The 64,858-nt window shown below is 41.3% G+C and overlaps 5 protein-coding genes across 5 annotated transcripts in view; 2 read left to right on the top strand and 3 right to left on the bottom strand.

Annotated features, from left to right (window-relative positions):
* Nucleotides 1-4,371: 4,371 nt before the first annotated feature.
* pla2g4f.1 (phospholipase A2, group IVF, tandem duplicate 1) lies at nt 4,372-21,379 on the bottom strand. The gene is made up of 20 exons (XM_063191208.1): nt 21,277-21,379; nt 20,820-20,904; nt 18,947-19,083; nt 16,753-16,884; nt 16,507-16,547; nt 15,902-15,944; nt 13,012-13,060; nt 12,751-12,875; nt 12,525-12,602; nt 11,252-11,286; nt 10,116-10,254; nt 9,855-9,991; nt 8,329-8,551; nt 8,103-8,214; nt 7,734-7,871; nt 7,506-7,604; nt 6,641-6,820; nt 5,839-6,014; nt 5,367-5,553; nt 4,372-4,697 (listed from the first exon to the last, which is right to left on the bottom strand). The coding sequence occupies exons 1-20, from the start codon at nt 21,313-21,315 to the stop codon at nt 4,510-4,512; spliced, it is 2,343 nt and encodes a 780-aa protein (XP_063047278.1). The 5' UTR covers nt 21,316-21,379; the 3' UTR covers nt 4,372-4,509.
* A 6,951-nt stretch (nt 21,380-28,330) lies between these two features.
* Nucleotides 28,331-35,846, top strand: LOC134440910 (complement C1q-like protein 4). The gene is made up of 4 exons (XM_063191064.1): nt 28,331-28,607; nt 28,720-28,767; nt 28,949-29,092; nt 35,461-35,846. Exons 1-4 carry the CDS (start codon nt 28,406-28,408, stop codon nt 35,754-35,756), a joined length of 690 nt encoding a protein of 229 aa, XP_063047134.1. The 5' UTR covers nt 28,331-28,405; the 3' UTR covers nt 35,757-35,846.
* Nucleotides 35,847-37,733: 1,887 nt separating this feature from the next.
* Nucleotides 37,734-39,400, bottom strand: LOC134441736 (ovarian cancer G-protein coupled receptor 1-like). Its single transcript, XM_063192128.1, has 2 exons — nt 39,356-39,400; nt 37,734-38,937 (listed from the first exon to the last, which is right to left on the bottom strand). Exons 1-2 carry the CDS (start codon nt 39,371-39,373, stop codon nt 38,002-38,004), a joined length of 954 nt encoding a protein of 317 aa, XP_063048198.1. The 5' UTR covers nt 39,374-39,400; the 3' UTR covers nt 37,734-38,001.
* A 10,381-nt stretch (nt 39,401-49,781) lies between these two features.
* Nucleotides 49,782-53,895, top strand: LOC134441735 (complement C1q-like protein 4). The gene is given in 3 exon segments (XM_063192127.1): nt 49,782-49,851; nt 50,222-50,365; nt 53,510-53,895. Coding segments are annotated over 3 exon segments (510 nt in total). The 3' UTR covers nt 53,806-53,895.
* Nucleotides 53,896-60,008: 6,113 nt separating this feature from the next.
* The window catches only part of LOC134441734 (G-protein coupled receptor 4-like), a 5,794-nt gene continuing 944 nt past the window's right edge, over nt 60,009-64,858 (bottom strand). Inside the window, exons 2-3 of the mRNA XM_063192126.1 lie at nt 60,189-60,428; nt 60,009-60,028 (exon numbers count right to left, since the gene is read on the bottom strand). Of these exons, the coding sequence (XP_063048196.1) occupies nt 60,009-60,028; nt 60,189-60,428 (260 nt within the window). The remainder of the gene's footprint in view (nt 60,029-60,188; nt 60,429-64,858) is intronic.

The following is a 64,858-nucleotide window of genomic DNA, read 5'->3' as shown; positions in this document are numbered from 1 at the left end:
ACTCTTGATAGCCAGAAGAGGGCAATAGTCCATCGTCAGCATGTCCTGTAAATGCATTGTTCCATTCAAAACTTCTCTGCATAGTGTATTGACAAACAGAAAGAGAAACTGACAGGTAAACAGTAAGATCACAGACTAATTTTGAGTTCAACAGCACTTAATACAGTGCACTGGTACGTTTCTCAGCTTTTGAGCACACATGGGCATGGTCCTGACGTTCTCGCCTAGCAGGTTCTGCGAGTTCGTAAGTCAATGTTTCCCTACATGCAGAAGGCTTGTGTGGATTCTGACCAAGTGGAAATCATGTATGTATATACTGTAGAAATGTTTGCAAACCATCAGGGATTTATTTTGACTCCACGGGCCACTGGGCAAGACAAGAATGATGCCCCCCTCCATGGCATTGCAATGGTGTTAGAGAGCCATTGTTGTAGGGGGTTTTGGGTTTCTCCCCTGAAAATACAGTAGTTTAAAGTGCAGTCTAAACACAATATGAAACCCCAATAGACCAATAATTAAGTGTTTTTATATGTTTTATGTTTTTGAAGTGCGGAGGCTTGGGCTTTAGGGCCCCCTTGGCTCTTGGGCCCCTGGGTCTGGGCCTGGTAGGCCCATGCAGTAATCTGTCCTTGCATAGCCTTTTAATGACATGTCTCCATTCAATGACATGTCTGGTCTGCTGCAGTTCCTAGAATGCACAAGGCTACTTCACAGACTGTATTCTTACATGATCTGTGGCTCCTCCCCACACCAACACTGTCTGCAGGTATGGCAACTAGGCTATCCCCGGGGCAACCAGCACATAAAGTCATCAAGCTTTCCAGGTGTTATATAAGACATCTCAAATATGCCAGCCTGCAATGTAAACATATTCCTGCATCTAAAGGTCATCTATGTAGTTCAAAACAAACATTATGACCAGATCTTGCTTATAGTTTCTTATAAAACATATAGTTAAAGTTAAAATGAAAAAAAGAAAAAATATATGGCAGTTACTGCCTTTTCGCTCAGCATGACTCCTCATTGCTGGCCCATGATACAAAGGCAGAATACCTTAACTGCCAAATAACGGTAAAACATCTAATTTGATTTAAATATTTTTTGCTATACATACTTATCTCCATTATAGCAACCAACTGTCAAATTTTAGGAGCTCTTATCTGGACAGAGGATAACAAATCAGACACTTTGAAGTCACTTTTCTCAGTTTCACACTCTGGTGAGTTAAGGTTCTCTGCCTTTGTAGGGCACAGTGGTGGCAGTGGCCTAATGGGTAGTTGGTCTGTCAGAGGGTTGCAGGTTCGAATCCCACCCTTACCTCTCCCCACCCATTGCTGAAAGGTGCCTGAAGCATCCCCATACATGCACATACACACACAGATTTCTCTCTCTCTCTCTCTCTCTCTCTCTCTCTCTCTCTCTCTCTCTCTCTCTCTCGTGTGTATGCATACGCCGCAAGCATACTAGTCTAATAGCATTTTCTCTGCAGAAATGCAGTCTAGTTACTTTTGTAACCAGCTACTCCCAACACTGCACACAACAGACTTGAACCAGTTTTTAGTTATTTATGAGGCCTAATTATTGTTCCAATACTAGTAATATTAAAAGAATTGGGACTCTACGCATCATCCCTCACACAGCTTGCAGGTGCATCACAGTGGGACAGCCATCACTGGAAAGGAGAGGCTGGAGCACACAGCTTAGTTTTCAAGACTTTATTTTGTGCACACAACCGACTAATGTTTCGGTGTTGCTACACCTTCTTCAGAGTCTGAAGAATAGAAGGTGTAGCAACACGGAAACGTTAGTTTCTGAGTTTGAAGAAGGTGTAGCAACACCAAAGCGTTAGTCGGGTGTGTGCACTAAATAGTCTTGAAAACTAAGCTGCAGTGTGCTCCAGCATCTCCTTTCCACTAGTAATATTAAGACATGAATGTATGTGTCTTGTGACTTTTATTACCTCAAATGAGAAGAGCTATATCAACTGACCCATTTTTTCTTGGCTTTTCTTGCGCTTTGCAGTCTACTTGGAAGCAGCGGGGAACATAGAACCCTTTTTTGAAAAAAGGGTCCTAAGTTCCCCGGTTGCGGCAATACATATTGCATACTATGTTCCCATTGGAAAAAGACAGTAACTGTATGAAAACATACATGGACACAAATCTAAATATAAGAAATGGAGGGGGGTGGCTTTCAGATGACTTTGTCCTGGGCCTGTCAAAAGCTATCAGCAGCCCTTGCTGCAGACTAACCTGGGCGAAAGCCGACTGCAGAGCCAAAAGTCTTTGGGTGGAGTACATAGGATGGCGTCGCCCGGCTAGCTGCAGACTGCTTCTCCACTGTCCCACTGAACCTGATGCATCAGCCAGGTGCTGGAGTGAAATGAAATTGACACTAGGAGACACTTGATGGTGCCATTCACATTTACTGTAAGCAGGTCACATCAACACATCAATAATGGAGAGGCTTTCATGATGATTTGATAAATTATAAAAACTCTTGACAAAACAGCACACGATAAATGTATGTAATGAAAATGTATGTAAGTCCACATGAAGATTATTAATTCCCTCTTTTATTGCCAGTCCCAAAATTTAGAAAATATGCTGTAATGAATAAATGACTATCACGTTGAAAATATAGAAACATTAATCCCACTAGAAACATTAATTAGTAGATATGTTGCATGTCAGCATAAAATACAAATACTGATGCAAACACTGTATGTATTTTATCTAATGCATGGCTATATTTTTGAGGATTTGAAATAAATTGACCAGTTTTCGACAGCGTTCAAAAAAAAAAAAAATGTTCACATGGACATGTCCATGGAAAAGTGTTGGTCGTATCCGACGGGGGGGGAGAGTACGTTGCATCCCCCCACTTTCACTGGAAGGCACTTCTGTCCAACTAAACATCACTAAAATAACAATTTTAAATAAAGTATTACACGTTCGCCTGTCAAAGTAGGGAGATTGAAAATGTTTTCTTTCGTTGCATCACTCTGTATCACTGTAAATTCCAGCGCAACAGTTATACATATACACTCACCTCCAAAAGAGTTGTCGCCTACCCATCTGTTTGGAATAACAGCTAATAACCTGACTTTCAATTAATCACTTGGCTTCAGAAGTCACTCATATGAAAGCTACAACCCTCTCGACTGAAAATGTATGTACAAAAATAAATTTCATGCACCAAAGAAAGATTGACCCTTTAATGAACACAGACAGGGCAGATTTTGACAAGACAAAAGTTTTGTCGCCTATCGAACATAATGTGAAAATGAGCAGATAAGTCACTTCAAAACACTTCAGATCGGGTGTCATACTTAACCACTGATTCACTCTCACCTCTCCAGAAAATCAACTTTGGCCTTAGATGTATGTTTAGGGTCATTGTAATCATGGAAAGCAACACAATGAAAATCAATGGAGTTCAATGAGAGATGGTGACATATTTGCTATTCGTAGAGCAATACATTTTTAACTTCATGATGTAATCAATGATAAAAGCCCTCACACACCAGCAGCATGCATGCAGCTCCACATAAGAGCTGTATCCCTCCCATGTTTGACTTTAGGCACCATGTATTTTTTCCAAATTCTTCACCTTTAACACCAAAGAAGTCTCTCCCACTGTCCTGTCTCAAAAAAGCCAGCCAAGAGTATGTCAGGCCTAATTCTGACAAAAATGAAGGCTAATGGGACTCATACTGTACTCTGAAGTCAAGATCCCAAGATCAACCATTTTAGAACTGACAGCATCAAAACTATATGGTGTTGGAGATGAAGAATATGAAAAAAGACAAATGGTGCCTAAAGTGAAACATGGTACAGATACAGATCTTATGAGGAGCTGCATGCATGCTGCAGGTGTTTGAGGGCTTTTATCATTGATTAAATCATGAAGTTAAACATGTATTGCTATACGAATAGCGAATATGTCACCATCTCTCATTGAACTCCATTGATTTTCATTGTGTTGCTTTCCATGATTACAATGACCCTAAACATACACCTAAGGCCAAAGTCCATTTTCTGGAGAGGTGAGAGTGATTCAGTGATTAAGTATGACAACCAATCTGCGTATTTGAAGTGTTTTGAAGTGACTTATCTGCTAATTTTAACATTATGTTCGATAGGCGACAAAACTTTTGTCTTGTGAAAATCTGCCCTGTCTGTGTTCAATAAAGGGTCAATCTTTCTTTGGTGCATGAAATTTATTTTTGTACATACATATTCATTCGGGAGGGTTGTAGCTTTCATATGAGTGACTTCTGAAGCCAAGTGATTCATTGAAAGTCAGGTTATGAGCTGTTATTCCAAACAGATGGATAGGCGACAACTCTTTTGGAGGCGAGTGTACAACTATACATATATAACTATACAGTAGCTGTTTGAGCAGCCTGCAGAGCGTACTGGCGGCGGTGCTGCCCAGGACTAATCCAGTTAAGAACCACAGGTATAGTCTACTAGGTGCTCTGAGTCCACTGGACCGGGCCTCTACCTATCTCTGCATTCGATGCATTGCCCTTCCCAGAGCCGAAAGCAGCGTGTCCCGGTTGTTAAGGACGTTGTATTCTGAGAGGTCCATCAGCTTCTGGAAGTCTTTGGGCTCATAGGTCAGGTTTGTGGTGAAGTACTTGTCAAAGTCCACGTCACCTAGGGTCATTTCATCCTCTCCTCTTTTGACACCTTCAAATAATGAGGAGAATGAGGAGTCAACAAAGACAAATATTTAGCATTACATGACTGCCAAAAGAGAGCACTAAACTTTGATAAGAAATCAAAGACACATCAAAGACATCTGTCCCACAAACGTACGGCATGAATGATGCCCTCTGGACATTTCTGTGTTGATGTTTTGAACCAAATCATCTTCCATTCTACCTCAACATGCAATAGCTCTGTCCTACTAAGTAAGGTTTTTGAACCACTAAAAACGTACACTTCATTCTCAAAAGACACCTCGTTATGAAAGTTGACCGTAAACAAAGCTTAGTGTAAAGTGAAGAGAAATGGGACTGGGAATAGGTCTGGATTGTGCAGGAAAACCGTTGTTACACTCAGTTCACTTCTGAAAGTGAAAGCCCATTGAACCCCAACTCCCATTGTCATTGTGACACAGCACTGCACATAACAAAATTGCATTTATGCCTCACCCGTGCAAGGGGGCAGCCCTCAATGGCACCCCTAGGGAGCAGTGCGGTGGGACGGTACCATGCTCACGGTACCACAGTCATGGAGGAGGATGGGGGAGAGCACTGGGTCGGGAGTCGAACCGGCAACTTGTGGGCTACAAGTCTGACGCTCTAACCGCTTACCCATGCCATGACTGCCCCTTACATCATTACATCCACATACCTGGGGCTTTGAACTCCCTGAAGGTGTCATTGACCATGGGGAAGTGGACCACGATGGGAGCTTTGGGGTTCTTCTCATCCTCAAACACGTACACCTCCTTCAAAGGCTCCTTTTCCAAAGCGCGGAAGTCAATTTCGGGGAACGGCAGTCTGTGGTCTTTGCAGTACTGTTGGGCTTTCCTCAACTCCTGAGACACGCACGCACACACACACACACACACAAACATTTGAGAACCATTTGCACTAGCAAGTGCAACACGTATACTGTATTTTCGCTGTGATTTTTAACTACTTCGTATAAAGCACATCTTTGTCCACACCTCTACCACTAGCCTCCAGTGGTACATACGACATATGAGGTACTGCAACTTCAGGAAAAAAAAAGGGCTTTGGTTTATACACCAAAAGAACTACAATCATTTTTGTCTTGGGTTAATTTTATCTGATGTAGAGTGCTTCTGCTCTATGTTTACCCCAAACTCCTGAGGATTACTGGTCCAGGTGTAATCGAGGGACAAGATGAGGTCCATGCATCGGTGGTCTTGGAGCACGGGGGGCATGCCGATGTTGCAGTAGAAACCAGCGTCCACCAGGTTCAGGGTCGGGTCTGCAGGCGTCATCTGGTTTGGAAAGGCATCAGGATGCCCCTCTGTACAAAACCCCAAAGGGTTAATTCAGCCATTGAACAGTTAGATAGAGGGAAGGGTGATATGTAACTATTTATAGTTGATAGTTGAAACAATAGAATGCTGTGATTTTACATGAAACTATGGTATATTGATAGAAGTACTCCATTAATATTCCAGTAAACATCCAAGAGGAACATCGTCATTTGTTCTGTATACAGTAGCTTGTTTCCTTCTGGATAAATGAGGAGCCTCCATTGCTGTACATCCAGAATGAACGAAAATACCTTCTGTATATCCACATTAGAATCCATGCTTATTTTGGTAGCGGCTAATAATACTAAATCATTCAGGAGGGCTAGCCAATGCTCAACCTAACAAGCAGGCCCATAAGAGCAATATAAATATTTATTGGGGTCTTTCTCGACTTTGTTAGTGTGAGAGGTGAACAGGAAGCAAATTGGCAGAGAGACGGAGGGGTCGGCAAAGGACCTGGGCCGGGAATCGAACCCGGGTCAGCCGCATGGCAGGTGAGTGTCCTACTGGTCGATCACGGCAGGGCCAGCAATACAGGTGTTGAAATGGGCAGATTTATAAGGTGGGTGGCTGGCACATGCTTATCTCCAATGTAGAATATGACAGAAATTACCTTGTCCAATGGTGAAGCCATTGTTGGTGTTGTAATTCCAGTGGAGAGCGAGGCCGCGCATGAAGTTATACATCTGGGTGATTATTGGCCGAGCGGTGAAGAAACTGGTGATGCTCTCTACCATGTCAGTGGCCGGCTTGATCATCAGGGTGTCCAGAGTGGATGGGTGGTTGTCTGTCTCTGTGCAGACAAGACACACCTGTTACTGTAAATCTCACAGTCAGGCCTAAACATGACCATGGCACACAGTAGCACTGCCCAAGGATATTACAATAAAGGCTGCAGACAGAAAGTCTACCAACACTGTTGTACTGAAGGTGTGCCACAGCCACAGAGTTATGATGCGCCTGATGTAGCTTAGTCATTATGCTACCTACACAAACCCATTTTGTCTTGTTATATCTGGGTAATATGATCCACAATATGAAAATGTACTAAGGATCAGGTCAGGCATTTAATTTAAGGTCACATTCTTTACTGAGATAAAGAGATCTATCAATCTTTCAGACTAAATTTACACATAGCCATTTTTTTTGATAAGCTGATATTTTCTTCCCTTTTTACCCATTATAACGTCATTGCCGCCCCTTGGTGAATCTACATACAGTAAATATGCTACGGAGAACTGCCGTAAATATGCTAAGCCTGTGGGCAGTCACTGCACATTGATGGAAAATTGTGATTAGTTCTATTGGCATTTTTCACATGAAATCGCGCAAATTCGATTAAATGCATTCGAAGCAGGAAGAGTATACACCCAGTGGAATAGGCATAAACACTCAACTGTTTTCACGGCGTGCTTCGCTTCAAAATCGGAACCTATCTGTCATCATAGTGAAAAAGGCTTATTGCGAGTTACAGGTACCTGTCCTGACGGTGTCGCCACCTATCCAAGATGGAAGAGAACCTGTAAGGGTGCTCCACACATCCGTGAGGTTGATGGAGAAAACACTGCTCCATATTCCTACGCAAAACAAAATACAACACAACACAACAAAACACACAAATAACTAAGTATGTGTAATTGTAGATACCCGAACACAATTCTCACACAGTCAAGTCTTCTGTAGATATGCTGTACCGCACAACTCACCTATCAGGAAAGCCAGGCGCATCTCGGGAAGGCTTTTCATCAGATAACCAAGGAAGTACTCACTGCCAAAGGCCTCAGTTGGCACAAACGCACCGTACTTGGGGAAACCGACTTCAAACGGAGTAAATTCACACCACTCTACACCAGAAGACAACAAGGACACCCCATCACACAAACACGAAGACCCACCGACAACAGGCCGAAATCCCACACAGAGACTAGAAGAGCAACCGATATCTCAAAAGACATACATTGTTAATGTACAGTATTGTTAATGTACAGTATTGTTAATGTACAGTATGTCCAAAAATAACAGCACTGTGTCAAAATATTAAGGTCTAAATAAACTAAATAAACTCTGAACTGCACCAGCTTCTGTGATGTCATCCCTGGTCTTCATGTTAACTGCCGTGTATATGGGCAGAGGATTCTGTCCCTCTGACAATGCCATCTTCTGGTCCGAGAGGGTAGCGTCACATTTCTGCCATTATAAAGTACACACTGTATATTATAAAAGTTGGGAAAAAAAGATATCAAATATATTTATTTCATATTGTGTTGACGATATGCTCTAGTTTGGAGTGCAGCATAGTACCTGTCCCCAGATGAGGTGTTCGATGGCCAGGCCCCACATGTCGATATAGGACACCAGGAAGCCCCTCTCCTCTTTCTCGCCCATTTCCTTCATATAATAGCTGAGCAGCTCAGAGGACAGAATGTCCTGATACCTCCCAGGCATCTCTCGCTTCATTGGCTCGCTGACCAAACCGATATCCTTGTGGGACCAATCAGAATCCTGGTACAGAGTTGCCATGGCCCTGTAAAATGCAGTCATGTCATCAAATAGTTGTATAATAAATGTTAAATAAGTGTTATAAATAATTTTTTAAATCTCAGACATTAAGGTTTGGTGATTCTCCAATCTCCTACTGACATGTGACTCCATGAAAAAGACATCAACCCGTTGAAGGATGTCAGACAACATCAAATCAACTATCTTTCATGTCTGAGATAACGGAAACTTAAGCTGTGAAAGTAGCCAAATCATGTTTTGTCCCTGAATACTAAAGGTAAATAATGAGGGTTATATTATTATTATTATTATTATTATTATTATTGTTGTTGTTGTTGTTATTATTATTATTATTATTATTATTATTATTATTATTATTATTATTATTATTATTATTATTGTTATTATTATTATTATTATTATTATTATTATTTATTTTTATTTATATATATTGTTATTATTATTATTATACGTATATACACGTTATACTTCAGGACATTATATGTAGGTACTTTCATTACCATAATTTATACTGTGGTTGCTTTATTAGGCACAATGCACCAATTCTGCTTCTGCTGGTGGGTGTTTGCATGATCCATTGAGACGTGGAGTTTCTTAATATCAACTACTAATCTGGCAGATCTCTCCGAGTGCCGTCACTATCCATGAGAGCTTCAGCGGCAAAGCACCCACAGACCTGACATCTATGCAGGGTAATACCACCTGGAGCAATGTGAAGTTAGCTCAAGGGCACTGCAGCCATGTATTCAAATCTGTGACTCTAGACATCAAAGATGAGCTCCCTAAGCCTTAAAGGTAGAATATACCTGCAGAGCAACCTCATGTATGTGTACAGTCATGCACAAAGCGAGCCCTCATACTTGTTACAGAGCAGAGCACTACACGCGATACTGGAGGTATCATACAGGACAGAAAGTCAGTGAGGCTCTGTGGAAAATGACTTTTTTCCTCTACGTCATCCACCTACGGTACGTTCATACATTTGGCTGCTGTCCCAACATTGCAGGTTGCAGCCTTGCGTTCAAGGGGGCAACCACACATGTAAATAAAATATGCATGGCAACTTGCATGCACGCATACTCTGCAGCAAGCGTATTCCAAACTGCGCTAAGCACCTCACATTTGGGCTTTCCTTGCCCAAGGGGACCCCGGTTCGAGTCCGGCCAGGGCCATTTCCCGACCCGGCCCCATCTCTCTCTCCCAGTCATTTCCTGTCTACTCTCATACTGTGCTGTAATAATGAAGGCCAAAAAGCCCAGACTTCAGGCCACAGCTGCCGCGTTGTGCAGCATAATGCTCCCCCTCACCATGTGGATCCTGACACTCCAGTGATGTAGCTGACAGCATCCAGGATCCCCAGGGTCTGCAGACCCTTCAGACTCCCATAGGTGCCCGTCATCGCCCTGGTCCCGCCTCCTGAGCAAACCACACCCACCAGTGGAACCTAAACGATGGTCAAGGTATTTGTTTAACACTTGTTTGTTTGTTCAGTTCTTATTTGATTTTTTTAAAAACCCACAGGATGTGTATAAATTACGATGTGATTTAGGAAGACCAGACCACAGTACCTTCTCTCTGTCTGGAGGGGTGCTGAGGCCCAGGAGTTTCTGTAAGGCTTTCCCCACCACCTCCTTCCTCTTCTCCAGGAAGCTCTTCTCCTCTGAGGGAATGGCAAAGTCCAAACGCAAAAGCAGCTCCCCCTTTGACCTTCAGAAGCAGAAGTTCAGAAGAAAGAGTCACACATACTGTCCATTCGACAAGCAAACAATTTCAAACATTTCAGTCATCCGACCGGCCCTCTTCAGCTTAGTTTTCCTATCTTCCTGTGGTGTCAGTCACAAACAGACAGTCGTTACAGCTGACTTACTTAATTAGTTTTCCCTTCTGCCTAACAATGGCAGACAACTAACAAATATGCAATGCCCAAATCCCTCCGAAGGTCAAAGTGTTTAATGTAATGAAACCATTTAACCCAGGGGTGTCAAACACAAATGTCAGAGGGCCAAAATCAAAATCGGGAACGAAGTCGCAGGCCGAATTCAACAACTATTTTTAAAAATTGACAAAAATTGTGCATGCATACACCTCATACTCATAGTTAAATTTCACACACACTCTTTCCCATCACATTTGTCAGTTCAAATGTGTCTGCACATCTTGTGACACAGCAAATTTCATGTTCAAGTTGTGTACTGTATGTGGGCCAACTGTAATACACATTTGAAATGATCTCGCGGGCCAAATAAAATGGATCTGTGGCCTGAGTTTGACATCCCTGATTTAACCCATAAAAAGATTCTGGTATTTACAGTAAGTGATAACGATTCAGTGGTCCTGTGGAACACTGTGCTAATGCACCATAGGCCTAGCCTGATTATCATCGACTTTCAAATCTCTTTGAGACTTGGTCTGACCAAGAGCATAACCCGATTAATTAGCATTTCCCGAGCGGCATGGTTGACAAGCCTTCCTTGGTTTGGTAATGGTTCTTTGCCTCCCGACAAAGTGGGAGGAGTTCCCGATTTTTCGGGAGCTCAGAAAGTACTTCCATTGCTCTTGACTTGACTAGTAGCAACGCTGAAGGTGTTGCGTCACTAGGAAGGCACGGCCTGGCTACCATAGGCCCACCCTGTACAGGTAAATGTAGAAATAGGAATAATGCGAGAGCATATGCTGTATACGTATATATCTGGAAAGAGTTTACCCTTCCTCACTCTTCAGTTCCAGGTCAACAACGTCCTGTGGGGGGAGAAAAAAACTTGGTGTTATTTTATTTCAATCTTGAGGTTGCAGGTTCGAGTCCCACCTGACTTCTCTCTACACCTCTATCCATGGTTGAAGTGCTCTTGAGAAAGGCACCTAACCCCACATTGTTCCAGGGACTGTAACCAATACCCTGAAAAATAATAAAAGTAACTCGCTTTGGATAAGCGTCAGCTAAGTGTAATGTAATGTCATATTGTAGCAGGTTTTTAGGTGTTATTTTAGTTGTACTTTTGGAGTAGCAGTCTTTTAAGCAATGTTGGACACACCCTTGATGCCACCAGAGTGCATGTACACTGAGGAGTTATGAAGGGCAGGGCAGGGCAGTCATAGGGGCAGGCCAATTGGGCAATCTAACACTGTGCGGTCCGTTTCTCGATTCTGATTGGCTGATAGCTGTGGTCAATCGAGCGTAAACCTACACCTTCCACCTGAAGATTCTATGAGCGTCTAAGTTAGACCCAGCGCATCTACGTCGGGGTAGGGAGTCTGCAAGAAGAACACATCTTTGCACCATCTGTGGTTGGGGTATCAGTGTGATTGCAAAGACGTTTAATTCCTGCTGTGTTTATCGGCCCTTGCTGAGTTTTTGTAGCGAAGCGTGTCTGGCAGCGCAACGCACGCACGCACGCACGCACGCCGAGTACCGTTGCCAGGGTAACCACAATCACTTCCTCAACCGCGACGGATCAAATTAATTGTTATCAAAGCGTTTTTAAAGAAATTTGGTCAGCGATTAAGTGTACCAGTGTTAGATAAGCAATAGGCCACTTGAGTCAGTGGATTTTGCTCAATTGATAACAGGCAAGGGGACGTTTACGGCACTCCGCTTCGCGTCGTGCCCCACTCCCCTTGCCCGTTATCAATTGAGCATAACCCACGGCCTCTCATGGCTTATTGCTTAAATTGCCCGGCGTGGCACCCATAGGGGGCGGCAACATTGTGACATCTCGAAAATCACCAATTAGCACTATTAAATGTGTTATTTCCGTGCTATTACCACACTAATGACAACATGGCATTTACTGTTATTCTCAGCAGATACAAGCATTTCTGGGTGGTGTGGGTGGGGGAGTGACACAGCCACGTTGGGGGTGGGGGGGTTGCCCATGTGCCAGTCACTGCACACAGCTACTGTTCATGCGATCATACACTAGTTTAAAAAATGACCCTAGTTCTATGTAGTAATCATAAAAGTTGAATAGCACTGTTACCTGTCCTACAGACATTTTCACGTCATGTTTGGCACTGTCCAGATATGAAAGGTTGAGTTGTTGAACTTCCTCCACGCCCTATAACAAAATAAGAGTCCGTCAATTGGCTATTTTATCATAGTTTTAGATGATGCCAACTAAAAGATATTTTATATTATTCATTTATGTTTCTCAATCAAAGATAGTAACATTTTGCTGCGTAGCTGTAAGCTGGGTGTGTGTTTACCTGCAATTTGAGTTCGGTCTCCAGGTCTTTGTTAATGAAGTAGCGTAAAGGATTTTTGAGGTCAGAAGTGAGTACATGTTCCTCTCTATACGCTCCCCTCAGCATTAGTATTAGAGTTTGGATTGCTGAAACACGAAATGTAAAAAGATAGAAACATTGAAGAATCCTCTACACACACAAACACATATGCACACACAAACACATATGCGCGTGTGCACCCATGCACACACCCAAACACACTGAAGCTACGTATTTCCTCACCTCTTCCCATGCTGTTTGTTGTCACATCCAAAATAGATAGTGGTGCAGCCTGAAGACGAGGGGGATAAAAGTGTCAACTTACAGTGTTACAAGGTAAAGAACACTCTTTGATGAAATTCCATATACTGTATTCTAGTGGTGTGCATTAACACTGCCCTCAAGATTCGATTCGATTCAATTTGGGAGGTTTCGATTCGATTCGATTCAATTCTACGATGCATTCAATTTCTACTGAATGCAAAGAAAATGTTTCATCAGTCATGATGAGGCAATACAAGTAGTCAGATACTGAGCAACATTTTATTGGCTGTTTTCTGTATCAGTCTTGCAGTTTTCAATGCTTTGAAGTGTTTTTATTTGCTCCTGAAATATCCACGCAAGTAATTGAACCTTAAAAAAATTGCTGCATCGATTCTGGAACTTGCCGCATCGATTCTGGAACTTGCCGCATCGATTCTGGAATTGTCCATGTCCCGCATTGCATTGCATTGCCGAATCGATTATTGTTGACACCATTACTTTATGCACTACTGATGTGTTTTGCCTGTTTGGTGTAGCTGTGGTGTATCTTTTGTAATTTATTTTAATCTAATTTTTTTTTAAAGAAAGGTTAAATCCAATCGATGTAAAAACACTGTAATTCATATGATAGGATTAGTATTTACAGTATATCACGAAAGTGAATACACCCCTCACAGTTTTTGCAGATTGTGAGTATATCTTTTCATAGGAAACCATTACAGAAATGTCACTTTGAGACAATGGTTAGTGACCTTTTAAACAACATATTTAACTGCTTAAATTTCTTGTTCACTCAGAAAAATACTAAATACAGCCTTTAATGTTTGAACATGTACTCACAAAAGTGAGTACACCCCAGATTAAAATCCGGTAGAGAAGGGGCTGTGTTGTCTCGAATCGTCTCAAAATGAAACAGGATTAAAAGGGAGGTCACCAGTGTGCATTCCAACCTTTCTTTGCATTGAACTTTTACATTTTGAGTGTGCACCTGACTTAAATAGATTGGTGTGAGATTTGAATGCAATCCTATGGAGAATATCATGATCTGCTTCAGTAGTCACAGTGCATGTTGACATGCATGTTTCTTTTAGGTGTATTTCAGATTGCCAATGTTGACAGCATCCATGCATCCCCAAACCATGTCAGTCCCACTACCATGCTTGGCTATTGAGAGGATACACTTGTTTTGTAAAACTCACTTGTTTGCCACCACACATGCTTGACACCATCTAAAGCAAATTTGTTTATCTTGGTCTCTTCAGATCACACAACATGGTTCCAGTGACCCATATCCTTGGTCTGTTCATCTCTCTTGAGACCAAGATAAACAAATTTGCTTTAGATGGTGTCAAGCATGTATGGTGGTAAACAAGTGAGTTTTACAAAAAAGGTGTATCCTCTCAATAGCCAAGCATGGTAGTGGGACAGACATGGTTTGGGGATGCATGAATGCTGTCAACATTGGCAATCTGAAATACACCTAAAAGAAACATGCATGTCAACATGCACTGTGAGTACTGAAGCAGATAATGATATTCTCCATAGGATTGCATTCAAATCTCACACCAATCTATTTAAGCCAGATGCAGACTCAAAATGTAAAAGTTCAATGCAAAGAAAGGAAGAAACGCACAATGATGACCTCCCTTGTCATCCCTTTTCATTTCGATTCATTTTGAGACGATTTGAGCCAACATAGCCCCTTCTCTACCGGATTTTAATCTGGGGTGTACTCACTTTTGTGAGTACATGTTCAAACATTAATGGCTGTATTTTGCTTTTTTCTGATTGAACAAGAAATTTAAGCGGTTAAATATGTTGTTAAAAGCTCACTAATCATTGTGTCAAAGTTACATTTCTGTAATGCTTTCCTATGAAAAGATATACTCAAAAATCTGCAAAACTGTGAGGGGTGTATTCACTTTCGTGATATACTGTATAGGTAAAGAAAAACATTTGTTTAATTCCATATTTGTAATATTTCATGCGGTGTAGTTTTTATTTACTTCATTTCAAATATGTCAATTCATTAATTTCTTCACATCACACATCGTATATCATACTAGGTCTATAGGTGATATGCAACCTACGTACTGCCAACTAATGTTCCACATTGTTTACATTTGAACTAACATGACGATATTCCATGAATGCACTCCAAGACAACAAATCCCTTACACAGCTATGCACAGCTATGCACAGCTATGCAAGCTATGCAACATTCTAACATAACTACCGTAATTCCACTCACCTTGTGACCTTTAGTTTTTAGCCTCTTTCCTTAGTTTTTAATTTCTTTCCTTAAGACACTGCTTTTAACATCTCTTATGTACCTAACATCTTTTATGTACCTAATTTGCTTTTAACATCTTTTTAAATTCTTTACTTATTTTGCTTCATCCTTGTGTTGGACATTGTTGCCAGTTGCAGTGTTGCAACTCTACACTGTGCCTGACCCTGTTCTTGTTTAAATGTTCTCCTTGTAAGTTGCGTTGGCCAAAGGCATCTGCTAAATGCTAATGTAATATAATATCTTCTTAGTCACCCTCAGAGAACACTTCAATAACCTCCTCTCTTATCTCACACTCAAGGTGGAACAGGTGCAAGACAGCACAAGCAGACCTTTCCATCAACACAGCATTGCCACCCAAGATACAAACTATCTTTTGTGTATTTGTGTATTTATGTATGCTGCTGGACACTTGTTTTCCTTTGAGATTAATAAGTGTTACTCTACTCTACTCTAATGAGTTTAGTGTGTTATGGTGTGTTTGTCACAATGGCACAATGGCGTTTCCACAATGCACAATATCAGAAGAGACGGTAAACAGATTGAAACCTAGAAAAATCTTTCTAAAATCTTTGTTACCATTAGGACTCCATTGGACAGGTACCGTCCTGGTTCCTCTGCACTGCAAACCAGAAAGGTGAGTCTCATCAGTCATCTGTGTGAAAATGTTACCCCTCCCCTCTGAACATAACACCTGCAGCAGAGCTATGGAATGCTTCACTAAAAACAGAGGTCATCAGTGTATTTCACCAGGTAGTACCTCATTTAATAACTCGATTCCTGAGAGCACATGTATACTTGGATTTCTTGAAAACTCTCTGAGCTCTGAGCTCAGCTCGACTATTATTGCCAGTAGTTTGACTAAGCTGTCCATGTATAGTACGTACTGGCTCTAGGTTACTCTTATCTCTAGTCGTCTAGGTGATGATGCCCATTCTTACTATTCCTTATGAATGAATAATGAGGTATAGTACACTAAGATTATTCTTAAAGGGGTATGCCACTATTTTGGGGCTTAATACAGTTAAAATCGTTGGCCAGGGTTTATAAAGGGGTAAAGTGTCTTATTTTTCATGTAAGCCGTTGTGACTGTATTAAGCCCCAAAATAGTGGCATACCCCTTTAATGTATTAATGTACTATTAATGTATTATTCTTATTGATGATTGATTGGTCTTTACTTACCTGGCCACCATTTCAAATTCAACCCACAACTTGTCTTTTGTCTGGGAGGAGCAAAACAATCACAACAACATGTCACTTACACACTGAGATTAATGTTAAGTCTCAATTACAGCCTCATCTTACTGCTCACTGCTAAATTAAGAAAAAGGCATTTTCACTTCATATGTTAGGCCCTACTTGTGTTTTAATCTTAATATATCTTCTACATCCCTGAATAAAATCAACCAATAGTCATAAAGCTTTTACCGTGTGATTCAAGACAAACATTTGGGTCTGCTTCTCGGCCAACTTGAGATTGCTGACATCGAACAGGATGACGGAGCAGAGGTCATCTGGATTGAAAGGATCTTCATCATACACTTGCAGCTCCAGAACATTCTGGAAGAGGAAGGTAGATTGTCAGAAATATTCTGTGATTTGCTTTCTTATGACCTTCATTGTGTACATTGGCGAGTTACTCCTCTATTCATTGAGTTGCACTGGCAACCGATCGCCGCCCGGATCAAGCACAAGGCCTTGACCCCTGCCTATAAAAACCATCGCAGGAACGGCCCAAATAGTTTATCTGAAGGACTTACTTAAGTCTTATGTTGCTGGAAGAGAACTGCGCTCCTCCAGCACAAGCCGTCTGGCTCTGCCATCTGCTCGCTCTAGGTACTCCCAGTCAAGACTGTTCTCTGTTGTTGTTCCCAAGTGATGGAATGGTCTCCCAGAGGCAGCGAGAGTAAGCACATCTCTTGCAGCCTTCAAGAAGCAAGTTAAGACTCTCCTCTTTCGTGACTACTAAACTAATGCTTGAGCTGCCCTAGCCCCAGACCAGACTCTTGATGTGATGTGTGTGTGTGTGTGTGTGTGTGTGTGTGTGTGTGTGTGTGTGTGTGTGTGTGTGTGTGTGTGTGTGTGTGTGTGTGTGTGTGTGTGTGTGTGTGTGTGTGTACTCTACTTTACAAATAACTAACCCTTCTTTGCATCTGCACTTGTTGTTCTGTATATTTCCTGTGCACTTTGTATCTGCTAGTGATGTTGGCTATGATTGTGTCCTTGTTTGTACGGTTATAAAGCATCTGCCAAATGCAATGTAATGTAATGTAATGGTGAGATGGGTCTTACACAGTAAAAAAATGGGGTGTCAATATTTCAGGATTAATTTATATAAATCCATATAGAGAATTTGTGATTTCATATGGCCTCCATGTTCGGAGGTGAGTTTGATCAGTTGTGTTCTGTGATTCTTGGGATTCTTGTGTCTGCAGCCTCAGCCTTGAGCAATCAGAAAATAACAGTGAATATTGTTTTAAACTCACTATTTGTAGTTCTGTAGAACTGCTTTAATAATGTTCTTCCATGTAGTGGGTATTCCATGATATTGGGATTTAAAAAAAATATTAGTCAACTAATAATAAAATTACACTTGAATCTTTCAAGCAACTGTGCATTTGTGTAACAGACCCCTTGATGCTTACCTGGATTTATTTCATTCATGAAAATGTAATTGATTGTCAACAAAATTAGCACTTTTATAACTGGGGCATGTTTTTTTCCAAACCTTCAAGAATCAATGTTCTACAGCATAATTCTTTGTTGAATTGCTTGGAGTGATTGATGGAACATTTGGATTAGATTAAACTTGGCAGTGTTTCCCAGACGCCTTTAAAGAGAGTCTTTGTTCTGAGCGATACATCTGGGAAACACTCGTCACTTTGTCTTAACTAAACTCTTCCTAACAGCCTTCGTAGCATTTGAGTGTGGATGCGATTCCCAATGATCCAACTCACTTTGCTACGGCTTGCTAAAAAACATTTAACTACATTAACATTGCTATGACATTACCAAGAATTGTAAGTATCAGATAAAGACTTGGTCATTACCATTTGATAACAACAGCTTACAATGGAAGCTCTGCATAAAAGACTTATCTCCTTTAAAACAATCTGCAAACTGTAATAGGGAAATGTGGCCAGTATCTTTGCACATGTATACATACAGCTGCAGGTGGAAAAGCCAACCACTGAGAACCGAACCAAAGGGTCAACTCCCTGTCCTCGAAATGAATGGCAGAATGCCACAGTGTGTCTGAAATGTTTCTATGTAATGAAAGAGCAAGCGTTCTAAATATAATGAACACAGGCACATTTCAGATATGGTGTGTGTCTATGCAAAAAGCTCTGCAGGCGTCATGTCTAATCTTTGTGAATAAACAGTGCAAATGCAGTGGTCACAAATGACCTAATGGTTAGGCAGTTGATCTTGAGATTGCAAGGTGTCATGTTCGAAACAGTGACCAATTCTGTGCAAATGACTGCTAAGTCACTATGGGAAACAGAGTGTAGAAGTGCTCTATCAAGTCGGTAAATGCAATAAGTGAACTATACCGTCAGTATGTGCACTATGAAGTAAGCAAGAGGGCATTTCAGATGGCAATCCTGTCTTGTAGTCTGACCTTGATGTGGCTCTGGATGCGGAAGTGGAAGGTCTCGCTCCATTCAGGTCTGCTGCTGTTGGACACGGTCTTAGTGCGGTGTGAGCGCGCAGAAGACGTGGGAAGCTTCAGGATCACATAGCAGTCGGATGCAGACACTGGAGAAAGATGCACAGAAAACGAATAGTTAATAACCATCACTGAATAATAAGCAGATAAAGCTCAATAACAACAGCAACAACAACAACAACAAAAATAACATTTACCATGCATGTGTGCACCTTCCATGTGCCTCATGAGCCCCACAGTGTGCATACGTAGTTGGGTGTGTATATCTTTGAAAGCTAGTATGGACTACTTTTGAACTTGCACTGCTTCCCTTGCTCATGTTTGTGAAGGATAAAAATGCAGAAGTGGAATTTCAATGTGGGCACGGACGGTGACCAATGAGGAAGCCTTTCAGTTTATTTGGTAACACTTTACTTGACGCCGGTGTCATAACCATGTCATAACAGTGTCATAATTGTGTCGTGACACAGTCATAGATAAGTCATAAACATTATGACCATGTCGTAAACATTTTATGACTGTTGGCCTTAAGCGACATTCGGTTATGGTAAAGACAAAAGCCAACAGTCATAAAATGTTTATGACACGAACATAATGTTTATAACTTATCTATGACTGTGTCATGACACTACTATGACACTGTAATGACATGCTTATGACACCAGCGTCAAGTAAAGTGTTACCGTTTATTTAAATGCATCTGCAGATTAGTGGAATCCAACAGTGTGGCAAAAGGCTTGGCATGACTTGGTAAACCCACAAATGGCTTGGCGTGTCATTTTAAAACAACCCACGCCAAGGTTTCATAGCCATGCATGCCTTCTTGGTTAGTCACCCACAGAGAGCACTTCAGTGGTGGCAGAGGTGCAAGACCACACAAGCAGACTTTTCCACCAACACAGCAGCATTGTCAAGCAACACACAAATTATGTGTATAGCAGCTTTGATGCTACTGCTCATCAACTTCACAAAATGCTGTACTTGTAAACTATTCAAATTATTGAACTTAGTAGAGAGAGAGAGAGAGAGAGAGGGAGAGAGAGAGAGAGATGCCGGTGTCGTGCCAAAAGTCCCTGCCAGAACACGACTGCCCACATTGAAACCAATGGAAACCAATGACATTTTTTTGAGAGAAAATTATACTAATTTTTGCAGAATGCATTAATGAACTAAACATATGCTTATGAAACATTACTCGTCCTCCACTTAAATATGAGCTATTTGAAAGAAACCGTAGCATTTGTTATGACAATTCTTCGATTCTTTTATGGAAATAATACTGAAATTGTAACCAGATCTTTGTAGTACTTCCAGAAGGAATGTAGATGCTTTATTGATAGGCTTTCCATCTTAAATTGTGCCGGATTTGTCTGCAAAAATGGATAAAAAATATCTGAAAATTGGTCTTTGGTTTCCATTGGTTTCAATGAGGGCAGTCGTGTTCTGGCAGGGACTCGCTTTTTGGCATGACACCGGCATCTGTGATGGATGAAAAGTAAGAGTGGGTCATCATCATAGTAGGAGGCTAAAATGAAAGCAAGTGCCAAGGAAAAAAGTAGAGGATCGTTCATTTTGATATTTGATAAGTTGATACATTTTATCTCGCACCCAAAGACTTTCGTTTTTCCAAGACGTTGAGCGCGTCCTTTGCCAAAACATTTTGATATTTGGACATAGACGCATGCCAGGCTCTTCTGCCCTCTCTGTCTATAATGCCACGAATAGAGATCAAGAACAACAACAACAACAACAACAACAACAACAACAACAACAACAACAACGACAACGGAGATCTCGAGATGTAAGCGCAGCGGGGTTGACTTACGATAGTCGTAGGAGTGATTCAGTTCAGCTCGCAGGACAGTCACCGCGAGCTTCCAATAAGGCACAACCTCAACATGAGTGATACACTGAAAATGAGAACACATGCACATCAAAACAAATGGGCCCATGCGTTTTCTTTTAGACACGGTCTTAAACTAATTGTTACAGTCAGCAAAACGTCTTGTAGATGCTACTGCTGGTCACAGTGCCGTGCTGATTAAGACTAAACGCAACAGGTTAGGCTACTTTTCTGTCCTAATCGCAAGAAAATTACAGCTCAGAAACACGATGTTAACTTTAGGCTACTTTCGCTTTGATCTGCACACACTGGTCAAATAAACGTTTGTGACTGCACTTGAAAGTTACGGCAGAATAGCCTGTCTGAAGAAATCACCTTGTGCTAAAGAAATGTGTAGGACTGTCGAGCCTTTTCATGCTGAGGAAACTATCGCCATTACCTTGGACATGATGTCTTCAGGGTGAGACGATATGAGCATGATGTGGGAAGCGTCTGATCATTTTTAGCGCACATATAGGCAAGATAGGCAAGAATCCGGCCCCTCCCCGAAGGCATTATCCCATGTAGGCTACAAGGAGACGCGTCTCGCCTCAACCTGTGAAACTACGGGGAGTGACGTCATGCCGCGCCCAAATGTCATAGCCTAGGCTACGGCTGGTAAGTTTTTTATTCATAAGCAAAAATTGAAGAAGAAAACATTCAGTCCTTCTTTACTATAGGCTATGATCTCTTTTTAACTCTCTCAAGCTTGTAAATCGAAAGAAAAATTATCGACTTTTGAAAATTCTTTAATGCAGGCCTAGGCCTATTCCTCTTGTTTGTTTGTTTGTTTATTTGTTTGTCTGTTTTATTATTTTTGTTCATTATTTGAGTTGTTTTAAAAAAAGGAAAAAAGTAATAGGCTACATCCAGCCATTTATTTTGGAATTGTAATCACTGAAAAGTTTTCTGGATCTTTTTTCCTGACTCCTCATTGACAAGGACTTTACTCTGACCATGCAGGTCATGTATTTTGGTGCTCCAGAGGACACAAGCACCATCACAAACCGGGACTATCTTATAAACCTGTTTTTATTTTTGGCAAAAATCTTCATTTATTAGGCCATATTCTTTTAGTTCAGAGGTCATGCAATTCTAAGTGGGATTTCCTAAAACCACTCTCTGGAGGAATTGGTTGTGGGTTAAAAATGGTTGCTCCCCTGGAAAATAATGTTAATAACTTTACAGTGCATCAACGAGTTGGAGGAGTTTTGGTCATTACATTACACTTAGCTGACACTTTTCTAATCCAAAGCAGTACTTTCACTTTCACAGCTTTTGCACATACCCAGCATTGTCATTCTGATTCTGATCAACTCAACAAATACCAGCCAGCAAGTTTTTAACCTTTTTTGTGCTTCTGCAGTATGCATTCATAGCATTCATTTGTGGAATGTGCCCAGGGAACTCCGGATTAAGACACACATTTTGTCCAGTAATGTGATGTTTTTTTTTTTTTTTTTTAAATAACTTTTTAAGGTTATTCTGGATTGTAAGGTATTGAGGAGCATTAAACACTCCTTTCCAAAACTCTGACAGGACAGGACCAAAACATAGGGAAAAGGTCTGCTAGTGAGGCCTTGCATCTATCACATGTCATCACTTTCCTCTAGAAAGATTGGAATGCATTCAGTGCAGAATGTGTGATTGCAACAGTCCGTGTCTGGCACTGATGGAGGACAAGGAGTGGGCAAGGGAGAGCACCTGCTGCCACTGTTTGTCAGTTATTCCAGGAAGCAAAAAACTGTAAATAAGACAAGTTAGGCCTTTTTTTTGCCAATATTAACAGAACGGATTCTAGTTCTGGGTCAGAGGGCATTTTGGAAACTGGGGGAAAGTATGTGATGGGAAAAATGGGAATTTGAGAGATCCAACTGCTTGGCTTGGTCTGCAAAAGTGCAGAAGATCTCTTTGCCATACAGTTTATTTATGTTGGTGAGACCTTTACAGCAGGGGTGTCAAACTCAAATTGACTGAGGGCAAAAATCGGAATATGGAACGATGTCGCAGGCGGAGCTTAATATTTATCATTTTTAATAAATGGACTAAAATCGTTTAGGCACGCACTTAATATTTCGTTAAATTTCACACACACAGGCACATATTGTGTTGCATATGAGTGTGAGCTGTGTCATTGGCCTGGTCCCACTAATAGTTCTGTTACACCAAATTTCATGTTCAAGCCTTGGTACACTATACATCAATGATGTATGAGGGCAACTGTAATACACATTTGAAATGATCTCGCAGGCCGAATAAAATGACTCCGCTGGCCAGATTTGGCCCCCGGGCCTGAGTTTGACACCCCTGCTTTACAGCATTCAAAGGTAAGTCCTATACTGTTGGCTCTCTGCTTATTTCCTAAAGAAACCCCTTTCCATCCCATTTCCACACCCTGTCATTCTCTTTTTCTACCTTTCGCTCTCTCTGTCTCTGACACTCCTAGACAGGCTGCAACTGCGAGCAGAGTTGTGTAAAGTAGAAGTAGAAGTACTACTATAGATGTACACAGTGGTCGAGTTGTAAAATCAAAACAGGGGGGATGGTCAGAAATTGAATCTGATTATTGGGAGTTCGGGGGTTTCTCCCCCAAGAGAATGTTGAAAATGAAGTTTTTTAAAGTGCAATTTTAGCACAATATGGGAAGAAGGGATGCCTGTTTAAAAGGGGGATGATTTTTGTCCATTTTCATTGCGGGGGATGCTTTTGGACTATTTTCATTGTTGGCATCCCCCCTCATCCCCCTACAACTCGAGCCCTGGATGTAACATCCCACTGCTGTTGTAATTACATCCGTAACAGTACATTACACTTAGCTGACACTTTGTACCCAAAGCCACTCACAGTTACTTAGGTACAGAGTAATGGTTACAGTCCCTGGAGCAATGTGGGGTTAGGTGCCTAGCTCAAGGGCACTTCAGCCATGGGTGAAGCTACGGGTAAGGGTAGGATTTGAACCTGCAACCCTCTGATCTAAAGGTCAGTGCTCTCCATTGAGCCATGGCTTTCTGCCAGTACTTCCACTTCTACTCTAGACCAGTGGTTCCCAACCTTTTTCTTCAGGGACCCATATTTTTATCATTGTAAGCTTTGGTGACCCAATCGTGCGAGCGCCCGCAGGAGATGGAGTCACATGATACTCTGTTTCCTGCGAAAACTCATTAGCTATCATTTTATTCCTCAATTTGTCCAGTCAAATATAGAATAACTGATTAATGCATCACTTACATTTTGTTACTTCTGCGCATATATTAGTTTAAATGCGTTGTCATTTATACAACATGGGCTATATATGGTATTCAAATTAAACCCCTTAAAATCAAGAGGGCTTCGCGACCCACTGTGGATCTTTGGCGACCCACAGGTTGGGTCCCGACCCATAGGTTGGGAACCACTGCTCTAGACAACTCTGACAGAGAATCACTGTAACTTTCAATTTGTTCTTGTCATAATAGCATACTGTACGTATATCATCATATTTGATCTACCATTAGGCTACTAATGTGACCACCAACTAAAAGAAAGAACAAGATTTCATATAGATTTCTAAGCTTAATATTTAATTAAGAAAATATTCTCTAGTCTCGTGTGTGTGTGTGTGTGTGTGTGTGTGTGTGTGTGTGTGTGTGTGTGTGTGTGTGTGTGTGTGTGTGTGTGTGTGTGTGTGTGTGTGTGTGTGTGTGTGTGCAATCTTCATGTAGGTCTACTATTCCAGGAGCAGCATTTGACAATATGCTATTGCTGTGGTGATTTTTCTAGTCACTCCCTCATCCAGTGGCGTATTTGTCTGAGTGTGCTCCCTCACATCCTCAGAGCTTCAGACCATGGCCGTAACTACCATTGAGGACACAGAGGTCATATCCTCTGTATTTCTTTTTAAGTTTTTACATTTTTTTTAAATCTATGATGAAACTTGATATATGATCAACAATGATAAATTCAGTCTGTATACGACACCCCAAATAAATGTGATCCTCAAGGCAGTGATAAATGAAAACAAGCTTATATTAAGAGTTTGACCGAAGTATTTGAAGCATTCTAAATGTACAGTATGTAGTACAGCAGGCAGTATTTGACCTCAGTATTTGAAAATGTCTGGTTACGGCCCTGCTTCAGACCACTTCTTCTGCTTCTGCTACAGTCTGAGAGTTTTCAGCCAGGCCAGAGCGGGCCACGGCATCTTCTTCCTGGGCCTTCAAGGTCGCCGCCGCCGCCTCCTCCCTCCGCTGGAAGAAGCCCTTCAGGGTCCTCATCCTCATTTCATCCTGCTGATTACGCTTCTCCAGAGCATTCCGGAATGCCAACTCTTCTTCTGTTATGAAAGAGATTAAAAGAACAAAGTTAACACAAGAGATCCTACATAGTTAATAGAATGAAGGATATGTGTGGCTTGAAATTCACAAAGGGAACAGAGCTGATAATAGTAAGTAGGCCTACATGACATTAACGTACAGCAATAACCTTATAGGCCTACTTGACCAAAGTGCATTCAGGACACAACTCCAACAGATAGAGGAAAACAGAGTAGGTAGTCAAGTGAGAAGACAGGAAACACAATGTTGATAAGGATAATGATTCTTACTAGTGAGCAGAGTTCCTTCCTTCTCCAGTTGTTTGATCAGCAGTTGGCAACTCCATGGCAGGTCCACTTCCAGAGCAGAGCTCCACCTCTGCTTTCTCCATTGGAAGGGCCTCCACAATTTCGGCAGACCCACTTCCACACAGATCTCCTCCACTGCTCTTGGTGGTTCAGGAGTTGCCATTGGAAGGGCCTCCAGAACCTCCACAACCCCCACAACCTTTTTCTCATCCTTTTTCTTTTTCCTCAGGAGCTTAGCCTTCTTCTTCAACTGTTTTTTGCTAGCCCCACCATCCGTGGTGGGCACAGCAACACAACAGGTGAAAACTTTGCGAACTTTGCGAACTTGGCGAAGAGAACAGCCCTTCGGCTGCGCCGTCAGGCTGTTAGAAAGCTCCGCCTCGTCCATTATTTCCCTTGATATCGGGACACCTCGTCGGCCGCTATTCCATACGTTCGCCTCACGAGAAAAGACACAGTCCTCTGTTCTTATATAAAGGCCTTGGGCACGGACGCGCTAGCACAAAAGTGACCAAACACGCACACGTGTTTTGTCCTGTTTTGTCAAGTCTTGTCTAATGTCTGTGAGAATGACCGAAGCCACGCCAAAGACAATTTTCTGTTTCATCTCTAACAGACAATAACGTTTTATCTTATCTTATCTTATCTTATCTTATCTTGTCTTACCTTATCTTATATTTATCTTACATTAAATAAGTAGATTGATTCAGCCACTATACTTATAGATGTAGTATATGGAATATATGAATCAAGTCAGAGATGAGCAGGTATATGAGGCCTACACAGGAGCCATAGGTTAGGTCTCCCCTGAGAGCCAAACTTATACAGAGCAAAGCAGATTCCAGGAAATGCAATGAAGAAAACAACCCAGTATTCATATTATGCAAGGATTGAACAAGACTAGTCTGAGAAGAAGAAGCTTGAATTTGTCTCATTGTGGTGGAAATCAGGATGTACGGCACTGGTCATTTATTGCCTGCACTGACCTCTGCTGGACAGCAATAGGAAGCACAGTTTAAGGCATTTCACCTTTCTTGGGCTAAGTGTCTCAAATGACACACTTTTGTCAGCGCACTGACAGTCAGTGCACAGTGCACACAGTGCACTGAGGTTTTTAGTGCATAGTGTCGTGGACAAATTTGAGCACTATGCACTGTGCCCTCGCTGGAAGTGACTGCTGAGCATGGCATTAGCTCGCCAAAATACGAGTTATATTACAATGCACAGCGTCTGGTGCTTGTATTTCCATGTCCTTCAGCCCAAAGGACAACAATCACACATACAATACTTTGGTTGGCATGAAGAGGTTGGTGTCCCATCAACATTACTTACAAAATTAGGAGACTGTTGACCAAACTCTTCTACTGAACTGAATGCCACATTTCCTCCGTGTCATTGTCAACATGGCCGCCGTTTAGTGCGTGCAGTGTCCATCATTCAAGCACTGCATTTTCCCGCCATTGTTAGGGGATCATCCTGGCACTTTCAGTGCACTAGCTCAACTGAAATTTTCAGCGTGAGCGCCCTAGGCCCTAGGCCTTGGACTAGTTCCACCTACACTTAATATCTTTAGAATTGTATTAATCAACATACAAATGTGCAATAAAAACAAGTTACGTTTAAAATCATTTTCAGACGAATGTTTTAAGATATTATGAAGTTTTTAATCAAGTGAGACAAAAAAAAACTGACCGGCAGTAAGCATATGTAGCAGGGCTTGACATTAAAATTTTCACCCACCAGTCAGTGTTGCCAGATTGGGCGGTTTCCCGTGGCTTAGGATGGCCGTCTGCGGGTAAAAGTTGCATTTTGCAGGAAAAAACGCCCAATTTTGCCCATTAAAATCAATCGAATTGGGCAGGATTTAGTTACCTGACTCTTACCATCTGATTTAGTGCTTCCAGGCGGGATTTGAGCCTTTTTTGGGCTGCCTCATCTGGCAACCCTGCCACCAGTCACTGTTGCTAGTGGTTTTCGCAAGTCACTAGCCATTCAGGTATTCCAGTAGCCACAGATTTCACACTGCTTCATAGCCTATATTGCACAGTCAAAAGTGACATGGGCACCACCTACGCAATCATCCTGTGGCGCTGCATTAAATCCATATTTACTTGTCCACTTACAGTAAGCAAGGCTATGCTACTGATACAAGCAGGGAGCATCAAACATAAAAATGAAGACTTTTTAATGTACAAGAATCTCTATTGGAGATTAGGTTTCCGATTTTGACGCAGAAAGTTGAACAGATAGGCTAGATATAGAGGCTATGATGGTTAAAATGCAGACTAAACGACACTAAGATGGAAATAAAGGAGCTATCTAAGGCCAACCTTCAAGTCAAGTCAAGTCAGCTTTTATTGTCAGTTTCTTCATATGCACAAGTCAAACAAGGAAATTGAAATTACGTTTCTCTCTATATACCATGCCAGGACATAGACATACACAGGACTGACAATTACAAGCTGACAAACAAAGTGCAAGACAGGACAAGTGACAGTGATGGACCAATAACAGTAAAGTGATGAAGTAATACAGTAAATAATAACTGAGTGTTTAACATTGGTTTCTGTACTCTGCAAAAAACACGTGCTCACTACTTAGTGAGCAAAAAAGTAGGCCTAGGACTAATAATACAGGTCTAAGGAAAGTACATACGTGCGCGCGCGCGCACACACACACACACACACACACACACACACACACACACACACACACACACACACACACACACACACACACACACACACACACACACACACACACACATAAATGGCAGGCACAGTCAACATGGACTTGGGCACATTAATCATTCATTCAATCAATCAATCATTCTGCAGGTCTGAAGTAAGTCCATATTTATTTGTCCACTTCAACGCTAGCAACGCTACACTGATAGAAGCAGAGAAGAGCAGGTAGCATCAAGCGTAAAATGAAGACTTTAACTATTTTTCTGCTATTTTTATGGTCCTGCACGGCTGAACCCACCACAACCGATGTACAAGTATCTCTTTTGGAGATGAAATTAGCGCTTTTGACACAAAAAACTGAAACTGAGGCTATGATGGCTAAAATGCTGACCAGATTAAACGACGCTGAGATGAAAATAAAGGAGCTGTCGAATGCCAAGCTGGGTAAGGTTATTGTGATTTTATTCATCTATCCGCTAGAATTTCTTTGTTGTAACTTCAAACGGCATTCCCAGAGTCATTGCCTTCCAGTTATGCATCATGTGTTTGTTTACAGATCAGGAAAATAAGATGAAGGCCCTATCCAGTGAAAAGACGCAAAAAGGTATAGTAGATAGCCTACTTAAAGGTAGAGTTTATAGCCTACTTAATTTATCAAAATCGAGTTAAATAGGTACCTGCTCCCCAAAACGGCAACTCCTCTTCACTTCTTCAAAGTACTCTGAAACAATCCCTTTGTAGTTTTATCTTACTATATGTGTTGTTTGACTTGACCGTATGTTTAGAGGTGGCCTTCACGGCAGCTCTCCAGCCCTCCTCTCCTGCACACAGTAGTGGCTTTGGGAGAATCGGACCTTATTCTGAAGAGATCACCTTAGTCCACCAGAAGGTTCTGACCAACGTTGGCGGGGCCTATGATTCTCTGTCAGGTGAATTCATATCTTCATCACTCTCCGTTAGCTTTCAAGAAGGTGCAAGAAATTACGAAATGGGAAAAAAGAAAACTTTGTCCTTTAAAAAAAACAAAAAACTGTAGGCTTGTGAGATTATGTTACTCAGGTGCTCATACAAGTCAAGTTCCAAAAAAGAGGAACAGCTGAGACACTCTGAAATTTAGCAAAAAATATATAAAATGGCAGAACTGTTTAAAAAAACAGTTGGCTGCATGCTGCTGCCATATTGGCAGTAGTACGCCATATTGGCCTTCATGGCGGGGGCGGTGGTAGCTCAGGTGGTAGAGGAGCCGTTGGGCAACCCAAAGGTTGCAGGTAAGAGCCCCGCTCGGCCTGATTCCATCGTTGTGTCCTTGAGCAAGATACTTAACCCCAAGTTGCTCCTGGTGACAGGATGGTACCCTGCGTGGCAGCTACAGCCACCGGTGTGTGAATGGGTGAATGTGAGTGTGAATGGGTGAATGTGAGGCATACAATGTAAAGTGCTTTGAGTGCTCGAAGGAGTGGAAAGGTACTATATAAATGCAGTCCATTTACCATTTTTACCATTCATGACTTGATTCAATACATTTTCATACTGTATTACAGAGGCTAGAAAATGCATTTTAGTCATGATAGAATGGATAGGACAGTAGCCTGGTGAACCAGCGCCACCCGGTTTATCAGGCTAATAGGACAGGGCACTAAATTCACCTTTTTCATCACCAGCCAAAATGGCTAGATGTTAATCTTACAAGCCAAAAACACACTCCCTAATGGGTCAAAGTGGCCAGTACAGTAAGTTGGTCTTTTCCACCAGCCAAATTGAAATTTCACTAGCATTTGGTGGGTCGGTTGGTGTTAATTTAAAGCCCTGACTACAGTACATGTTCTGTCACATTATAGATTATACTTGTTTTTTATTTTGTTTATAAACACCGTCAGCCAACCACAGGAGCTAATTTTTTTGACCGACAGCGGTTTCCAACAATCAGAGGTTGAGTTGTGCGCAGCAAGGGTCGCACAGCCAGGGGAAAACAAAAATATTTCGCCAACTACACCACTCTCTTGTTTCCTTAATTGGGTACCTCACAAGACCATTGAAAACAAACGGACAGTTATACATACACTGTAAAAAATTACAAGGATTTCAGAGTAATTTACTGTGAAATCTCAGCTAATTACTCTGATGTTCTGGTACACTATGCTACTGTGATGGTCACACGGCACACAGCAAATTACTTTGAAATCATTGTATCACTTGCCATTTCTCACCTAACTTGCATATCACAGTATTTTACTGTGATCTTCAAAGATTACCAGCATGCCAAAGTGTTGAACTAGGAAGCACCACAGTAAAATACTGTGTGGGTGGAGTATCTAATGAATTATTAGTGCATCGGGGCACAACTTCAGTTAAACACAGTTTGGTCTATTCATTACAATCACAAATTTCATTGACATTTTCAGCAAACTATTTAATGTTCAATGTCTTGTGGAATACATGTATCCCCACGCTCAGCAGTCTCCTTCTTACCACTCCCTAACAAGTAATAGAAGAATGAGCTTATATATATTGGGAGATATACGTGACCATCTTCATGACGGTGGGAATATGGTCATTTTTCTTGTGTACCACTTTAAATAGTAAAACCCCTACAATAAACGCTGAATATAAGTAATATTTTGAAGCAAACTTAAGATATTCCTTCTGGATGAATGGCTCTCAATAAGTGCATTGCATGATGGGACATGATCTGAAGACAGCCAGTATGTCCTAAGCCCCTCCCCCTCAGGTTGTACATATTGACATGAGGAAGTGAGAAAAAAGGAGATGACCAAGCATGGGAAGACATGTAGCAAACAAGAAGTTGATGACTAAATAGTTCGCTGTAAATGTCCATGAAGTGTCTGAAGGCTCAAGTTGTGTTATGCTGCAGCCTTGGCCAAATGGTTAGGGAGGAGGACTTAAGATCAGAAAGTTGCAGGTTCAAATCCCTCCTAACCCTACATTGCCCTAGGGACAGTGAGCAATGTTGTGTATCTGTATATCACTTTGGGTAAAGGCGTCAGCCTTCAACCCAACTGGCATGCCTTCCCATTGAACTTTCGCCTACTTCAAGTATGTAACAATATCTTACTGTGAGTTCAGTAGAAAATACTGTGAACTCACAATTAGTTACTGGGTAATAATTGCATTCATTTCACAGTAACATACTGTGACATCCTGCCACAATTTGTTACTGTCACAGTCATATCACAGTTAACTACTGTGCTGTTAGATAAGGTGTTTCCTGGCTCCAGGCCATGATTGATTGGGTGCGCTATGCGGCAGCCTTGAACTAATGGTTAGGAGCATGGGAAGACATGTAGCAAACAAGAAGTTGATAACTAAATAGTTCGCTGTAAATGTCCATGAAGTGTCTGAAGGCTCAATTTGTGTTATGCTGCAGCCTTGGCCAAATGGTTAGGGAGGAGGACTTAAGATCAGAGAGTTGCAGGTTCAAATCCCTCCTAACCCTACATTGCCCTAGGGACAGTAACCAATGTTTGTGTATCAGTGTGTCTCTTTGGGTAGTGACATTATGGCTCCAGGCCATGATTGATTGTAATCACTAATTGTCAGGCCTAATTAGAAGAAGGTCTATGATAGGAAATGTTGCTAGTTATACTTCCAATAAATTAAGTTGCAAGCAGTGTGCTACACATACACTTTTTAAGTTGGCACCTGCTAATGCTTTTGTCTTGGATGTGCACGCCCAAATACCAGCATCCGATTTTAAATCAGAATATTGCCACATAGTAAACAAAATTAGGCTATCTTGTAAAATGTAATTGCGCAATTTAAAGTTAAATATGCTGTATGACATGATTGACATTGCCTACCATCAACCAGGAACAATGGTAGTGCCCAATCAATCTGTCAATTAGTACCTGACCTCACTTGAGTACAGAGGACTGTCACAACATGATTGAATTACTGTCTGCAGCTGCCAAATACCTCATCACTCTGGTCACATGGTTCACTTTCACCTCTATATAAACTGCTTGAGTTGCTTGCCTAGATGGCACAGCACAGTGCTGGCTCTCTGTCCGGCTTGTTGGTTAGTGAGCTGACTGACTGACTGACTGACTGACTGACTGACTGACCGACTGACTGTTTGTTGGCCGACTGTTTGGCTGGCTAACTGACAACTGACTCTTTTGGCTGACTGGTTTGTTAGCTGGCTAGCTATACTATTGACTTGTTTGTTGGCTAACCAATTGAGTGTTTGTTGGTTAGCCAGCTCTTCGGCTGGCTAGCTGCCAACTGACTCTTTTGGTTGGCTGGCGGACTGGTTTGTTGGTTTGTTGGCTGGCTAGCTATTTGGTTGCTAGTGGGTATTATGGTAGCAGGTATCCTGTTTGCTGTGTTGCTTACTTGATAGGGAATTTCAGCTTTGTTCTATTTTGCTCCCCAGATATATCTATGCGCACTGGTAAATGTAGTATTATATAGGGAACTGCAAATATCAAATGGACACAATATTGTACACAGTGCAGATGCTTGTGTCTCCCACTAATTATGGATAGTTCTGACTATCAACTTAAAAGAGCAGTGAGACGAAGTGGTTCCATGCCACAGTTGTCTCAGTCGTGGTGGGGAATGGTAGGTGCAAAGAAATCCCGCACACTGTCCATTCCACCAACGACCTTTAATACAAAGTTTCGGTCATCCATACTTTACCTGAAGATGGTCGGATGACCGAAACGTTGTATTAAAGTTTGTTGGTGGAATGGATTGTGTGCGGGATTTCTTTGCACTTGACTGACAACTCCCCTGGGATAACATCCTACACACCTGCCCAACTACAGAGGTGTGCAAAAGCGTCTTTGATGAACCGGGGAATGGGAGACGTCATAATAACAAGGTAAAGCTACCTCTGTTGTGGTGATGAATGGAGGGGCGGGATCATGGTAGTGTGGGTAGGGTGACAGTAACTTACTGTGGTGTGAATAAATGCAATTATTAGACAGTAAGTTACTGTGACATCACAGGAATATTTTTTACTGTGTACATTTTGAATATTTGTAAACTTTTATGTGTGCACGCAGCCAGGGATTCCAAAATGCTATGCGGCTAGGTGTTTATAATTGGAAGTGCCATTGCAGCCCTGCACAGTGTTTGGCAAGAACCTGTTGTCTTCTCGGCTAGCGGTTTTATCCACTTACTCGCACGCTGTAATGTTGGTGACACCGTTTAGAGGAAAATACTATCATGTCGCTGGTAATGCTTTGGCATGCTCCCTAAATAAAGCTATATTGTGTTGCAAAGTGTTATCCACTGCTGACAAGGCGGGGTTTTGCGATCGGAGGCAGCCTCTGATTGTTTGGAAGGTGCCGTCACTCAAACGTCATCCCCACGTGTGATTGGTGTAATACAATATACAAACCCCAACTCCATAGAAGTTGGGACGCAAGGTTAATTGTGAATAATAACAAAATGCTGCCAAAATTATTGTTTTGGGGGATATTCATGAATATGTAAATCCAACGCGTCTCAAAAGAGTTGGGACGGGGACCATAAAAGGCAACAAATGTTGAGGAAGACTAAAAACAAAACAAGGGATAACACTTAACAGTTAATAGCATTAACCAATGAGATGATTTTATATAAAAACAGTGTTGATTCCTATCTTGGACATGATTTCAACAGCTTAAATGGTAGGTGTATTCCTTGTCATGTTTCGCAATGTTTTCCTTTCTGTAGTGCTTACGGTGTGACAGCTCTTGACCAAAAGCCAGCCATTTTATGTCCTGCTGGTCCTTATGTTGGTGTTAAACTGTTAAAACATAATAGAGAATGCAATTTGTCCTTACTATGTGGCAGTAATCAAAGATCTCCCTGAAATATATAATTCACAAGTGGCTTTTCATGCTGTTTAAAACCCATTTAATTCATTCAGTACTGTATTCAATTATACAGGTGAGTTAGAACAGCTTAACCAATGTGCTACTGCACCCCTATGCCATCATGGAGGCTGACTTTTGAAGTTAGCACTAACACAAGTTGCATGGTCAATTTTCACTGCAGCACAGGATGTGCAAGACTCTATTATTTTCAGATTGACTTCTGAAACTTCTGCCTTCTGTAAGAAAAGGACAATTTCCCATGTCTTCTGGATCTAATTCAAGTGATCTCGGGTGGATAGGGGAATGTCAACACCCTCTATCATTTGCACACATGAAGCGTCCTTATTATGGTCAAGTTTTCACTAGCTGTAATTCTCGGAGTGCTGATGTCATGAACCTATACAATGATTTTAATGACAAAAATATGTCTTATATACACTCAATCACGGCAAATCAAGGTAATTCAAAACTTCATGTAATAACTATGGTAATTGTTCTCTCTTCATCTTTAATTCTGAGTGACTCAGCCTCTCTGTGATTGTCTTATACCTGGACACTCAAATTGTTCATCAGTACAATTCATTTTGAAATGTTCTTCCTTGTTGTTTGATCTTATTTGGATGTTTGTAACGTCATGGGTGAGTGGTTAGGGCGTCAGACTTGCATCCCAGAGGTTGCCGGTTCGACTCCCGACCCGCCAGGTTGGTGGGGGGAGTAATCAACCAGTGCTCTCCCCTATCTTCCTCCATGACTGAGGTACCCTGAGCATGGTACCGTCCCACCGCACTGCTCCCCATGGGGTGCCACTGAGGGCTACCCCCTTGCACGGGTGAGGCATAAAATGCAATTTCGTTGTGTGCAGTGTGCAGTGTTCACTTGTGTGCTGTGGAGTGCTGTGTCACAATGACAATGGGAGTTGGAGTTTCCCAATGGGCTTTCACTTCACTTTCACTTATTTCATTGATCCCCGTCCCAACTTATTTGAGACGTGTTGCAGTTATCCAATTAGAAATGAGTACATTATGTCCCCTAAAACAATATTTTTTCTCGGTTTTAACACTTGATGTGTAGTCTTTTCACTATTCTCCATCTAAGGAATGTATTGAATGTTTTGAAAATGATAGCATTTTGATTTTATTCTCAGTTTACCAAACGTCCCAACTTCACTGGAGTTGGGGTTTGTAACTTCATTTACAAAGCATAGGAATCGATTCTGATGTACTCACATTAAGATGCGTTATCCCAGAATGGAGTTGCAGTACAGAGACCACAGAAACCGCAACAACATCCAGCCCACGAGAAAACAGGTTCTAACCACACACTACACTGGTCCAATGGAACTTCCAATGTTAAACACCTAGCCGCCTAGCATTTTGGAATCCCTGGCTGCGTACGCATTCGTTTGCGTACAACCACAACCCATGTATAACTGATGACGTAATTATCTAATCTCTCTTGTGTCCTACATGCAGGTGTGTTCACTGCCCCAGTTGCGGGTGTCTACTTCTTTACCTTCACGACCTACAGCTGGGTGTCAGAGAAGGACATTGGCGTCAGGCTGATGAAGAACGACGAGGAGGTGCTGCTGGTTTGGGAGACGCAGGATAAGGGCGATAATGAAGACTACGCCTCCAATTCAGTGCTGCTGGAGCTGGTGGCTGGGGACAGGGTCTTCATGCGCCTCAAGAATGGCTATCAGGTCGCAGGCTCCATATACTCCAACATCCATACCTTCAGTGGGTTTTTGCTGTACCCCAAGGCCAAGTAGTCAACTTACCCAACCATTTGATGAATGCAAGCAAGATTATTGTCTGCATTTGATGCCAGATGACAACCAATAAAATGTGTCAGCTTGGAATGTTTTGCTTATCTAATGTCTCGTGTCACTTACACTGCTACACTCTTAAAACTATGCTAATCAACAGCCAAACATAAGCACACATTTCTAGGAAGTCATAAGTGCTGGAAGTTTTTGTTGTTGTTGGGGGTGTTCCTTACATTGTATGTATTGGATGGGGTGGGGGGCTTTCAGATGTCTTTGTCCCGACTTTCCCAAAGCTATCAGCAGCACTGTTTGTTTGGTACAAGGAATGCCCTTATGTGCCAGCCCAGTCATTAGGCCTCAAAGGTCATATGGCCGCTAATTTTATTCACCACCAGATGGTAGCATTTCGACTGAATTTAGACGGTGGGTGTGCCACAGGATTTTGATCCTTTCTTGGTTGCCTGCACACAGACTTTCCGCACTCCTTCCGACAGCAGACTGATCGGCCAGCTGATGTAATGATTGAAGTTTCATGATAGAAAAGTATCAACAGCTCCAACACAGACTTGTTCTTAGTAACAATGTAATAACCTCGCATAGGCTATTTAAACAAAAAAACGTAACACTTCAATAGTAAAAAAAGGCATATTTACAATGGTAGGTCATTGCGTGCGTGCGTGCGTGTATACACGTGTGTGTGTGTGTGTGTGTGTGTGTACACATGTGTGCCACTGAATGGTGCTTGTCCCCAGCTTTGCTTTGCTTTTTTACATGTTGGTTAAGCTACACCTTTCATATTCATATTCAATCACCACTGCTGGTCTGTGTGTGTGTGTGTGTGTGTGTGTGTGTGTGTGTGTGTGTGTGTGTGTGTGTTTTTGCGTGCGCGCGTGCGCGTGCGTGCGTGCGTGTGTGTGTGTGTGCGTGTGCGCGTGCCCGTGCGTGCGCGTGCGTGTGGTACAAGGAGCCATGTGTGGGTGGACTGAACTCTGACACATGTAAATGGCCTCCAGATACTGGAGAGGGAAACTAAGCATACAGCATATTTATTATTTGTGGTTTCTCATCTGTGGTACAGGGGAAGACTGTGAACTATAAAATTAAATGAAATAAAATAAAATAGAATACAATAAAATAAAATGGATACAAAAATTAAACATAGGCCTACATACAGAGACGTATCTTGTCACCAGGTTAGCCAGGCAGCCGCTTGGGACCCCAAGCCCCTGGATGGTGAATAACAGTTTGCACTGTGCTAAAGTAGTGGCACATTTCTTTCAAATGTTCACTCTTTTGACATTTTGCTTGGGGCCCCAGCTGAACCTAGAGACGCCTCTGCCTACATAGGCCTGCTATTACAAGCTATTGTCTACTTTAGGCATACATATGGGCCCATTAAATAAGACAAGGGAGAGAAATTCTCCAATGTAAATGCATTGCATCGCATTGAACAGATTAGAAAGTTACAATCAGAATATCAAAGTTAAGAGAAATTGTCTTATTTTCCAAGATGTCATAGGAATCCGACCTCAACATGGTTGATGACTTAAAAAATTATGATGACTGTAATTTATTATTTAGGGAAATTTTGTGAAAATGTCATTTGCATAATAATTTGGAACAATAAGATGCAAAACAATCAATGCAATGCAATGCAATACAATACAATTGCATAACAATAGCTGATGTGCTATGACTTAAGATGAATGTTCATTTTGTATGTTGTTTTTCATTATTGCAGTTTGGAAGACTTCTCTTTCCTCAGGGGGACATTTGTCTTGCAGTCCCTGCCTCCCATACCCACTACTCACTGACTCAAACACCACATAAATAGGCTACATGTAGTAGCCTACATAACACAAGACACTGCATAACAAGAAATCAGCCAGTGCACTTCTTTGTGACACGGCATGCATTGTTGGACACCTTAAAATATCAAGCTGGAAGCTCTTAAACTCTCACTGAGATTGTAAAAACTAACATATTCAGTACACAGTGCAAGGAGCCATAGTGTGTGGGTCAACTGGACCATGCCATATGTTTAAGCAGTCTCATTAAACACAAGGAGGAAAAACATCCCAAATATGTATTAATTGTATCACTTTGAACAAATAAGAAAATCACACTCACAGAATCACAAACAAATCAGAAGTTGGGTCACAGTCCTTGTCACAATTATGAGTGAAATGTGACTGAAATGATTCATCAAAATGATTGAATAATTACATTCAGACTAACAGACTAATGTTTAGATTGAAGTATCTGGGCCATTTGTTATGTTTGTCCCCGGTCCCCTATTACAGCAGAACAGAAGAGCTCTCGGCACATGTGAAACATCCCTCCTGATGAGCACATAAAGTAGAAGATCAAACAGGGGGTTCAACGCAACAAGAATGGAAGCCATGAGAGGCATAGAGTAACTGTCAAAGTCATTGTTATTACCCGTATTATAAAACAATGTTATGATGAAAGGTAGAAATAAGATGGTGTAAATACCCAGAACAAAACCCAAGATAGCCCTGATGCGTATCTGGTCATGACGAGGTACTGACGATCTGGACAGGGCCCTCCATGTTGCCACAAAAAAGAACATCACCACGGGATATGGGACCAGCAAGATAGCAGCCATGCAAGACCATGGTGAATGGGTGAACGCTAACGCCAACCATATAATGACAGACACGCTCCAGTTAATGACAGACAAAATGATTGACAATTTGTGACTTTGAATGTTCCTGTACCAGACAGCATGGGCAATCATTACGTACCTCTCTGCAGAGATGCACATCATGAACAAAACATTTACTTGCACGCTGTATCGGTAGATATACCAGGAAAATAGTCCTACAAACCTGCCTCCCATTGCTAGCCGTACAGACATTTGAATTGGATTGGCACAAATTTGAATCAGGTCAGAGATGAGCAGGTTTATGACATACACAGAAGCTACTTGGTCAGGTCTCACCTGAGAGCGTAACTTATACAGAGCAAAACAAATTCCAGGAAATGCAATAAGGAAAACAACCCAGTAAACTACTATTTCAACGTAATCCCTGACCAAGACTTCAGTCCATCCAGTGGAGTTACTGCAGCTGGTGTTGTGTTGAAAGCCAGATACTATGTCGGTACAGGTCTCCTGGTTGTGAAGCACATCCATTTGAGTTGGAATTTGGACCATTTGCATCTAGAAAGATACAATCATAACATAAAAAAAATATTTTATATTTAAGTTTGGAGAAACTGTGAATGCCCGCCAAACTATTCGAAATAACCATACAATAACTCTGTAACTCTGCTAATGTTCGCCCAAGCCAGAAAACACTTAGGGTGGACTACTGGATGGATGTCACGGTTTAAATGGCATTAGGATGATTCTACTCCGAACCATCACTTTAATGTTGCAGTAATACATTTGACACAGCGCTACTAACGACTGAGAAGATGAACTTGTACTTTTACTCTTCTCTTCGTTACATTGACACTATCACAGAAGAAGTCAGTTATTAATTAACTGTTTCTAAAGGACGCCTCCTTAACACACTGTACAGTGCATTGAATAAAGTGATTTGCTTTTCAGTAACAGAAATAAAATGTGTACTCACTGGAATGAAGTTCCTCATAGGCTGCTCACTTAATATGGTTGTGGTCTCTACTGTAGGCCTATAAATGATAACTTAAAACAAATACATCCAAACAAGGGACTTATCAGTCTAATGTGTCACCTCTCTCTCATGCCTGTTAGCCTTTGATGCTTCACCTGACCGCAGTGTAAATCAGCTGATATTCAGAAGGGGGAAACATGGGAGGAGAGACAGGGGACGTTGCAACAGGAAACGGTTGCAAAAGAGGTCAGTTGCAACATGATGTTTTTCTCCTGTCACATACAAGCTATAGGTGATGATGCTCTCTACTGTACACTTGCTTAGTTGTACTGTAGCATGCCCCATCTTGCAGACAAAAAGCAAGCAGATTGCATACATTTTTTGAGGTTTATTTGGAAAAATAAAAGCGCGGTTTAAGGCCATGGAGGTCATTTTAGTCTTTAGCTCTATTGGTGTTATACTGTTCTCACTCTATGTGATGGCCAGCTTGAACATGCACTGCATGTAAGCAACCATCCTCAATATTTGCTCCCTTATTGAATAGGTTATATAGAAGAATGCAGTGAAAGCCCAACTGGGAAACTCCAACTCCCATTGTCATTGTCAGCACTCCACAGCACACAAGTGTTCACTGCACACATTGAAATTGCATTTATACCTCACCCGTGCAAAGGGGCAGCCCCCAATGGCGCCCGAAAGGGAGCAGTGCAGTGGGTGGGCACCATGCTCAGGGTACCTCATTATCACGGAGGATGGGGGCGAGCACAATTACTGCCCCCACAAAACTGGTGGGTCGGGAGTCGAACCGGCAACCTTTGGGCTACAAGTCTGACGCCTAACTGCTTAGAATGTGGCCTCATCTTTAAATGGGCTTGTTTAAACCAAATGTCTTCTGAATAAGAAAGCCAGATGAGGCCCTGCCGTGGGCATTTGTTAGGGCACTCACCTGCCATGCGGCTGACCAGGGTTCGATTCCCGACCCGCGTCCTTTGCCGACCCCTCCCCATCTCTCTCCCCATTCGCTTCCTGTCTACCTCTCATACTGTCCTGTCCATAATAAAGTCTAAAAAAAAGAAAGTCAAATGTAAAAGAAAGTGTTGCTGCTGTCCGTGCCTCTAGATACAAGACTTGATGTTTGATTACCAGTAAGAGGAACAGGCAACTTTTACACCCCAGCAATATTGCGCCCAGCTGTCATGCAGCTAGTTTACATACACTCGCCTCCAAAAGAGTTGTCGCCTATCCATCTGTTTGGAATAACAGCTAATAACCTGACTTTCAATTAATCACTTGGCTTCAGAAGTCACTCATATGAAAGCTACAACCCTCCCAAATGAAAATGTATGAACAAAAATAAATTTCATGCACCAAAGACAGATTGACCCTTTATTGAACACAGACAGGGCAGATTTTCACAAGACAAAAGTTTTGTCGCCTATGGAACATAATGTGAAAATGAGCAGATAAGTCACTTCAAAACACTTCAAATACGCAGATCGGGTGTCATACTTAATCACTGGTTCACTCACACCTCTCCAGAAAATCAACTTTGGCCTTAGGTGTATGTTTAGGGTCATTGTAATCATGGAAAGCAACACAATGAAAATCAATGGAGTTCAATGAGAGATGGTGACATATTCGCTATTCGTAGAGCAATACATGTTTAACTTCATGATTTAATCAATGACAAAAGCCCTCAAAAACCTGCGGCATGCATGCAGCTCCTCATAAGAGCTGTATCTGTACCATGTTTCACTTTATGCACCATTTCTCTTTTTTCATATTCTTCATCTCCAACACCATATAGTTCTGATGCTATCAGTTCTAAAATGGTTGATCTTGGGATCTTGATTTCAGAGTATGAGTCCCATTAGCCTTCATTTTTGTCAGAATTAGGCCTGACATACTCTTGGCTGGCTTTTTTGAGACAGGACAGTGGGAGAGACTTCTTTGGTGTTAAAGGTGAAGAATTTGGAAAAAATACATTGTGCCTAAAGTCAAACATGGGAGGGATACAGCTCTTATGGAGCTGCATGCATGCTGCTGGTGTGTGAGGGCTTTTATCATTGATTACATCATGAAGTTAAAAATGTATTGCTCTACGAATAGCAAATATGTCACCATCTCTCATTGAACTCCATTGATTTTCATTGTGTTGCTTTCCATGATTACAATGACCCTAAACATACACCTAAGGCCAAAGTTGATTTTCTGGAGAGGTGTGAGTGAACCAGTGATTAAGTATGACACCCGATCTGCGTATTTGAAGTGTTTTGAAGTGACTTATCTGCTCATTTTCACATTATGTTCGATAGGCGACAAAACTTTTGTCTTGTCAAAATCTGCCCTGTCTGTGTTCATTAAAGGGTCAATCTTTCTTTGGTGCATAAAATGTATTTTTGTACATACATTTTCATTCGAGAGGGTTGTAGCTTTCATATGAGTGATTTCTGAAGCCAAGTGATTAATTGAAAGTCAGGTTATTAGCTGTTATTCCAAACAGATGGGTAGGCGACAACTCTTTTGGAGGCGAGTGTATTTATCAGCGTTCAGTATCGAGCTGGTCCCTCAGTATTGTGTCAAGCTTACTATAAATTAGTGTGTAGTGTGTACTGTGTAGGCCTATAATAACCACTGAACTTTCCTCACAACTTCTACTTATTTTAATTGATCATCATACCACTACAGGATTATGGCCCTATATTCTACAACCAATCAGTATAATGAATATAGGATTACATGGCATGAAGGATGCACTCCCCAGTGAGTGATGCACCAGTGATTCGTGGGCAGCATATAATTTGCTGCTGCTAGGAGTGGCTTGATTTCTAAGCTCCATTATAATGGGGCTATCTATTTACAGTAATGCACGATCTGGTGTAGCATCAAAGTTATATGGGGAATGACTTATACAGTGCAAAACACAGTATAGTATGAAGTAGATAAGCACATATTGTGTATACACATACAGTCATTTTTGTTTTTGTTTTGGTTTTGGGGAATTCATGATTAAATCAATGTCCAGAGATGATCATCTCTCTGGTGAGGGGCCCATGGAGGAGACTGACTTGACAGCCTACACAAACCTCTGCTGGACAGCAGCAGAGACAACAGCTAAGACGATATGTCATGGTTGAACTTTGCGTCCATAAAGTGCCAAGATTGTATTCATGAAAATAAAAACATGCAGTTCAAAACTTTGCACCAAAGCGCAGGTTTCAGCGTCCTCCTCCAGGTTTTAATAAATAACAAAGTTATATAACCCACACAGTTACATAAGCCATTAAATACAATAATGATAGCAGTAGAGAATTGGAGTGATCTAAGATAATAAGCTGCAATATAATGTACCGATAGTACAATACAGTGCAATACAATGTAATACAAGTCTATATCAATACAAGAACTGATGTGCTATGATTTAAGATTATCAATCATTTTGTAGGCGTACGTTGTTGTTCATTATTGCAGTTCGTAAAGTACACTTAATTTTCCTCAGGGGGAAATTTGTCTGGACTTCTCACTGTGTCCCATACCCACCTACTCACTATCCACATCACTGACTCATACATAACATAAATACATGTGAATACATAGACCACAAGACTCTGCATCGCATAACATGTATGCTATCTCATTAAACATTCTTATAACAACTGTGCATAGGAGTTTTAAAACAGTAACCAACACAATGTGAAAGCAAGCCCGGGTCACAAGCAGAACAGTGCCACGGGAAGTGAGTGTCCCTTCTTTGTGACACGGCACACCTTGTTTGACACCTTAACGTATCAAGCTGGAACCTCTTAAACAACTGAGATTGTAAAAACTGACAGGTTCCGTACACACTGCAAGGAGGCGTGGGTCAACTGGACCCTGCCATATACAGTATATCACGAAAGTGAATACACCCCTCACAGTTTTGCAAATTTTTGAGTATATCTTTTCATAGGAAAGCATTACAGAAATTTCACTTTGACACAATGATTAGTGACCTTTTGACAACATATTTAACCGCTTAAATTCACTCAGAAAAAAACAAAATACAGCCATTAATGTTTGAACATGTACTCACAAAAGTGAGTACACCCCAGATTAAAATCCGGTAGAGAAGGGGCTATGTTGGCTTGAATCGTCTCGAAATGAAACGAAATGAAAAGGGATGACAAGGGAGGTCATCAGTGTGCGTTTCAACCTTTCTTTGCATTGAACTTTTAAATTTTGAGTCTGCATCTGGCTTAAATAGATTGGTGTGAGATTTGAATGCGATCCTATGGAGAATATCATGATCTGCTTCAGTAGCCACAGTGCATGTTGACATGCATGTTTCTTTTAGGTGTATTTCAGATTGCCAATGTTGACAGCATTCATGCATCCCCAAACCATGTCAGTCCCACTACCATGCTTGGCTTATGAGAGGATACACCTTTTTTGTAAAACTCACTTGTTTACCACCACACATGCTTGACACCATCTAAAGCAAATTTGTTTATCTTGGTCTCTTCAGATCACACGACATGGTTCCAGTGATCCATATCCTTGGTCTGCTCATCTCTCTTGAGACCAAGATAAACAGATTTGCTTTAGATGGTGTCAAGCATGTGTGGTGGTAAACAAGTGAGTTTTACAAAAAAGGTGTATCCTCTCATATATGTATCTCATATATGGCCTTAGGTGTATGTTTAGGGTCATTGTAATCATGGAAAGCAACACAGTTCAATGAGAGATGGTGACATATTTGCTATTCGTAGAGCAATACATGTTTAACTTTATGATGTAATCAATGATAAAAGCCCTCAAACACCTGCAGCATGCACGCAGCTCCTCATAAGAGCTGTATCTGTACCATGTTTCACTTTATGCACCATTTCTCTTTTTTCATATTCTTCATCTCCAACACCATATAGTTTTGATGCTATCAGTTCTGAAATGGCTGATCTTGGGATCTTGACTTCAGAGTATGAGTCCCATTAGCCTTCATTTTTGTCAGAATTAGGCCTGACATACTCTTGGCTGGCTTTTTTGAGACAGGACAGTGGGAGAGACTTCTTTGGTGATAAAGGTGAAGAATTTGGAAAACATAAATGAGTCAAACATGGGAGGGATACAGATCTTACGTGGAGCTGCATGCATGCTGCTGGTGTGTGAGGGCTTTTATCATTGATTACATCATGAAGTTAAAAATGTATTGTTCTACGAATAGCCGATATGTCACCATCTCTCATTGAACTGCATTGATTTTCATTGTGTTGCTTTCCATGATTACAATGACCCTAAACATACACCTAAGGCCAAAGTTGATTTTCTGGAGAGGTGAGAGTGATTCAGTGATTAAGTATGACACCAGATCTGCGTATTTGAAGTGTTTTGAAGTGACGTATCTGCTCATTTTCACATTATGTTCGATAGGCGACAAAACTTTTGTCTTGTGAAAATCTGCCCTGTCTGTGTTCATTAAAGGGTCAATCTTTCTTTGGTGCATGAAATTTATTTTTGTACATTCATTTTCATTCGAGAGGGTTGTAGCTTTCGTATGAGCGACTTCTGAAGCCAAGTGATTAATTGAAAGTCAGGTTATTAGCTGTTATTCCAAACAGATGGGTAGGCGACAACTCTTTTGGAGGCGAGTGTAGAATCACAAAGAAATTAGAAGTCGGGTCACAGTACAAGATGCCATAATTGTGAAAATGAATTGTGAAATGTGACTCCAGCAAATTGATTGAATTACACATTTCGACTAACAGAGTAATGTTTAGGTTGCAGTATCTCAGACATTCGTTATGTTTGCCCCCTGTTCCCTATTACAGCAGAACAGAAGAGCTCTCCACACATGCGAAACATCCCTCCTGATGAGCACATAATGGAGAAGATCAAACAGGGGGTTCAACACAACAAGAGTGTAAACAATACATGGAATACATATGGAATATTCAATAAAATAAAAAGGATTACTTGTCGTTATCATTAGCAGCATGATGAAAGGCATACATATGATGGTGTAAATACACAGAATGAGCCCCAAGATAGCCCTGATGCGTATCTGGTCATGACGAGGTACTGATGACCTGGACAGGGCCCTCCATGTTGCCACAAAGAAGAACGTCACCAGGGGGTACGGGACAAGCAAGATGGCACCCATGACATACACTGAAATGGTTTCTTCTACTAAGAAGCTATAGGTGAGCTGGGTCACTACTGACAAGATCCAAATGACGACAGATACAATGATTGATACCTTGCGATTCTGGATGTTTCTGTACCACACAGCATGAGCAATCATCACATATCTCTCTGCAGATATACACATCATGAAGAAAATATTAACCTGCACACCAAATAAGTAGATTTGGTTGCTATAAATTACACCATTAAAGACACAATAATGCAATAAAGTTGTTTTAAGTGGATTGGTACAAACTTGAATCAGGTCAGAGATGAGCAGGTTTATGACATACACAGAAGCTACTTGGTCAGGTCTCACCTGAGAACGTAACTTATACAGACCAAAACAAATTCCAGGAAATGCAGTGAAGAAAACAACCCAGGAAACTGCCATTTCAACGTAATTCCACGTCCCTCGTCTATTGCAGTCTGTGGAGTTGATGTGGCTGGAGTTTTGAAAGAAATGTGTTTCATTGTGTTGTAAGTAAGATAGGTCAGTATAGGTCTGGTTGTGAAGGTCATCCATTTGAGTCGAAATTTGGTCCATTTGTCTAGGAAAATAAATCACAAAACATAAAAACACTGTACTTAACTGTTTAACTAATAAGGCACTCATAGCCAACTTAACAGTGCAGTAGTAATTCTAGCCCTTCCTCCTTGTCTAGATTAGAAACTTGTTATATGCCCTATAGATTAATGTTTATTACCTCCGCCAAGGAGTTTATGTTTTGGTCACGTTTGTTTGTCTGTCTGTCTGTCAGCAGGATAACTAAAAAAAAAGTTATGAACGGATTTTGATTAAACTTTGTGGAGTTGTTGGAAATGACAAAAGGAATAAGTGTGATCCAGATACAGGAATTTAAAAAAAGATCCTTTGACATTCCAGTCCCCATAACTGCACAAAAAGGCAAAAACACTAAAACAATTTGGGTGTCAAATATTCTAAGCGTCCTTGGTGGAGGTCTGCACTCCCTGAGTGCATTTCTTATGAATTAGAAACATGTTATACATGCATTGAGTAATATGGTTATGCATTTGACACAGCGCTATACTATGAAGATGAACTTGTACTTTACTTTTCTCTTCATCACATTGACAATTTCACAGAAGAAGTCAGTTATTTGGTTACCAGAAATGTACTATTTCTACAGGAAGGACTATCCCTTGCAGTCAATAAAATATTTTATTTTCAGCAACAGAAATAAGTTTGTACTCACTGGATTGAAGATCTTCTAAGTTGCTGGCCAAATGTGGTAGCAGAGATGGTGAAAGGGCAGTTAATTAAGAACCGGAGAAAGTCCACTACATTGGCCACTTGTAATGAATATATGTCATCCACACAAGTGACTTTGTAGGATGTGTCACCTCTCTGACACTTGTTAGCCTTTGATGCTTCACCCCGCCCCACTGTAAATAAGATGATATTCAGAGGGAGGGAACATGGCGATACGACAGGAGACGGCTGTCTTCTTACCATTCATCTTACTATTTCTCCTATCAGGGCCGCTGACAGCTTTTGCTGGACCCAGGACAAAGTGATCTGAAAGGGCCCCCATCCAATACATACAATGTAATGGAAACCGAATTTTGGGCCCTCTTTCTACCAGGGCCCGGAACAAATGACCCCTTTGTCCCTCCCTGTCAGCTTCCCTGTCTCCTATTGCAAGTTAGGGTGATGATCCTCACTTCTGTAGTGTACTTGCTTGGAGCACTTGTAGAAAGTGTTGCGACTGTCCCCAACCTTCCTTAAGGTACTAATTATCAAATAAAAATCCATCATTTTCATTTATCATCTAATTAAATGGTTTTAGATAATAAACAGAAATTGTGTCATCACCTGAAGTTTTTAGTCTCTGGCTCAATGGATCTGATCTCAAATGCAAGTATGTGAATGACACATGGTGCAAATGTTTCCTTCACATTGCTATCTTTGCATGTCAGTCACTTATTTATTTTTGTTGCTAACTTCAAAACAATTGAGCTACTCCTTGTTGTTGTTTGTTTCTTTGTTTGGCTGCTTGGCAGGTTGTTTTAATTCCATAGTTCATTACACCTTCTCTCACTCCCATCAGCCTCCTGCTCTGTAGGCCTGTGTTGAGAAATAGCTGGCCCCTGAAAAGATCTAGCCTTTGCACACACACACACGCATGCACGCACACACGCACACACACACACACACACACACACACACACTATAACGTCTATAACAATATGAACATAAATGAGTGTGTGTGTGTGTGTGTGTGTGTGTGTGTGTGTGTGTGTGTGTGTGTGTGTGTGTGTGTGTGTGTGTGTGTGTGTGTGTGTGTGTGTGTGCCGGCCATATATACAAGTATACAGTAGGTCTATATTTAAAAAGATACGCCTATGTCTTTTCTTTTTTTGCGCTTTTTATTATGACAGGACCATGAAGGCAGACCAGAAAGTTTTGTTGTGGTAGAGAGGGATGGGGGTGGATTGGGAAATGACCTCAGGCCAGACTTAAACCCAAGTTCCTGTGTTCCCAGATTTATGGCATGGTGCCTTAGCCCATTCAGCAACATGCTCCCCCACCTCCCAGATATTTTTTTGTATTTAATCTTTTATTTAATTCGATATTTAATTACCGGGCTCCTGTGGCAGCCATGTTTCCAATCAAAAAACTGAAGCTTTATATCATAGCATGCAATGTGTCATGAGGTGGATAGGCCCATTATTATTACAATCAACTGAATGTGTTAATGTCTGAATGCCAATGGGCATATTGTTGGTGTACAGGCATAACCTATCTAATCTTTGCAGATATGTGCACCCACAACAACAGCTATCACTTGTTCTTCCTCCTTTTTAATCAGAGTAGCAGAGGCTGCTTTATCATGCCCAAACAATGATTTTCATGCATTCAAATTTCACTTTTCCATTTCTCACGGATACTGTGGCAACCGGTAGGCTACATTTCCATTGCCAAGAAAATAAGCACGCACTTAAAGTTGGACAGTGAATTTATCTAGATTTTAATGCAATGACACAAAACCAAAAGACTTACGTTACTCCAGAATAATCTCATTGTTTAACCATTATTTACATGGTTGGTTTGTAAATATACATATTATTTCTTTGTTGTTTTACGTGCACCACAACAGACAATTGTTTTAGACTTCCTCTTTTTTATCACTGCAGCATCAGCATTCTGAGGTTGCATTGTTAATCATATAACTCTACGCAACACCTGAACCTGTACCTGCCATGGAGCATCAGCTGTGACTACAGGGCTCACACTGTTTCTGAAGAATAATAGTATTTTGAGTTGAGTTTCTCACTCTAAGCTCATGTCAATCTCAGTGTGTTGTGAAAGCTCTGACACTAAGGGACAGGCAGCCAGAACGCATGGCTGTCAGATGGCACCCACTACTATAATGATGGGTATCAATCTAGTGAGTGTAACACTAAGATGGGTACGCCAATGACAGTATAGTGTAGCTCGCCTTAAACCCACCTTTCCATTGGAAGCCAAATCGAAAGGGGAAATCAAAATGGGGATAGCTAACTTGGCCTAACTGACATGGTTGCAAATTTGGTGCAATATGGCAGGACGTGTGAAGTGGCCCGTCTGTGGTTGGGGTATCAGTATGATTGCAAAGACATTTCATTCCTGCTGTGTTTATCGCCTCTTGCTGACTTATTGTAGCAAAGTGTGTTTTCTGGCAGAGCAACGCCCGCACGCACACCGAGTAACGTTGCCGGAGTAACCACAATCACTTCCTCAACTTGTCAACTCCAGTGTTGCCAGATTGGGTGGGTGCTCGCCCAATTGGGCTACTTTGGATGAGTGTCTGCGGGTAAAAATGGGGAAAATTGGCCATTTGGCGTTTTTTTCAGCCGTTTTTGGCCCATAGAAGTCAATGTAATTTGTTGAATTTGGGCGGAATTTAGCGCAATTTGGCGGTTTTTGAGAAGCTTTTGGGCGGGATTTGGTCAGACACATCTGGCAACACTGGTCAACTCGTCGCGGATTAAATTAATTGTCATTAAAGCGTTTTAAAGAAATGTGGTCAGCGATTAAGTGTAACAGTGTTAGATAAGCAATACCACTTGAGTCTGTGGGTTATACTCTATTGATAACGGGCAAGGGGATGTTTACGGCACTCCGCTTCACGTCATGCCCCACTCCCCTTGGCCGTTATAAATCGAGCATAACCCACAAAAACATGTTGTTCATGCGATTTTGTTTTGGTGATTGGAGAAAAAAATAGCGATTTTGACACATAAAACTGAAACTGAGGCTATGATGGCTAAAATGCTGACCAGATTAAATGACGCTGAGATGAAAATAAAGGAGCTGTCGAAGGCCAAGCTGGGTAAGGTTATTGTGATTTTATTCATCTATCCGCTAGAATTTCTGTGTTGTAACTTCAAACAGCATTCCCAGAGTCATTGCCTTCCAATTATGCATCATGTGTTTGTTTACAGATCAGGAAAATGAGACGAAGGCCCTATCCACTAGACTGCAAATATCTGAAAGTGAAAAGATGCAAAAAAAAATATAGTAGACTATAGCCTACTTAAAAGTATAGTATAAGCCTACTTAATTTATCAAAATCGAGTTAAATAGGCACCTGCTCCCCAAAACTGCAACTCCTCTTCACTTCTTCAAAGTACTCTGAAACAATCTCTTTGTAGTTTCATCTTACACTATATATGTGTTGTTTGACTTGACCCTGTGTTTAGAGGTGGCCTTCATGGCAGCTATCCAGCCCTCATCTCCTGCAGACGGTAGTGGCTTTGGGAGAATCTGACCTTTTTCTGAAGAGATCACCTTAGTCCACCAGAAGGTTCTGACCAACGTTGGAGGGGCCTATGATTCTTTGTCAGGTGAATTCAAATATTCATCACTCTACATCTGCTTTCAAGAAGGTGCAAGAAATTAGGAAATGGGAAAAAAGGAAAACTTTGTCCTTTAAAAAAAACAAAAAACTATAGGCTTGTTGCCAGAGGAGGTAGCAGCATCAGTTCTAGAAATTAACTTCTAAAATATTACATAGTGCACCGTTTTAACCCGAATGTTCAATTTAATTCAATATAAGACACAAAGGGCTAGAGATGATGTTACTCAGGTGCTCATACAAGTCAAGTTCCAAAAAAGAGGTACAGCTGAGGCACTCTGAGATTTAGCAAAAATATATAAAAATGGCAGAACTGTTTAAAAACAGTTGGCAGCATGCTGCAGCCATATTGGCTGTAGTACGCCATATTGGCCTTCATGGCGGGGGGGCGGCGGTAGCTCAGGTGGTAGAGGTGCCGTTTGGCAACCCAAAGATTGTAGGTATGAGCCCCGCTCAGCCTGATTCCATTGTTGTGTCCTTGAGCAAGATACTTAACCCCAAGTTGCTCCTGGTGACAGGATGGTACCCTGCGTGGCAGCCACAGACACCGCTGTGTGAATGTGAGTGTGAATGGGTGAATGTGAGGCATACAATGTAAAGTGCTTTGAGTGCTCAAAGGAGTGGAAAGGTACTATATAAATGCAGTCCATTTACTATTTTTTACCATTCATGACTTGATTTAATACATTTTCATACTGAGGTTAGAAAATGCATTTTAGTCATGATAGAATGGATAGGACTACAGTCAGGACTCTAAATTCACTTTTTTCATCACCAGCCAAAATGGCTAGATGTTAATCTTACTAGCCAAAAAACACACTCCCTAATGGGTCAAAATGGCCAGTACAGCAAGTTGGTCTTTTCTACCAGCCAAACTGAAATTTCACCAACATTTGGTGGGTCGGTTGGTGTTAATTTAAAGCCCTGACTACAGTACATGTTCTGTCACATTATAGGTTATACATGTTTTTTTATTTTGTTTATAAACAGTGGTAGCCAACCACAGGAGCTAATTTTTTTGATTGACAGCGGTTTCCAACAATCAGAGGTTGAGTTGAGCGCAGCAAGAGTCGCACAGCCAGGGGAAAACAAAACTATTTCGCCAACTACACCATTCTCTTGTTTCCTTAAGCCGGGCATACACTGTGCGATATTTTCACTCGTGGGTCTTAAGCTTCTGCTCACACTGCACGATGGAATTTCACTGTTTAAAAGTTCACCGCTCACGACTCACGTCCTCACACTACACGAGCCGACAGTCAGATGCGAACGAAATGCTTCCACCGTACAACGCGACAGGCATGTTTCCCCGGTCTGCAGAGGAGGGAACATGCGAGGTGGAGATGAGGTCGCGCTCAACAGCGAATCGCACGGCCCTATTAATTTGTGCATGTGAAGTGTCAAATCGGGTCGTAGCACTGATTTAACTCTGCGATTTACGCACGAGCCACGATCAGAATTCCAAACCGTTTTGATTTTCTTGCCACCCTGCGATTGCACGATCGTGAGGCGAAATCGCTTGTCGTTACCCCATGTACACTGCACGATGCGAGACTCACGATTGACCTGCGATTGAGCAAGAAATCGGCCTGACTCTCAAAAAGTCGTGCAAGTGCCAAATCGGGGCAAAACCGGGGAAAAAGTTGCGCAGTGTAAGCCCAGCTTTAATTGGATACCTCACAAGACCATTGAAAACAAACGGACAGTTATACATACTGTGTAAAAAATTACAAGGATTTCAGAGTCATTTACTGTGAAATCTCACAGCTAATTACTCCGATGTTCTGGTACACTATGCTACTGTGATGGTCACACTATGCTACTGTGATGCTACTGTGATGTTTTGGCCAGCTGATAGCTACGCTAAGCTAGGTTTCAGGCCACCAGACGTTGCTTGTTTTGAAAACAAGCAGAAAAAAATGACTGGACATGTTTTTAGAAAAATGGGTCGACATAAACCTTCTTTCGACGTGACGCAACACAGAAAGGCTTTCGTGATTCGCTAGTTTCTCTGCATCATTTATGTCAATTGGGAAACACCGGGAAACACAGCCAGGCGAGGCGTTGCAAGTGAGTTTAACTTGGTTTGACCGTCCGATCATCAAAAGGAGTGAGTAAAACTGTTTTATCGGAAGTTGGCCTTTGAAGTTTGTTGGTGGAATGGACAGTGTGCGGGATTTCTTTGCATTTGACTGACAACCGCCCTGGGATAACATCCTACGCACCTGCCCAACTACAGAGGTGTGCAAAAGCGTCTTTGTTGAACCGAGGAATGGGAGGTGCTACAATAACATGGTAAAGCTACCTCTGTTGTGGTGATGAATGGAGGGGCGGGATCATGGTAGTGTGGGTAGGGTGACAATGTGGTGTGATCACAGTAAACTACTGTGAGGAAGATCACAGTAAAATACTGTGAAATGAACGCAATTATTAGACAGTAAGTTACTGTGACATCACAGGAATATTTTTTACTGTGTACATTTTTAATATTTGTAAACTTTTGAGTGCGTGCGCAGCCAGGGATTCCAAAATGCTATGCAGCTAGGTGTTTATTGGAAGTGCCATTGCAGCCCTGCACAGTGTATGGCAAGAACATGTTGTCTTCTCGGCTAGCGGTTTTATCCACTTACTCGCACGCTGTAATGTTGGTGACACCGTTTAGAAGAAAATACTATCATGTCGCTGGTAATGCTTTGGCATGCTCCCTAAATAACGCTATATTGTGTTGCAAAGTGTTAGCCACTGCTGACAAGGCGGGTTTTTTGCGATCGGAGGCAGCCTCTGATTGTTTGGATGCTGCCGTCACTCAAACTTCATCCCCACGTGTGATTGGTGTGATACAATAACTTAATTTACAAAGCATAGGAATCGATTCTGATGTACTCACATTAAGATGCGTTATCCCAGAATGGAGTTGCAGTACAGAGACCACAGAAACCGCAGCAACATCCAGCCGACGAGAAAACAGGTTCTAACCACGCACTACACTGGTCCAATGGAACTTCCAATGTTAAACACCTAGCCGCCTAGCATTTTGGAATCCCTGGCTGCGTACACATTTGTTTGTGTTCAACCACAACCCATGTGTAACTGATGGCGTAATTATCTAATCTCTCTTGTGTCCTACATGCAGGTGTGTTCACTGCCCCAGTTGCGGGTGTCTACTTCTTTACCTTCACGACCTACAGCTGGGTGTCAGAGAAGGACATTGGCGTCAGGCTGATGAAGAACGACGAGGAGGTGCTGCTGGTTTGGGAGACGCAGGATAAGGGCGATAATGAAGACTACGCCTCCAATTCAGTGCTGCTGGAGCTGGTGGCTGGGGACAGGGTCTTCATGCGCCTCAAGAATGGCTATCAGGTCGCAGGCTCCATATACTCCAACATCCATACCTTCAGTGGGTTTTTGCTGTACCCCAAGGCCAAGTAGTCAACTTACCCAACCATTTGATGAATGCAAGCAAGATTATTGTCTGCATTTGATGCCAGATGACAACCAATAAAATGTGTCAGCTTGGAATGTTTTGCTTATCTAATGTCTCGTGTCACTTACACTGCTACACTCTTAAAACTATGCTAATCAACAGCCAAACATAAGCACACATTTCTAGGAAGTCATAAGTGCTGGAAGTTTTTGTTGTTGTTGGGGGTGTTCCTTACATTGTATGTATTGGATGGGGTGGGGGGCTTTCAGATGACTTTGTCCCGGCTTTCCCAAAGCTATCAGCAGCACTGTTTGTTTGGTACAAGGAATGCCCTAATGTGCCAGCCCAGTCATTAGGCCTCAAAGGTCATATGGCCGCTAATTTTATTCACCACCAGATGGTAGCATTTCGACTGAATTTAGACGGTGGGTGTGCCACAGGATTTTGATCCTTTCTTGGTTGCCTGCACACAGACTTTCCGCACTCCTTCCGACAGCAGACTGATCGGCCAGCTGATGTAATGATTGAAGTTTCATGATAGAAAAGTATCAACAGCTCCAACACAGACTTGTTCTTAGTAACAATGTAATAACCTCGCATAGGCTATTTAAACAAAAAAACGTAACACTTCAATAGTAAAAAAGGCATATTTACAATGGTAGGTCATTGCGTGCGTGCGTGCGTGCGTGTATACACGTGTGTGTGTGTGTGTGTGTGTGTGTGTGTGTGTGTGTGTGTGTGTGTGTGTGTGTGAGAGAGTGTGTGTACACATGTGTACCACTGAATGCTGCTTGTCCCCAGCTTTGCTTTGCTTTTTTACATGTTGGTTAAGCTACACCTTTCATATTCATATTCAATCACCACTGCTGGTCTGTGTGTGTGTGTGTGTGTGTGTGTGTGTGTGTGTGTGTGTGTGTGTGTGCGTGTGCGTGTGTGCGTTTGCGCGTGCGCGTGCGTGTGGTACAAGGAGCCATGTGTGGGTGGACTGAACTCTGACACGTGTAAATGGCCTCCAGATACTGGAGAGGGAAACTAAGCATACAGCATATTTATTATTTGTGGTTTCTCATCTGTGGTACAGGGGAAGACTGTGAACTATAAAATTAAATGAAATAAAATAAAATAGAATACAATAAAATAAAATGGATACAAAAATTAAACATAGGCCTACATACAGAGACGTATCTTGTCACCAGGTTAGCCAGGCAGCCGCTTGGGACCCCAAGCCCCTGGATGGTGAATAACAGTTTGCACTGTGCTAAAGTAGTGGCACATTTCTTTCAAATGTTCACTCTTTTGACATTTTGCTTGGGGCCCCAGCTGAACCTAGAGACGCCTCTGCCTACATAGGCCTGCTATTACAAGCTACTATCTACTTTAGGCTTACATATGGGCCCATGAAATAAGACAAGGGAGAGAAATTCTAAAATGTAAATGCATTGCATCGCATTGAACAGATTAGAAAGTTACAATCAGAATATCAAAGTTAAGAGAAATTGTCTTATTTTCCAAGATGTCATAGGAATCCGACCTCAACATGGCTGATGACTTAAAAATGATGATGACTGTAATTTATTATTTAGGGAAATTTAGTGAAAATGTCATTTGCATAATAATTTGGAACAATAAGATGCAAAACAATCAATGCAATGCAATGCAATACAATACAATTGCATAACAATAGCTGATGTGCTATGACTTAAGATGAATGTTCATTTTGTATGTTGTTTTTCATTATTGCAGTTTGGAAGACTTCTCTTTCCTCAGGGGGACATTTGTCTTGCAGTCCCTGCCTCCCATACCCACTACTCACTGACTCAAACACCACATAAATAGGCTACATGTAGTAGCCTACATAACACAAGACACTGCATAACAAGAAATCAGCCAGTGTCACTTCTTTGTGACACGGCATGCATTGTTGGACACCTTAAAATATCAAGCTGGAAGCTCTTAAACTCTCACTGAGATTGTAAAAACTAACATATTCAGTACACAGTGCAAGGAGCCATAGTGTGTGGGTCAACTGGACCATGCCATATGTTTAAGCAGTCTCATTAAACACAAGGAGGAAAAACATCCCAAATATGTATTAATTGTATCACTTTGGACAAATAAGAAAATCACACTCACAGAATCACAAACAAATCAGAAGTTGGGTCACAGTCCTTGTCACAATTATGAGTGAAATGTGACTGAAATGATTCATCAAAATGATTGAATAATTTTTCATCATTTTCAATTCAGACAAACAGACTAATGTTTAGATTGAAGTATCTGGGCCATTTGTTATGTTTGTCCCCGGTCCCCTATTACAGCAGAACAGAAGAGCTCTCGGCACATGTGAAACATCCCTCCTGATGAGCACATAAAGTAGAAGATCAAACAGGGGGTTCAACGCAACAAGAATGGAAGCCATGAGAGGCATAGAGTAACTTTCAAAGACAGTGTTATTACCCGTATTATAAAACAATGTTATGATGAAAGGTAGAAATAAGATGGTGTAAATACCCAGAACAAAACCCAAGATAGCCCTGATGCGTATCTGGTCATGACGAGGTACTGACGATCTGGACAGGGCCCTCCATGTTGCCACAAAAAAGAACATCACCACGGGATACGGGACCAGCAAGATGGCAGCCATGCAAGACCATGGTGAATGGGTGAACGCTAACGCCAACCATATAATGACAGACAAGCTCCAGTTAATGACAGACAAAGTGATTGACAATTTGTGACTTTGAATGTTCCTGTACCAGACAGCATGGGCAATCATTACGTACCTCTCTGCAGAGATGCACATCATGAACAAAACATTTACTTGCACGCTGTATCGGTAGATATACCAGGAAAATAGTCCTACAAAGCTGCCTCCCATTGCTATCCGTACAGACATTTGAATTGGATTGGCACAAATTTGAATCAGGTCAGAGATGAGCAGGTTTATGACATACACAGAAGCTACTTGGTCAGGTCTCACCTGAGAGCATAACTTATACAGAGCAAAACAAATTCCAGGAAATGCAATAAGGAAAACAACCCAGTAAACTACTATTTCAACGTAATCCCTGACCAAGACTTCAGTCCATCCAGTGGAGTTACTGCAGCTGGTGTTGTGTTGAAAGCCAGATACTATGTCGGTACAGGTCTCCTGGTTGTGAAGCACATCCATTTGAGTTGGAATTTGGACCATTTGCATCTAGAAAGATACAATCATAACATAAAAAAAATATTTTATATTTAAGTTTGGAGAAACTGTGAATGCCCGCCAAACTATTCGAAATAACCATACAATAACTCTGTAACTCTGCTAAGTAAAGCCAGTAACAGAAATAAAATGTGTACTCACTGGAATGAAGTTCCTCATAGGCTGCTCACTTAATATGGTTGTGGTCTCTACTGTAGGGCTATAAATGATAACTTGAAAGAAATACATCCAAACAAGGGACTTTTCAGTCTAATGTGTCACCTCTCTCTCATGCCTGTTAGCCTTTGATGCTTCACCTGACCGCAGTGTATATCAGCTGATATTCAGAAGGGGGAAACATGGGAGGAGAGACAGGGGACGTTGCAACAGGAAACGGTTGCAAAAGAGGTCAGTTGCAACATGATGTTTTTCTCCTGTCACATACAAGCTATAGGTGATGATGCTCTCTACTGTACACTTGCTTAGTTGTACTGTAGCATGCCCCATCTTGCAGACAAAAAGCAAGCAGATTGCATACATTTGTTGAGGTTTATTTGGAAAAATAAAAGCGCGGTTTAAGGCCATGGAGGTCATTTTAGTCTTTAGCTCATTGCTGTTATACTGTTCTCACTCAATGTGATGGTCAGCTTGAACATGCACTGCATGTAAGCAACCATCCTCAATATTTGCTCCCTTATTGAATAGGTTATATAGAAGAATGCAGTGAAAGCCCAACTGGGAAACTCCAACTCCCATTGTCATTGTCAGCACTCCACAGCACACAAGTGTTCACTGCACACATTGAAATTGCATTTATACCTCACCCGTGCAAAGGGGCAGCCCCCAATGGCGCCCGAAAGGGAGCAGTGCAGTGGGTGGGCACCATGCTCAGGGTACCTCATTATCACGGAGGATGGGGGCGAGCACAATTACTGCCCCCACAAACCTGGTGGGTCGGGAGTCGAACCGGCAACCTTTGGGCTACAAGTCTGACGCCTAACTGCTTAGAATGTGGCCTCATCTTTAAATGGGCTTGTTTAAACCAAATGTGTTCTGAATAAGAAAGCCAGATGAGGTCCTGCCGTGGGCATTTGGTAGGGCACTCACCTGCCATGCGGCTGACCAGGGTTCGATTCCCGACCCGCGTCCTTTGCCGACCCCTCTCCATCTCTCTCCCCATTCGCTTCCTGTCTACCTCTCATACTGTCCTGTCCATAATAAAGTATAAAAAAGAAAGCCAAATGTAAAAGAGAGTTTTGCTGCTGTCCGTGCCTCTTGGTAGGCTACAAGACTTGATGTTTGATTACCAGTAAGAGGAGCAGGCTAATTTAATGCCCCAGCAATTCTGCACCCAGCTGTCATGCAGCTAGTTTACATATTTATCAGCGTTCAGTATCGAGCTAGTCCCTCAGTATTGTGTCAAGCTTACTATAAATTAGTGTGTACTGTGTAGGCCTATAATAACCACTGAACTTTCACAACTTCTACTTATTTTAATTGATCATCATACCACTACAGGATTATGGCCCTATATTCTACAACCAATCAGTACAATGAATATAGGATTACATGGCATGAAGGATGCACTCCCCAGTGAGTGATGCACCAGTGATTCGTGGGCAGCATATAATTTGCTGCTGCTAGGAGTGGCTTGATTTCTAAGCTCCATTATAATGGGGCTATCTATTTACAGTAATGCACGATCTGGTGTAGCATCAAAGTTATATGGGGAATGACTTATACAGTGCAAAACACAGTATAGTATGAAGTAGATAAGCACATATTGTGTATAAACATACAGTCATTTTTGTTTTCGTTTTGGGGAATTCATGATTCCATCAATGTCCAGATATTATTATCTCTCTGGTGATGGGCCCATGAGGAGACTTGACAGCCTACACTAACCTCTGCTGGACAGCAGCAGAGACAACAGCTAAGACGGTATGTCATGGTTGAACTTTGCGTCCAAAGTGCCAAGACTGTATTCATGAAAATAAAAACATGCAGTTCAAAACTTTGCACCCAAAGCGCAGGTTTCAGCTTCCTCCTCCAGATTTTAATAAATAAAGTTATAAAAGCCACACAGTTACATAAGCCATTAAATACAATAATGATAGCAGTAGAGAATTGGTGTGATCTAAGATAATAAGCTGCAATATAATGTACCGATAATACAATACAGTGCAATACAACGTAATACAATTCTATATCAATACAAGAACTGATGTGCTATGATTTAAGATTATCAATCATTTTGTAGGCGTACGTTGTTGTTCATTATTGCAGTTCGTAAAGTACACTTAATTTTCCTCAGGGGGAAATTTGTCTGGACTTCTCACTGTGTCCCATACCCGCCTACTCACTATCCACATCACTGACTCATACATAACATAAATACATGTGAACACATAGACCACAAGACTCTGCATTGCATAACATGTCTGCAATCTTATTAAACATTCTTATAACAAATGTACATAGGAGTTTTAAAATAGTAACCAACACAAAGTGTAAGCAAGCCTGGGTCACAAGCAGAGCAGTGCCACGGGAAGTGAGTGTCCCTTCTTTGTGACACGGCACACCTTGTTTGACACCTTAACATATCAAGCTGGAACCTCTTAAACAACTGAGATTGTAAAAACTGACAGGTTCAGTACACACTGCAAGGAGGTGTGTGGGACAACTGGACCCTGCCATATAGCATATAGGCCTACCGTGAATTATCAACACAATAAAAATAAAAACTCATTTAAAAAAAGAAGTGTCTGTGTACACTGTTGAAAATATGTAGCTGATAATGAATGGGCTCATTTAACATGACAATCTCACATAATAATTGTATCACTTTGAACAAATAAGAAAATCTATCACAATAGAATCACAAAGAAATTCGAAGTCAGGTCACAGTACAAGATGCCATAATTGTGAAAATGAATTGTGAAATGTGACTCCAGCAAATTGATTGAATTATACATTTCAACTAACAGAGTAATGTTTAGGTTGCAGTATCTCAGACATTTGTTATGTTTGCCCCCTGTTTCCTATTACAGCACAAAAGAAGAGCTCTCCACACATGTGAAACATCCCTCCTGATGAGCACATAAAGGAGAAGATCAAACAGGGGGTTCAACGCAACAAGAGTGTAAGCAATACATTGAATACATACATGGATGGAATATTCAATAAAAAACAAAGGATTACTTGTCATTATCATTAGCATGATGAAAGGTATAAATAAGATGGTGTAAATACACAGAATGAGCCCCAAGATAGCCCTGATGCGTATCTGGTCATTACGAGGTACTGATGACCTGGACAGGGCCCTCCATGTTGCCAGAAAAAAGAACATCACCAGGGGGTATGGGACCAGCAAGATGGCACATGTGACATATCCTGAAATGGTTTCTTCTACTAAGAAGCTATAGGTGAGCTGGGTCACTACTGACAAGATCCAAATGACGACAGATACAACTAGAAATGCATTCTCACAGAAAATGCTGGAAGCGGGCTTGCCTTTTGGGGCAGAGATGAAACAAAGTACTATTGAGAAAACAAAGCTAAAAGAAATCTTGGAAAAACTCCATCCACCCAGTCAGAAGTTATGGGCCAAACAATTCAGCCATCTTGGATTCAGCCATCTTGAAAGTGTTGTAGCTCTGCGTTTTGGGGATATACTAAATGACATACATGGTATTTTAAGTTGGCTAAGGAACACTGCATATGATATAATTTTGAAAATCAACATGGCTTCGAGCGGGATTAGAACTCACAACCTCCATATCTGTAATCCAACCCCTTTGCCATTGATATTAAATGACATACAATACATGATATTTGAAGTTGGCTAAGGAACACTGCATATGATATCATTTTGAAAATCAACATGGCTTCGACTGGGGTTCGAACCTCCAACCCCCATATCCCTAATTCAGCACATTTGCCATTCATACTAAATGACATACATGGCATTTTAAGTTGGCCAAGGAACACTGCATATGATATAATTTTGAAAATCAACATGGCTTTGACTGGGATTCGAACTCCCAACCTCCATATCTGTAATCCAGCACATTTGCCATGCATACTAAATGACATACATGGCATTTTAAGTTGGCCAAGGAACACTGCATATGATATAATTTTGAAAATCAACATGGCTTTGACTGGGTTTCGAACCCCCAACCTCAATATCTGTAATTCAGCACATTTGCCATCCATACTAAATGATATACATGGCATTTTAAGTCGGCCAAGGAACGCTGCATATGATATAATTTAGAAAATCAACATGGCTTCGGATAGGATTCGAACCCTCAACCTCCATCTCTCTAATGCAGCGGCATGCATTACCACTAAGCCAAGCAGCTAATTGTCATGCATAGTCCAGCAAGACTATATTACATTGCATTGCAGAGCTGAACAATAGACTTCTAGAATGGTTGCTCGCACCTGCTCGTTAAGAATAGAATCTTGAGACAGTGACAGTTGAAATGGAACACTTCATTGGCTGCACCTGTTGTGATTGACTGAAAGACAGTTAGTATTGAGCTCTAGACAGGGGAGAGGATGAGAATGAGTTTTTTGTCTTTACAACATCGTTGTAAAAAAACTAAAAGGAGTTGGCACGTGTCCTTTTCACAGATCGGAGTCATGCTTGTGATCTCTCTAACAGTCTTTGAATGAAGTTTATAGGTGAAAGGGTTCAGGCACAAATGGACCTCCGTGTGGGACATGCGCTGATCTCTTGAAAAATGCACTTTTCGAAAGAATGGGATTCTCCATAGAGCCAGGCCTGTTTTTTTTACAAACCTGCCATTTAAAAAGTATTGGGAGTTGGGAGATGAAACTTTCACAATTTGGAGACATCCCATAGAGCTCGCTAACAACACGTCAACTAAACTTCTAGGTGAAAGTGTTGATGTTTTATGACCGAAAAAGCCTCCTACACTCTAATCTCTAGAGTGGCGGAACTTTGGTTCATGAAGGTTCCACCATATAGTCAGCCTGCCATCAGCAGCTAAGGTGCTTAAATAAACTTTTGATGGCATTTTTTGTTAAAAGTTGGCAACCATGCCAGAAGTTATCAGCATGGGCTAAGGTTTCAGAATCACCTGGTTGCCAACGCGGAACTTGACCTTTAAGGTCAAATATGAAGGTCAAGAGGTCAACCACGGTCAAATAACAGTGTTATTTAGTTAAAAATTGTTACAAAGATGTTAAAAGTGGGCAACCATGCCAGAAGCCATCAGCACGGACTAAGGATTCAGAATCAACTTGTTGCCAACACTGAACTTGACCTTTAGGGTCAAATTTGAAGGCCAAAAGGTCAAAAACAGGGTATTTTCTTGCTAGTCTTTGTTGGGAACTGTATATTCATTCATTCTTTTTCAAAAGTTGGCAACCATGCCAGAAGTTATCAGCATGGGCTAAGGCTTCAGAATCACCTGGTTGCCAACATGGAACTTGACATTTAGGGTCAAATCTGAATGTCAAAAGGTCAAACACGGTCAAATAACAGTGTTATTTTATAACATAATATGTTATTTAGTTAAAAAAAAAAGATGTTAAAGTGGGCAACCATGCCAGAAGTCATCAGCATGGACTAAGGATTTAGAATCAACTTGTTGCCAACACGGAATTTGAGCTTTAGGGTCAAATTTGAAGGTTAAAAAGGTCAAACACCATGTATTTTAAGGTTTGACTTTTTGGGGGACTGTGTTCGTGGAAATCTTTTTCAAAAGTTAGTAACCATGCTAGAAGTTATCAGCATGGACTAAGGTTTCAGAATCACCTGGTTGCCAAGAGGGAATTGACCTTTAAGGTCAAATATGAAGGTCAAAAACAATGTATTTTCTGGTTAGTCTTTTTTGGGGATCTTTATATCCATGGAATTATTGTTTTCAAAAGTTGGCAACCATGCTAGAACGTATCAGCATGGACTAAGGTTTCAGAATCACCTGGTTACTATATGGAACTTGACCTCTAAGATCAAATTTGAAGGTCAAAAGGTCAACCGAGATCAATAAAAAAATCAGTTTTTTGGTGATGTGCTTTCATAAAATAGTTGTTTGCATGGTACTGTATATTGAGGCCTATAATTTAATGTTTGATTTGGCTTATCATGGTGGGGCTCTGGCCTGTCATCCTTAGACATTCATCATAGCTCATTAGCATACAATTAACTTAAACTTGTATTTTTTTTAATTTTCATTCTGGTCATCTCAATTACTTTATTCTTCTTTGTGAAGCACATTAAGCTGCTGGTATGAAATGGGATATGCCTTGGCTCACCAGTGAATTTGCTTCTTTCCATAGAAAAAATAATGACTTCAGTTAATTCTGATGTGTTTCAAATGGTTATAGCAATGAAGGACACTTGCTGATTTGCTATGTCATATCATGGTTAGGAAATAACCTACAGTAAGAGTAGAGCAAGTATTGCACACTTCTCTTGATGTTCTCATGACTACTGAAGAATGTTCTGTTACAATTTCCCAGGCTTGAGTTTTTGTGTCACCTGTATAAAGCACCATGCTTATCTTTGGGTATTGATCGACTATTTTCAGAAGACAAAAAGGCAATTGATATGTTACCACCAAGTGATGCATATGGATTGCATCTTGCATAAGCAAATCAGCAGGCAAATGTATGGCTGCAGTCTGACAAAGTACATATTAACAAAGACACTGAGGAGACAGGTGGTTGGAAAGTTGTAGACTTGATGGCTGTGTGGTAAAGGAAACCTCCAGTTCCACATAGTAGCTTAGGACTGATAAGATGTGGTTGTGGAACCAAGTGGGCAATACATGCCTGCAGTTGCCTGAGGAATGGACAGCCCTGTATACCTGCATGTGATTAAAATGTAGAATGTTTAAACGCCGTAGGGATAGAACATGATCTGGATGACACAACCTTTTTGTAATAACAGCAACAATAGCTCATTTAAATACATAAATATCCAGTATGTACTGACATCACATTTGAATTTGAATTATTGTTTTAATTATTATTGAAGTAAAGAAACAATATGATCAATTACATTCTTGTTATTGACAATTTGCAATAATCACTTTCACTCATACCCTAATAAAAAAGACTATATAACTTCTAAATATACAGTCCCCTAAAGTAAGTTATTGGAACAGAAAGGCAAATTTCCTTGTTTTTGTTGTTCACTGAATACTTGGGGCTCTAAGTAGAATTAAAAGGTTAATTAATCACTGTCCCGAGTCATCTGATACTTACTGTAGGTGAAGTGTGACTCTCGCGACCACTTCCACCGTCCACTGTCAGAAAACCCCAAATGCAACTTTTGACAGCGCTGTCCGCTTCGGGAGAAACCTCATCAAAACAGTGTTTTATTTTCTTTACAATTATTTGTTCCAATACTTTCACTCATCTAAAATGATTGAAATAATATGAAATATCTCCTCCAGGTACTAATTATTCAATACATAATGCAAAACTTGTATTTTATGAAAGCCCATCACAAAAAAACAAAACTTTTTTTATTATTTTTTTCTTTATCCCGGTTGACCTTTTGACCTTCAAATTTGACCTTAAAGGGTGGCAACCATGGACCATGAAACCGTAATCCATGCTGATAACTTCTAGCATGATTGTCAACTTTTGAAAAATAATTCCATGAATATGAAGCCCCCCTCCAAAAAAGGCAAACCAGAAAATGCATTATTTTTGAAATTCAAATTTGACCTTAAAGGTCAAGTTCCATGTTGGCAACCAGGTGATTCTGAAACCTTAGTCCATGCTGATACCATCTAGCATGGTTGCTTACATTTGAAAAATAATTCCATGAATATACAGTTCCCAAAATAGACTAACCAGAAAATACATTGTTTTTGACCTTTTGA

This window comes from Engraulis encrasicolus, chromosome 24 (genome assembly GCF_034702125.1).
Source record: "Engraulis encrasicolus isolate BLACKSEA-1 chromosome 24, IST_EnEncr_1.0, whole genome shotgun sequence".
In the NCBI taxonomy this organism is placed as follows: Eukaryota; Metazoa; Chordata; class Actinopteri; order Clupeiformes; family Engraulidae; genus Engraulis; species Engraulis encrasicolus.
This window is presented reverse-complemented; position numbering and strand designations above follow the sequence as displayed.

Coding starts and splice junctions, on each gene's coding strand:
- pla2g4f.1 (XM_063191208.1), bottom strand. CDS start 21,315: ATGCTCATATCGTCTCACCCTGAAGACATCATGTCCAAG. Junction 16,548..16,752: donor TGTTTGTCTTGAATCACACG/GTAAAAGCTTTA, acceptor TGCTCCTCCCAG/ACAAAAGACAAGTTGTGGGT. Junction 9,992..10,115: donor CCCCTCCAGACAGAGAGAAG/GTACTGTGGTCT, acceptor ACCATCGTTTAG/GTTCCACTGGTGGGTGTGGT.
- LOC134440910 (XM_063191064.1), top strand. CDS start 28,406: ATGAAGACTTTAACTATTTTTCTGCTATTTTTATGGTCCTGCACGGCT. Junction 28,608..28,719: donor GCTGTCGAATGCCAAGCTGG/GTAAGGTTATTG, acceptor GTTTGTTTACAG/ATCAGGAAAATAAGATGAAG. Junction 29,093..35,460: donor GGCCTATGATTCTCTGTCAG/GTGAATTCATAT, acceptor TCCTACATGCAG/GTGTGTTCACTGCCCCAGTT.